Source organism: Ranitomeya imitator, chromosome 5 (genome assembly GCF_032444005.1).
Source record: "Ranitomeya imitator isolate aRanImi1 chromosome 5, aRanImi1.pri, whole genome shotgun sequence".
NCBI lineage: Eukaryota > Metazoa > Chordata > Amphibia > Anura > Dendrobatidae > Ranitomeya > Ranitomeya imitator.
In genome coordinates, this window is record NC_091286.1 from 206,046,816 (window position 1) to 206,118,904 (window position 72,089).

Consider the following 72,089-nt stretch of genomic DNA (forward strand, 5'->3'; position numbering starts at 1 on the left):
GATTATTACATCATCAGTTGATTATGACATCATCAAAATGATTATGACATCATTAGTTCAATATGATATCATCAGTCCATTATGACATCATCAGTTCATTATGACATCATCAAAATGATTATGACGTCTTAAGTTCATTATGACATCATCAGTTGATTATGACATCATCAAAATGATTATGACATCAGTTCATTATGACATCATCAGTCCATTATGACATCATCAGTCCATTATGACATCATCAGTTCATTATGACATCATCAAAATGATTATGACATCATCAGTTCATTATGACATCATCAGTTCATTATGACATCATCAAAATGATTATGACATCATCAGTTCATTATGACATCATCAGTTCATTATGACATCATCAAAATGATTATGACATCATCAAAATGATTATGACATCATCAGTTGATTATGACATCATCAGTCCATTATGACATCATGAGCTCATTATGACATCATCAGTCCATTATGACATCATCAGTTCATTATGACATCATCAAAATGATTATGACATCATCAGTTCATTATGACATCATCAAAATGATTATGACATCATCAGTTCATTATGACATCATCAGTTCATTATGACATCATCAAAATGATTATGACATCATCAGTTCATTATGACATCATCAGTCCATTATGACATCATCAGTTCATTATGACATCATCAAATTGATTATGACATCATCAGTTCATTATGACATCATCAGTTCATTATGACATCATCAAAATGATTATGACATCATCAAAATGATTATGACATCATCAGTTCATTATGACATCATCAGTTCATTATGACATCATCAAAATGATTATGACGTCTTAAGTTCATTATGACATCATCAGTTCATTATGACATCATCAAAATGATTATGACATCATCAGTTGATTATGACATCATCTAAATGATTATGACATCATCAGTTCATTATGACATCATCAGTCCATATGACATCATCAGTTCATTATGACATCATCAAAATGATTATGACATCATCAGTTCATTATGACATCATCAGTTCATTATGACATCATCAAAATGATTATGACATCATCAGTTCATTATGACATCATCAGTTCATTATGACTTCATCAAAATGATTATGACATCATCAGTTCATTATGACATCATCAAAATGATTATGACATCATCAGTTCATTATGACATCATCAGTTCATTATGACATCATCAGTCCATTATGACATCATCAGTTCATTATGACATCATCAAAATGATTATGATGTCTTAAGTTCATTATGACATCATCAGTTGATTATGACATCATCAAAATGATTATGACATCATCAGTTGATTATGACATCATCAAAATGATTATGACATCATCAGTTAATTATGACATCATCAGTCCATTATGACATCATCAGTTCATTATGAAATCATCAAAATGATTATGACATCATCAGTTCATTATGTCATCATCAGTTCATTATGACATCATCAAAATGATTATGACATCATCAGTTCATTATGATATCATCAGTCCATTATGACATCATGAGCTCATTATGACATCATCAGTCCATTATGACATCATCAGTTCATTATGACATCATCAAAATGATTATGACATCATCAGTTCATTATGACATCATCAAAATGATTATGACATCATCAGTTCATTATGACATCATCAGTTCATTATGACATCATCAAAATGATTATGACATCATCAGTTCATTATGACATCATCAGTCCATTATGACATCATCAGTTCATTATGACATCATCAAATTGATTATGACATCATCAGTTCATTATGACATCATCAGTTCATTATGACATCATCAAAATGATTATGACATCATCAAAATGATTATGACATCATCAGTTCATTATGACATCATCAGTTCATTATGACATCATCAAAATGATTATGACGTCTTAAGTTCATTATGACATCATCAGTTCATTATGACATCATCAAAATGATTATGACATCATCAGTTGATTATGACATCATCTAAATGATTATGACATCATCAGTTCATTATGACATCATCAGTCCATATGACATCATCAGTTCATTATGACATCATCAAAATGATTATGACATCATCAGTTCATTATGACATCATCAGTTCATTATGACATCATCAAAATGATTATGACATCATCAGTTCATTATGACATCATCAGTTCATTATGACTTCATCAAAATGATTATGACATCATCAGTTCATTATGACATCATCAAAATGATTATGACATCATCAGTTCATTATGACATCATCAGTTCATTATGACATCATCAGTCCATTATGACATCATCAGTTCATTATGACATCATCAAAATGATTATGATGTCTTAAGTTCATTATGACATCATCAGTTGATTATGACATCATCAAAATGATTATGACATCATCAGTTGATTATGACATCATCAAAATGATTATGACATCATCAGTTAATTATGACATCATCAGTCCATTATGACATCATCAGCTCATTATGAAATCATCAAAATGATTATGACATCATCAGTTCATTATGTCATCATCAGTTCATTATGACATCATCAAAATGATTATGACATCATCAGTTCATTATGATATCATCAGTCCATTATGACATCATCAAAATGATTATGACGTCTTAAGTTCATTATGACATAATCAGTTCATTATGACATCATAAAAATGATTATTACATCATCAGTTGATTATGACATCATCAAAATGATTATGACATCATTAGTTCAATATGATATCATCAGTCCATTATGACATCATCAGTTCATTATGACATCATCAAAATGATTATGACGTCTTAAGTTCATTATGACATCATCAGTTGATTATGACATCATCAAAATGATTATGACATCAGTTCATTATGACATCATCAGTCCATTATGACATCATCAGTTCATTATGACATCATCAAAATGATTATGACATCATCAGTTCATTATGACATCATCAGTTCATTATGACATCATCAAAATGATTATGACATCATCAGTTCATTATGACATCATCAGTTCATTATGACATCATCAAAATGATTATGACGTATTAAGTTCATTATGACATCATCAGTTGATTATGACATCATCAAAATGATTATGACATCAGTTCATTATGACATCATCAGTCCATTATGAGATCATCAGTTCATTATGACATCATCAAAATGATTATGACATCATCAGTTCATTATGACATCATCAGTTCATTATGAAATCATCAAAATGATTATGACATCATAAGTTCATTATGACATCATCAGTTCATTATGACATCATCAAAATGATTATGACGTCTTAAGTTCATTATGACATCATCAGTTGATTATGACATCATCAAAATGATTATGACATCAGTTCATTATGACATCATCAGTCCATTATGACATCATCAGTTCATTATGACATCATCAAAATGATTATGACATCATCAGTTCATTATGACATCATCAGTTCATTATGACATCATCAAAATGATTATGACATCATCAGTTCATTATGACATCATCAGTTCATTATGACATCATCAAAATGATTATGACATCATCAAAATGATTATGACATCATCAGTTCATTATGACATCATCAGTTCATTATGACATCATCAAAATGATTATGACATCATCAGTTCATTATGACATCATCAAAATGATTATGACATCATCAGTTCATTATGACATCATCAGTTCATTATGACATCATCAAAATGATTATGACATCATCAGTTCATTATGACATCATCAGTCCATTATGACATCATCAGTTCATTATGACATCATCAAATTGATTATGACATCATCAGTTCATTATGACATCATCAGTTCATTATGACATCATCAAAATGATTATGACATCATCAAAATGATTATGACATTATCAAAATGATTATGACATCATCAGTTCATTATGACATCATCAGTTCATTATGACATCATCAAAATGATTATGACGTCTTAAGTTCATTATGACATCATCAGTTCATTATGACATCATCAAAATGATTATGACATCATCAGTTCATTATGACATCATCAAAATGATTATGACATCATCAGTTCATTATGACATCATCAGTTCATTATGACATCATCAGTTCATTATGACATCATCAGTTCATTACGACATCATCAGTTCATTATGACATCATCAAAATGATTATGACATCATCAGTTCATTATGACATCATCAAAATGATTATGACATCATCAGTTCATTATGACATCATCAGTTCATTATGACATCATCAGTCCATTATGACATCATCAGTTCATTATGACATCATCAAAATGATTATGACATCATCAGTTCATTATGACATCATCAGTTCATTATGACATCATCAGTCCATTATGACATCATCAGTTCATTATGACATCATCAAAATGATTATGACGTCTTAAGTTCATTATGACATCATCAGTTGATTGTGACATCATCAAAATGATTATGACATCATCAGTTGATTATGACATCATCAAAATGATTATGACATCATCAGTTAATTATGACATCATCAGTCCATTATGACATCATCAGTTCATTATGAAATCATCAAAATGATTATGACATCATCAGTTCATTATGTCATCATCAGTTCATTATGACATCATCAAAATGATTATGACATCATCAGTTCATTATGATATCATCAGTCCATTATGACATCATCAAAATGATTATGACATCTTAAGTTCATTATGACATCATCAGTTCATTATGACATCATCAAAATGATTATTACATCATCAGTTGATTATGACATCATCAAAATGATTATGACATCATTAGTTCAATAGGACATCATCACTCCATTATGACATCATCAGTTCATTATGACATCATCAAAATGATTATGACGTCTTAAGTTCATTATGACATCATCAGTTGATTATGACATCATCAAAATGATTATGACATCAGTTCATTATGACATCATCAGTCCATTATGACATCATCAGTTCATTATGACATCATCAAAATGATTATGACATCATCAGTTCATTATGACATCATCAGTTCATTATGACATCATCAAAATGATTATGACATCATCAGTTCATTATGACATCATCAGTTCATTATGACATCATCAAAATGATTATGACGTATTAAGTTCATTATGACATCATCAGTTGATTATGACATCATCAAAATAATTATGACATCAGTTCATTATGACATCATCAGTCCATTATGACATCATCAGTTCATTATGACATCATCAAAATGATTATGACATCATCAGTTCATTATGAGATCATCAGTTCATTATGAAATCATCAAAATGATTATGACATCATAAGTTCATTATGACATCATCAGTTCATTATGACATCATCAAAATGATTATGACGTCTTAAGTTCATTATGACATCATCAGTTGATTATGACATCATCAAAATGATTATGACATCAGTTCATTATGACATCATCAGTCCATTATGACATCATCAGTTCATTATGACATCATCAAAATGATTATGACATCATCAGTTCATTATGACTTCATCAAAATGATTATGACATCATCAGTTCATTATGACATCAAAATGATTATGACATCATCAGTTCATTATGACATCATCAGTTCATTATGACATCATCAAAATGATTATGACATCATCAAAATGATTATGACATCATCAGTTCATTATGACATCATCAGTTCATTATGACATCATCAAAATGATTATGACATCATCAGTTCATTATGACATCATCAAAATGATTATGACATCATCAGTTCATTATGACATCATCAGTTCATTATGACATCATCAAAATGATTATGACATCATCAGTTCATTATGACATCATCAGTCCATTATGACATCATCAGTTCATTGTGACATCATCAAATTGATTATGACATCATCAGTTCATTATGACATCATCAGTTCATTATGACATCATCAAAATGATTATGACATCATCAAAATGATTATGACATCATCAGTTCATTATGACATCATCAGTTCATTATGACATCATCAGTCCATTATGACATCATCAGTTCATTATGACATCATCAAAATGATTATGACATCATCATTTCATTATGACATCATCAGTTCATTATGACATCATCAAAATGATTATGACATCATCAGTTCATTATGACATCATCAGTTCATATATGACATCATCAAAATGATTATGACATCATCAGTTCATTATGACATCATCAAAATGATTATGACATCATCAGTTCATTATGACATCATCAGTTCATTATGACATCATCAGTCCATTATGACATCATCAGTTCATTATGACATCATCAAAATGATTATGACATCATCAGTTCATTATGACATCATCAGTTCATTATGACTTCATCAAAATGATTATGACATCATCAGTTCATTATGACATCATCAAAATGATTATGACATCATCAGTTCATTATGACATCATCAGTTCATTATGACATCATCAGTCCATTATGACATCATCAGTTCATTATGACATCATCAAATTGATTATGACATCATCAGTTCATTATGACATCATCAGTTCATTATGACATCATCAAAATGATTATGACATCATCATTTCATTATGACATCATCAGTTCATTATGACATCATCAAAATGATTATGACGTCTTAAGTTCATTATGACATCATCAGTTCATTATGACATCATCAAAATGATTATGACATCATCAGTTGATTATGACATCATCTAAATGATTATGACATCATCAGTTCATTATGACATCATCAGTTCATTATGACTTCATCAAAATGATTATGACATCATCAGTTCATTATGACATCATCAAAATGATTATGACATCATCAGTTCATTATGACATCATCAGTTCATTATGACATCATCAGTCCATTATGACATCATCAGTTCATTATGACATCATCAAAATGATTATGACGTCTTAAGTTCATTATGACATCATCAGTTGATTATGACATCATCAAAATGATTATGACATCATCAGTTTATTATGACATCATCAAAATGATTATGACATCATCAGTTAATTATGACATCATCAGTCCATTATGACATCATCAGTTCATTATGAAATCATCAAAATGATTATGACATCATCAGTTCATTATGTCATCATCAGTTCATTATGACATTATCAAAATGATTATGACATCATCAGTTCATTATGATATCATCAGTCCATTATGACATCATCAAAATGATTATGACGTCTTAAGTTCATTATGACATCATCAGTTCATTATGACATCATCAAAATGATTATTACATCATCAGTTGATTATGACATCATCAAAATGATTATGACATCATTAGTTCAATATGATATCATCAGTCCATTATGACATCATCAGTTCATTATGACATCATCAAAATGATTATGACGTCTTAAGTTCATTATGACATCATCAGTTGATTATGACATCATCAAAATGATTATGACATCAGTTCATTATGACATCATCAGTCCATTATGACATCATCAGTTCATTATGACATCATCAAAATGATTATGACATCATCAGTTCATTATGACATCATCAGTTCATTATGACATCATCAAAATGATTATGACATCATCAGTTCATTATGACATCATCAGTTCATTATGACATCATCAAAATGATTATGACATCATCAAAATGATTATGACATCATCAGTTGATTATGACATCATCAGTCCATTATGATATCATGAGCTCATTATGACATCATCAGTCCATTATGACATCATCAGTTCATTATGACATCATCAAAATGATTATGACATCATCAGTTCATTATGACATCATCAAAATGATTATGACATCATCAGTTCATTATGACATCATCAGTTCATTATGACATCATCAAAATGATTATGACATCATCAGTTCATTATGACATCATCAGTCCATTATGACATCATCAGTTCATTATGACATCATCAAATTGATTATGACATCATCAGTTCATTATGACATCATCAGTTCATTATGACATCATCAAAATGATTATGACATCATCAAAATGATTATGACATCATCAGTTCATTATGACATCATCAGTTCATTATGACATCATCAAAATGATTATGACGTCTTAAGTTCATTATGACATCATCAGTTCATTATGACATCATCAAAATGATTATGACATCATCAGTTGATTATGACATCATCTAAATGATTATGACATCATCAGTTCATTATGACATCATCAGTCCATATGACATCATCAGTTCATTATGACATCATCAAAATGATTATGACATCATCAGTTCATTATGACATCATCAGTTCATTATGACATCATCAAAATGATTATGACATCATCAGTTCATTATGACATCATCAGTTCATTATGACTTCATCAAAATGATTATGACATCATCAGTTCATTATGACATCATCAAAATGATTATGACATCATCAGTTCATTATGACATCATCAGTTCATTATGACATCATCAGTCCATTATGACATCATCAGTTCATTATGACATCATCAAAATGATTATGATGTCTTAAGTTCATTATGACATCATCAGTTGATTATGACATCATCAAAATGATTATGACATCATCAGTTGATTATGACATCATCAAAATGATTATGACATCATCAGTTAATTATGACATCATCAGTCCATTATGACATCATCAGTTCATTATGAAATCATCAAAATGATTATGACATCATCAGTTCATTATGTCATCATCAGTTCATTATGACATCATCAAAATGATTATGACATCATCAGTTCATTATGATATCATCAGTCCATTATGACATCATCAAAATGATTATGACGTCTTAAGTTCATTATGACATAATCAGTTCATTATGACATCATAAAAATGATTATTACATCATCAGTTGATTATGACATCATCAAAATGATTATGACATCATTAGTTCAATATGATATCATCAGTCCATTATGACATCATCAGTTCATTATGACATCATCAAAATGATTATGACGTCTTAAGTTCATTATGACATCATCAGTTGATTATGACATCATCAAAATGTTTATGACATCGGTTCATTATGACATCATCAGTCCATTATGACATCATCAGTTCATTATGACATCATCAAAATGATTATGACATCATCAGTTCATTATGACATCATCAGTTCATTATGACATCATCAAAATGATTATGACATCATCAGTTCATTATGACATCATCAGTTCATTATGACATCATCAAAATGATTATGACGTATTAAGTTCATTATGACATCATCAGTTGATTATGACATCATCAAAATGATTATGACATCAGTTCATTATGACATCATCAGTCCATTATGAGATCATCAGTTCATTATGACATCATCAAAATGATTATGACATCATCAGTTCATTATGACATCATCAGTTCATTATGAAATCATCAAAATGATTATGACATCATAAGTTCATTATGACATCATCAGTTCATTATGACATCATCAAAATGATTATGACGTCTTAAGTTCATTATGACATCATCAGTTGATTATGACATCATCAAAATGATTATGACATCAGTTCATTATGACATCATCAGTCCATTATGACATCATCAGTTCATTATGACATCATCAAAATGATTATGACATCATCAGTTCATTATGACATCATCAGTTCATTATGACATCATCAAAATGATTATGACATCATCAGTTCATTATGACATCATCAGTTCATTATGACATCATCAAAATGATTATGACATCATCAAAATGATTATGACATCATCAGTTCATTATGACATCATCAGTTCATTATGACATCATCAAAATGATTATGACATCATCAGTTCATTATGATATCATCAGTCCATTATGACATCATCAAAATGATTATGACATCTTAAGTTCATTATGACATCATCAGTTCATTATGACATCATCAAAATGATTATTACATCATCAGTTGATTATGACATCATCAAAATGATTATGACATCATTAGTTCAATAGGATATCATCAGTCCATTATGACATCATCAGTTCATTATGACATCATCAAAATGATTATGACGTCTTAAGTTCATTATGACATCATCAGTTGATTATGACATCATCAAAATGATTATGACATCAGTTCATTATGACATCATCAGTTCATTATGACATCATCAGTTCATTATGACATCATCAGTTCATTATGACATCATCAGTTCATTATGACATCATCAAAATGATTATAACATCATCAGTTCATTATGACATCATTAAAATGATTATGACATCATCAGTTCATTATGACATCATCAGTTCATTATGACATCATCAGTCCATTATGACATCATCAGTTCATTATGACATCATCAAAATGATTATGACATCATCAGTTCATTATGACATCATCAGTTCATTATGACATCATCAGTCCATTATGACATCATCAGTTCATTATGACATCATCAAAATGATTATGACGTCTTAAGTTCATTATGACATCATCAGTTGATTATGACATCATCAAAATGATTATGACATCATCAGTTGATTATGACATCATCAAAATGATTATGACATCATCAGTTAATTATGACATCATCAGTCCATTATGACATCATCAGTTCATTATGAAATCATCAAAATGATTATGACATCATCAGTTCATTATGTCATCATCAGTTCATTATGACATCATCAAAATGATTATGACATCATCAGTTCATTATGATATCATCAGTCCATTATGACATCATCAAAATGATTATGACATCTTAAGTTCATTATGACATCATCAGTTCATTATGACATCATCAAAATGATTATTACATCATCAGTTGATTATGACATCATCAAAATGATTATGACATCATTAGTTCAATAGGATATCATCAGTCCATTATGACATCATCAGTTCATTATGACATCATCAAAATGATTATGACGTCTTAAGTTCATTATGACATCATCAGTTGATTATGACATCATCAAAATGATTATGACATCAGTTCATTATGACATCATCAGTCCATTATGACATCATCAGTTCATTATGACATCATCAAAATGATTATGACATCATCAGTTCATTATGACATCATCAGTTCATTATGACATCATCAAAATGATTATGACATCATCAGTTCATTATGACATCATCAGTTCATTATGACATCATCAAAATGATTATGACGTATTAAGTTCATTATGACATCATCAGTTGATTATGACATCATCAAAATAATTATGACATCAGTTCATTATGACATCATCAGTCCATTATGACATCATCAGTTCATTATGACATCATCAAAATGATTATGACATCATCAGTTCATTATGACATCATCAGTTCATTATGAAATCATCAAAATGATTATGACATCATAAGTTCATTATGACATCATCAGTTCATTATGACATCATCAAAATGATTATGACGTCTTAAATTCATTATGACATCATCAGTTCATTATGACATCATCAAAATGATTATGACATCATCAGTTCATTATGACATCATCAGTTCATTATGACATCATCAAAATGATTATGACATCATCAGTTGATTATGACATCATCAAAATGATTATGACATCATCAGTTAATTATGACATCATCAGTCCATTATGACATCATCAGTTCATTATGAAATCATCAAAATGATTATGACATCATCAGTTCATTATGTCATCATCAGTTCATTATGACATCATCAAAATGATTATGACATCATCAGTTCATTATGATATCATCAGTCCATTATGACATCATCAAAATGATTATGACGTCTTAAGTTCATTATGACATAATCAGTTCATTATGACATCATAAAAATGATTATTACATCATCAGTTGATTATGACATCATCAAAATGATTATGACGTCTTAAGTTCATTATGACATCATCAGTTGATTATGACATCATCAAAATGATTATGACATCAGTTCATTATGACATCATCAGTCCATTATGACATCATCAGTTCATTATGACATCATCAAAATGATTATGACATCATCAGTTCATTATGACATCATCAGTTCATTATGACATCATCAAAATGATTATGACATCATCAGTTCATTATGACATCATCAGTTCATTATGACATCATCAAAATGATTATGACGTATTAAGTTCATTATGACATCATCAGTTGATTATGACATCATCAAAATAATTATGACATCAGTTCATTATGACATCATCAGTCCATTATGACATCATCAGTTCATTATGACATCATCAAAATGATTATGACATCATCAGTTCATTATGACATCATCAGTTCATTATGAAATCATCAAAATGATTATGACATCATAAGTTCATTATGACATCATCAGTTCATTATGACATCATCAAAATGATTATGACATCATCAGTTCATTATGACATCATCAGTTCATTATGACATCATCAAAATGATTATGACATCATCAGTTCATTATGACATCATCAGTTCATTATGACATCATCAAAATGATTATGACATCATCAGTTGATTATGACATCATCAAAATGATTATGACATCATCAGTTAATTATGACATCATCAGTCCATTATGACATCATCAGTTCATTATGAAATCATCAAAATGATTATGACATCATCAGTTCATTATGTCATCATCAGTTCATTATGACATCATCAAAATGATTATGACATCATCAGTTCATTATGATATCATCAGTCCATTATGACATCATCAAAATGATTATGACGTCTTAAGTTCATTATGACATAATCAGTTCATTATGACATCATAAAAATGATTATTACATCATCAGTTGATTATGACATCATCAAAATGATTATGACATCATTAGTTCAATATGATATCATCAGTCCATTATGACATCATCAGTTCATTATGACATCATCAAAATGATTATGACGTCTTAAGTTCATTATGACATCATCAGTTGATTATGACATCATCAAAATGTTTATGACATCAGTTCATTATGACATCATCAGTCCATTATGACATCATCAGTTCATTATGACATCATCAAAATGATTATGACATCATCAGTTCATTATGACATCATCAGTTCATTATGACATCATCAAAATGATTATGACATCATCAGTTCATTATGACATCATCAGTTCATTATGACATCATCAAAATGATTATGACGTATTAAGTTCATTATGACATCATCAGTTGATTATGACATCATCAAAATGATTATGACATCAGTTCATTATGACATCATCAGTCCATTATGAGATCATCAGTTCATTATGACATCATCAAAATGATTATGACATCATCAGTTCATTATGACATCATCAGTTCATTATGAAATCATCAAAATGATTATGACATCATAAGTTCATTATGACATCATCAGTTCATTATGACATCATCAAAATGATTATGACGTCTTAAGTTCATTATGACATCATCAGTTGATTATGACATCATCAAAATGATTATGACATCAGTTCATTATGACATCATCAGTCCATTATGACATCATCAGTTCATTATGACATCATCAAAATGATTATGACATCATCAGTTCATTATGACATCATCAGTTCATTATGACATCATCAAAATGATTATGACATCATCAGTTCATTATGACATCATCAGTTCATTATGACATCATCAAAATGATTATGACATCATCAAAATGATTATGACATCATCAGTTCATTATGACATCATCAGTTCATTATGACATCATCAAAATGATTATGACATCATCAGTTCATTATGACATCATCAAAATGATTATGACATCATCAGTTCATTATGACATCATCAGTTCATTATGACATCATCAAAATGATTATGACATCATCAGTTCATTATGACATCATCAGTCCATTATGACATCATCAGTTCATTATGACATCATCAAATTGATTATGACATCATCAGTTCATTATGACATCATCAGTTCATTATGACATCATCAAAATGATTATGACATCATCAAAATGATTATGACATTATCAAAATGATTATGACATCATCAGTTCATTATGACATCATCAAAATGATTATGACGTCTTAAGTTCATTATGACATCATCAGTTGATTATGACATCATCAAAATGATTATGACATCAGTTCATTATGACATCATCAGTCCATTATGACATCATCAGTTCATTATGACATCATCAAAATGATTATGACATCATCAGTTCATTATGACATCATCAGTTCATTATGACATCATCAGTTCATTATGACATCATCAGTTCATTATGACATCATCAAAATGATTATAACATCATCAGTTCATTATGACATCATTAAAATGATTATGACATCATCAGTTCATTATGACATCATCAGTTCATTATGACATCATCAGTCCATTATGACATCATCAGTTCATTATGACATCATCAAAATGATTATGACATCATCAGTTCATTATGACATCATCAGTTCATTATGACATCATCAGTCCATTATGACATCATCAGTTCATTATGACATCATCAAAATGATTATGACGTCTTAAGTTCATTATGACATAATCAGTTCATTATGACATCATAAAAATGATTATTACATCATCAGTTGATTATGACATCATCAAAATGATTATGACGTCTTAAGTTCATTATGACATCATCAGTTGATTATGACATCATCAAAATGATTATGACATCAGTTCATTATGACATCATCAGTCCATTATGACATCATCAGTTCATTATGACATCATCAAAATGATTATGACATCATCAGTTCATTATGACATCATCAGTTCATTATGACATCATCAAAATGATTATGACATCATCAGTTCATTATGACATCATCAGTTCATTATGACATCATCAAAATGATTATGACGTATTAAGTTCATTATGACATCATCAGTTGATTATGACATCATCAAAATAATTATGACATCAGTTCATTATGACATCATCAGTCCATTATGACATCATCAGTTCATTATGACATCATCAAAATGATTATGACATCATCAGTTCATTATGACATCATCAGTTCATTATGAAATCATCAAAATGATTATGACATCATAAGTTCATTATGACATCATCAGTTCATTATGACATCATCAAAATGATTATGACATCATCAGTTCATTATGACATCATCAGTTCATTATGACATCATCAAAATGATTATGACATCATCAGTTCATTATGACATCATCAGTTCATTATGACATCATCAAAATGATTATGACATCATCAGTTGATTATGACATCATCAAAATGATTATGACATCATCAGTTAATTATGACATCATCAGTCCATTATGACATCATCAGTTCATTATGAAATCATCAAAATGATTATGACATCATCAGTTCATTATGTCATCATCAGTTCATTATGACATCATCAAAATGATTATGACATCATCAGTTCATTATGATATCATCAGTCCATTATGACATCATCAAAATGATTATGACGTCTTAAGTTCATTATGACATAATCAGTTCATTATGACATCATAAAAATGATTATTACATCATCAGTTGATTATGACATCATCAAAATGATTATGACATCATTAGTTCAATATGATATCATCAGTCCATTATGACATCATCAGTTCATTATGACATCATCAAAATGATTATGACGTCTTAAGTTCATTATGACATCATCAGTTGATTATGACATCATCAAAATGTTTATGACATCAGTTCATTATGACATCATCAGTCCATTATGACATCATCAGTTCATTATGACATCATCAAAATGATTATGACATCATCAGTTCATTATGACATCATCAGTTCATTATGACATCATCAAAATGATTATGACATCATCAGTTCATTATGACATCATCAGTTCATTATGACATCATCAAAATGATTATGACGTATTAAGTTCATTATGACATCATCAGTTGATTATGACATCATCAAAATGATTATGACATCAGTTCATTATGACATCATCAGTCCATTATGAGATCATCAGTTCATTATGACATCATCAAAATGATTATGACATCATCAGTTCATTATGACATCATCAGTTCATTATGAAATCATCAAAATGATTATGACATCATAAGTTCATTATGACATCATCAGTTCATTATGACATCATCAAAATGATTATGACGTCTTAAGTTCATTATGACATCATCAGTTGATTATGACATCATCAAAATGATTATGACATCAGTTCATTATGACATCATCAGTCCATTATGACATCATCAGTTCATTATGACATCATCAAAATGATTATGACATCATCAGTTCATTATGACATCATCAGTTCATTATGACATCATCAAAATGATTATGACATCATCAGTTCATTATGACATCATCAGTTCATTATGACATCATCAAAATGATTATGACATCATCAAAATGATTATGACATCATCAGTTCATTATGACATCATCAGTTCATTATGACATCATCAAAATGATTATGACATCATCAGTTCATTATGACATCATCAAAATGATTATGACATCATCAGTTCATTATGACATCATCAGTTCATTATGACATCATCAAAATGATTATGACATCATCAGTTCATTATGACATCATCAGTCCATTATGACATCATCAGTTCATTATGACATCATCAAATTGATTATGACATCATCAGTTCATTATGACATCATCAGTTCATTATGACATCATCAAAATGATTATGACATCATCAAAATGATTATGACATTATCAAAATGATTATGACATCATCAGTTCATTATGACATCATCAAAATGATTATGACGTCTTAAGTTCATTATGACATCATCAGTTGATTATGACATCATCAAAATGATTATGACATCAGTTCATTATGACATCATCAGTCCATTATGACATCATCAGTTCATTATGACATCATCAAAATGATTATGACATCATCAGTTCATTATGACATCATCAGTTCATTATGACATCATCAGTTCATTATGACATCATCAGTTCATTATGACATCATCAAAATGATTATAACATCATCAGTTCATTATGACATCATTAAAATGATTATGACATCATCAGTTCATTATGACATCATCAGTTCATTATGACATCATCAGTCCATTATGACATCATCAGTTCATTATGACATCATCAAAATGATTATGACATCATCAGTTCATTATGACATCATCAGTTCATTATGACATCATCAGTCCATTATGACATCATCAGTTCATTATGACATCATCAAAATGATTATGACGTCTTAAGTTCATTATGACATCATCAGTTGATTATGACATCATCAAAATGATTATGACATCATCAGTTGATTATGACATCATCAAAATGATTATGACATCATCAGTTAATTATGACATCATCAGTCCATTATGACATCATCAGTTCATTATGAAATCATCAAAATGATTATGACATCATCAGTTCATTATGTCATCATCAGTTCATTATGACATCATCAAAATGATTATGACATCATCAGTTCATTATGATATCATCAGTCCATTATGACATCATCAAAATGATTATGACATCTTAAGTTCATTATGACATCATCAGTTCATTATGACATCATCAAAATGATTATTACATCATCAGTTGATTATGACATCATCAAAATGATTATGACATCATTAGTTCAATAGGATATCATCAGTCCATTATGACATCATCAGTTCATTATGACATCATCAAAATGATTATGACGTCTTAAGTTCATTATGACATCATCAGTTGATTATGACATCATCAAAATGATTATGACATCAGTTCATTATGACATCATCAGTCCATTATGACATCATCAGTTCATTATGACATCATCAAAATGATTATGACATCATCAGTTCATTATGACATCATCAGTTCATTATGACATCATCAAAATGATTATGACATCATCAGTTCATTATGACATCATCAGTTCATTATGACATCATCAAAATGATTATGACGTATTAAGTTCATTATGACATCATCAGTTGATTATGACATCATCAAAATAATTATGACATCAGTTCATTATGACATCATCAGTCCATTATGACATCATCAGTTCATTATGACATCATCAAAATGATTATGACATCATCAGTTCATTATGACATCATCAGTTCATTATGAAATCATCAAAATGATTATGACATCATAAGTTCATTATGACATCATCAGTTCATTATGACATCATCAAAATGATTATGACATCATCAGTTCATTATGACATCATCAGTTCATTATGACATCATCAAAATGATTATGACATCATCAGTTCATTATGACATCATCAGTTCATTATGACATCATCAAAATGATTATGACATCATCAGTTGATTATGACATCATCAAAATGATTATGACATCATCAGTTAATTATGACATCATCAGTCCATTATGACATCATCAGTTCATTATGAAATCATCAAAATGATTATGACATCATCAGTTCATTATGTCATCATCAGTTCATTATGACATCATCAAAATGATTATGACATCATCAGTTCATTATGATATCATCAGTCCATTATGACATCATCAAAATGATTATGACGTCTTAAGTTCATTATGACATAATCAGTTCATTATGACATCATAAAAATGATTATTACATCATCAGTTGATTATGACATCATCAAAATGATTATGACATCATTAGTTCAATATGATATCATCAGTCCATTATGACATCATCAGTTCATTATGACATCATCAAAATGATTATGACGTCTTAAGTTCATTATGACATCATCAGTTGATTATGACATCATCAAAATGTTTATGACATCAGTTCATTATGACATCATCAGTCCATTATGACATCATCAGTTCATTATGACATCATCAAAATGATTATGACATCATCAGTTCATTATGACATCATCAGTTCATTATGACATCATCAAAATGATTATGACATCATCAGTTCATTATGACATCATCAGTTCATTATGACATCATCAAAATGATTATGACGTATTAAGTTCATTATGACATCATCAGTTGATTATGACATCATCAAAATGATTATGACATCAGTTCATTATGACATCATCAGTCCATTATGAGATCATCAGTTCATTATGACATCATCAAAATGATTATGACATCATCAGTTCATTATGACATCATCAGTTCATTATGAAATCATCAAAATGATTATGACATCATAAGTTCATTATGACATCATCAGTTCATTATGACATCATCAAAATGATTATGACGTCTTAAGTTCATTATGACATCATCAGTTGATTATGACATCATCAAAATGATTATGACATCAGTTCATTATGACATCATCAAAATGATTATAACATCATCAGTTCATTATGACATCATTAAAATGATTATGACATCATCAGTTCATTATGACATCATCAGTTCATTATGACATCATCAGTCCATTATGACATCATCAGTTCATTATGACATCATCAAAATGATTATGACATCATCAGTTCATTATGACATCATCAGTTCATTATGACATCATCAGTCCATTATGACATCATCAGTTCATTATGACATCATCAAAATGATTATGACGTCTTAAGTTCATTATGACATCATCAGTTGATTATGACATCATCAAAATGATTATGACATCATCAGTTGATTATGACATCATCAAAATGATTATGACATCATCAGTTAATTATGACATCATCAGTCCATTATGACATCATCAGTTCATTATGAAATCATCAAAATGATTATGACATCATCAGTTCATTATGTCATCATCAGTTCATTATGACATCATCAAAATGATTATGACATCATCAGTTCATTATGATATCATCAGTCCATTATGACATCATCAAAATGATTATGACATCTTAAGTTCATTATGACATCATCAGTTCATTATGACATCATCAAAATGATTATTACATCATCAGTTGATTATGACATCATCAAAATGATTATGACATCATTAGTTCAATAGGATATCATCAGTCCATTATGACATCATCAGTTCATTATGACATCATCAAAATGATTATGACGTCTTAAGTTCATTATGACATCATCAGTTGATTATGACATCATCAAAATGATTATGACATCAGTTCATTATGACATCATCAGTCCATTATGACATCATCAGTTCATTATGACATCATCAAAATGATTATGACATCATCAGTTCATTATGACATCATCAGTTCATTATGACATCATCAAAATGATTATGACATCATCAGTTCATTATGACATCATCAGTTCATTATGACATCATCAAAATGATTATGACGTATTAAGTTCATTATGACATCATCAGTTGATTATGACATCATCAAAATAATTATGACATCAGTTCATTATGACATCATCAGTCCATTATGACATCATCAGTTCATTATGACATCATCAAAATGATTATGACATCATCAGTTCATTATGACATCATCAGTTCATTATGAAATCATCAAAATGATTATGACATCATAAGTTCATTATGACATCATCAGTTCATTATGACATCATCAAAATGATTATGACATCATCAGTTCATTATGACATCATCAGTTCATTATGACATCATCAAAATGATTATGACATCATCAGTTCATTATGACATCATCAGTTCATTATGACATCATCAAAATGATTATGACATCATCAGTTGATTATGACATCATCAAAATGATTATGACATCATCAGTTAATTATGACATCATCAGTCCATTATGACATCATCAGTTCATTATGAAATCATCAAAATGATTATGACATCATCAGTTCATTATGTCATCATCAGTTCATTATGACATCATCAAAATGATTATGACATCATCAGTTCATTATGATATCATCAGTCCATTATGACATCATCAAAATGATTATGACGTCTTAAGTTCATTATGACATAATCAGTTCATTATGACATCATAAAAATGATTATTACATCATCAGTTGATTATGACATCATCAAAATGATTATGACATCATTAGTTCAATATGATATCATCAGTCCATTATGACATCATCAGTTCATTATGACATCATCAAAATGATTATGACGTCTTAAGTTCATTATGACATCATCAGTTGATTATGACATCATCAAAATGTTTATGACATCAGTTCATTATGACATCATCAGTCCATTATGACATCATCAGTTCATTATGACATCATCAAAATGATTATGACATCATCAGTTCATTATGACATCATCAGTTCATTATGACATCATCAAAATGATTATGACATCATCAGTTCATTATGACATCATCAGTTCATTATGACATCATCAAAATGATTATGACGTATTAAGTTCATTATGACATCATCAGTTGATTATGACATCATCAAAATGATTATGACATCAGTTCATTATGACATCATCAGTCCATTATGAGATCATCAGTTCATTATGACATCATCAAAATGATTATGACATCATCAGTTCATTATGACATCATCAGTTCATTATGAAATCATCAAAATGATTATGACATCATAAGTTCATTATGACATCATCAGTTCATTATGACATCATCAAAATGATTATGACGTCTTAAGTTCATTATGACATCATCAGTTGATTATGACATCATCAAAATGATTATGACATCAGTTCATTATGACATCATCAGTCCATTATGACATCATCAGTTCATTATGACATCATCAAAATGATTATGACATCATCAGTTCATTATGACATCATCAGTTCATTATGACATCATCAAAATGATTATGACATCATCAGTTCATTATGACATCATCAGTTCATTATGACATCATCAAAATGATTATGACATCATCAAAATGATTATGACATCATCAGTTCATTATGACATCATCAGTTCATTATGACATCATCAAAATGATTATGACATCATCAGTTCATTATGACATCATCAAAATGATTATGACATCATCAGTTCATTATGACATCATCAGTTCATTATGACATCATCAAAATGATTATGACATCATCAGTTCATTATGACATCATCAGTCCATTATGACATCATCAGTTCATTATGACATCATCAAATTGATTATGACATCATCAGTTCATTATGACATCATCAAAATGATTATGACATCATCAAAATGATTATGACATCATCAAAATGATTATGACATTATCAAAATGATTATGACATCATCAGTTCATTATGACATCATCAGTTCATTATGACATCATCAAAATGATTATGACGTCTTAAGTTCATTATGACATCATCAGTTCATTATGACATCATCAAAATGATTATGACATCATCAGTTCATTATGACATCATCAGTTCATTATGACATCATCAGTTCATTATGACATCATCAGTTCATTATGACATCATCAGTTCATTATGACATCATCAAAATGATTATAACATCATCAGTTCATTATGACATCATTAAAATGATTATGACATCATCAGTTCATTATGACATCATCAGTTCATTATGACATCATCAGTCCATTATGACATCATCAGTTCATTATGACATCATCAAAAAGATTATGACATCATCAGTTCATTATGACATCATCAGTTCATTATGACATCATCAGTCCATTATGACATCATCAGTTCATTATGACATCATCAAAATGATTATGACGTCTTAAGTTCATTATGACATCATCAGTTGATTATGACATCATCAAAATGATTATGACATCATCAGTTGATTATGACATCATCAAAATGATTATGACATCATCAGTTAATTATGACATCATCAGTCCATTATGACATCATCAGTTCATTATGAAATCATCAAAATGATTATGACATCATCAGTTCATTATGTCATCATCAGTTCATTATGACATCATCAAAATGATTATGACATCATCAGTTCATTATGATATCATCAGTCCATTATGACATCATCAAAATGATTATGACATCTTAAGTTCATTATGACATCATCAGTTCATTATGACATCATCAAAATGATTATTACATCATCAGTTGATTATGACATCATCAAAATGATTATGACATCATTAGTTCAATAGGATATCATCAGTCCATTATGACATCATCAGTTCATTATGACATCATCAAAATGATTATGACGTCTTAAGTTCATTATGACATCATCAGTTGATTATGACATCATCAAAATGATTATGACATCAGTTCATTATGACATCATCAGTCCATTATGACATCATCAGTTCATTATGACATCATCAAAATGATTATGACATCATCAGTTCATTATGACATCATCAGTTCATTATGACATCATCAAAATGATTATGACATCATCAGTTCATTATGACATCATCAGTTCATTATGACATCATCAAAATGATTATGACGTATTAAGTTCATTATGACATCATCAGTTGATTATGACATCATCAAAATAATTATGACATCAGTTCATTATGACATCATCAGTCCATTATGACATCATCAGTTCATTATGACATCATCAAAATGATTATGACATCATCAGTTCATTATGACATCATCAGTTCATTATGAAATCATCAAAATGATTATGACATCATAAGTTCATTATGACATCATCAGTTCATTATGACATCATCAAAATGATTATGACGTCTTAAATTCATTATGACATCATCAGTTGATTATGACATCATCAAAATGATTATGACATCAGTTCATTATGACATCATCAGTCCATTATGACATCATCAGTTCATTATGACATCATCAAAATGATTATGACATCATCAGTTCATTATGACTTCATCAAAATGATTATGACATCATCAGTTCATTATGACATCAAAATGATTATGACATCATCAGTTCATTATGACATCATCAGTTCATTATGACATCATCAAAATGATTATGACATCATCAAAATGATTATGACATCATCAGTTCATTATGACATCATCAGTTCATTATGACATCATCAAAATGATTATGACATCATCAGTTCATTATGACATCATCAAAATGATTATGACATCATCAGTTCATTATGACATCATCAGTTCATTATGACATCATCAAAATGATTATGACATCATCAGTTCATTATGACATCATCAGTCCATTATGACATCATCAGTTCATTGTGACATCATCAAATTGATTATGACATCATCAGTTCATTATGACATCATCAGTTCATTATGACATCATCGAAATGATTATGACATCATCAAAATGATTATGACATCATCAGTTCATTATGACATCATCAGTTCATTATGACATCATCAGTCCATTATGACATCATCAGTTCATTATGACATCATCAAAATGATTATGACATCATCATTTCATTATGACATCATCAGTTCATTATGACATCATCAAAATGATTATGACATCATCAGTTCATTATGACATCATCAGTTCATTATGACATCATCAAAATGATTATGACATCATCAGTTCATTATGACATCATCAAAATGATTATGACATCATCAGTTCATTATGACATCATCAGTTCATTATGACATCATCAGTCCATTATGACATCATCAGTTCATTATGACATCATCAAAATGATTATGACGTCTTAAGTTCATTATGACATCATCAGTTGATTATGACATCATCAAAATGATTATGACATCATCAGTTGATTATGACATCATCAAAATGATTATGACATCATCAGTTAATTATGACATCATCAGTCCATTATGACATCATCAGTTCATTATGAGATCATCAAAATGATTATGACATCATCAGTTCATTATGATATCATCAGTCCATTATGACATCATCAAAATGATTATGACGTCTTAAGTTCATTATGACATCATCAGTTCATTATGACATCATCAAAATGATTATGACATCATTAGTTTAATATGATATCATCAGTCCATTATGACATCATCAGTTCATTATGACATCATCAAAATGATTATGACATCATCAGTTCATTATGACATCATCAGTTCATTATGACATCATCAAAATGATTATGACATCATCAAAATGATTATGACATCATCAGTTCATTATGACATCATCAAAATGATTATGACATCATCAGTTCATTATGACATCATCAGTCCATTATGACATCATCAGTTCATTATGACATCATCAAAATGATTATACCATCATCAGTTCATTATGACATCATCAGTTCATTATGACATCATCAAAATGATTATGACATTATCAGTTCATTATGCCATCATCAGTTCATTATGACATCATCAAAATGATTATGACATCATCAGTTAATTATGACATCATCAGTCCATTATGACATCATCAGTTCATTATGAAATCATCAAAATGATTATGACATCATCAGTTCATTATGTCATCATCAGTTCATTATGACATCATCAAAATGATTATGACATCATCAGTTCATTATGATATCATCAGTCCATTATGACATCATCAAAATGATTATGACGTCTTAAGTTCATTATGACATCATCAGTTCATTATGACATCATCAAAATGATTATTACATCATCAGTTGATTATGACATCATCAAAATGATTATGACATCATTAGTTCAATATGATATCATCAGTCCATTATGACATCATCAGTTCATTATGACATCATCAAAATGATTATGACGTCTTAAGTTCATTATGACATCATCAGTTGATTATGACATCATCAGTTCATTATGACATCATCAGTTCATTATGACATCATCAAAATGATTATGACATCAGTTCATTATGACATCATCAGTCCATTATGACATCATCAGTTCATTATGACATCATCAAAATGATTATGACATCATCAGTTCATTATGACATCATCAGTTCATTATGACATCATCAAAATGATTATGACATCATCAGTTCATTATGACATCATCAGTTCATTATGACATCATCAAAATGATTATGACGTATTAAGTTCATTATGACATCATCAGTTGATTATGACATCATCAAAATAATTATGACATCAGTTCATTATGACATCATCAGTCCATTATGACATCATCAGTTCATTATGACATCATCAAAATGATTATGACATCATTAGTTCAATATGATATCATCAGTCCATTATGACATCATCAGTTCATTATGACATCATCAAAATGATTATGACGTCTTAAGTTCATTATGACATCATCAGTTGATTATGACATCATCAAAATGATTATGACATCAGTTCATTATGACATCATCAGTCCATTATGACATCATCAGTTCATTATGACATCATCAAAATGATTATGACATCATCAGTTCATTATGACATCATCAGTTCATTATGACATCATCAAAATGATTATGACATCATCAGTTCATTATGACATCATCAGTTCATTATGACATCATCAAAATGATTATGACGTATTAAGTTCATTATGACATCATCAGTTGATTATGACATCATCAAAATAATTATGACATCAGTTCATTATGACATCATCAGTCCATTATGACATCATCAGTTCATTATGACATCATCAAAATGATTATGACATCATCAGTTCATTATGACATCATCAGTTCATTATGAAATCATCAAAATGATTATGACATCATAAGTTCATTATGACATCATCAGTTCATTATGACATCATCAAAATGATTATGACGTCTTAAGTTCATTATGACATCATCAGTTGATTATGACATCATCAAAATGATTATGACATCAGTTCATTATGACATCATCAGTCCATTATGACATCATCAGTTCCTTATGACATCATCAAAATGATTGACATCATCAGTTCATTATGACATCATCAGTTCATTATGACATCATCAAAATGATTATGACATCATCAGTTCATTATGACATCATCAGTTCATTATGACATCATCAAAATGATTATGACATCATCAAAATGATTATGACATCATCAGTTGATTATGACATCATCAGTCCATTATGACATCAAGAGCTCATTATGACATCATCAGTCCATTATGACATCATCAGTTCATTATGACATCATCAAAATGATTATGACATCATCAGTTCATTATGACATCATCAAAATGATTATGACATCATCAGTTCATTATGACATCATCAGTTCATTATGACATCATCAAAATGATTATGACATCATCAGTTCATTATGACATCATCAGTCCATTATGACATCATCAGTTCATTATGACATCATCAAATTGATTATGACATCATCAGTTCATTATGACATCATCAGTTCATTATGACATCATCAAAATGATTATGACATCATCAGTTCATTATGACATCATCAGTTCATTATGACATCATCAAAATGATTATGACGTCTTAAGTTCATTATGACATCATCAGTTCATAATGACATCATCAAAATGATTATGACATCATCAGTTGATTATGACATCATCAGTCCATTATGACATCATCAGTTCATTGTGACATCATCAAATTGATTATGACATCATCAGTTCATTATGACATCATCAGTTCATTATGACATCATCAAAATGATTATGACATCATCAAAATGATTATGACATCATCAGTTCATTATGACATCATCAGTTCATTATGACATCATCAGTCCATTATGACATCATCAGTTCATTATGACATCATCAAAATGATTATGACATCATCATTTCATTATGACATCATCAGTTCATTATGACATCATCAAAATGATTATGACATCATCAGTTCATTATGACATCATCAGTTCATTATGACATCATCAAAATGATTATGACATCATCAGTTCATTATGACATCATCAAAATGATTATGACATCATCAGTTCATTATGACATCATCAGTTCATTATGACATCATCAGTCCATTATGACATCATCAGTTCATTATGACATCATCAAAATGATTATGACGTCTTAAGTTCATTATGACATCATCAGTTGATTATGACATCATCAAAATGATTATGACATCATCAGTTGATTATGACATCATCAAAATGATTATGACATCATCAGTTAATTATGACATCATCAGTCCATTATGACATCATCAGTTCATTATGAGATCATCAAAATGATTATGACATCATCAGTTCATTATGATATCATCAGTCCATTATGACATCATCAAAATGATTATGACGTCTTAAGTTCATTATGACATCATCAGTTCATTATGACATCATCAAAATGATTATGACATCATTAGTTTAATATGATATCATCAGTCCATTATGACATCATCAGTTCATTATGACATCATCAAAATGATTATGACATCATCAGTTCATTATGACATCATCAGTTCATTATGACATCATCAAAATGATTATGACATCATCAAAATGATTATGACATCATCAGTTCATTATGACATCATCAAAATGATTATGACATCATCAGTTCATTATGACATCATCAGTCCATTATGACATCATCAGTTCATTATGACATCATCAAAATGATTATACCATCATCAGTTCATTATGACATCATCAGTTCATTATGACATCATCAAAATGATTATGACATTATCAGTTCATTATGCCATCATCAGTTCATTATGACATCATCAAAATGATTATGACATCATCAGTTAATTATGACATCATCAGTCCATTATGACATCATCAGTTCATTATGAAATCATCAAAATGATTATGACATCATCAGTTCATTATGTCATCATCAGTTCATTATGACATCATCAAAATGATTATGACATCATCAGTTCATTATGATATCATCAGTCCATTATGACATCATCAAAATGATTATGACATCTTAAGTTCATTATGACATCATCAGTTCATTATGACATCATCAAAATGATTATTACATCATCAGTTGATTATGACATCATCAAAATGATTATGACATCATTAGTTCAATATGATATCATCAGTCCATTATGACATCATCAGTTCTTTATGACATCATCAAAATGATTATGACGTCTTAAGTTCATTATGACATCATCAGTTGATTATGACATCATCAGTTCATTATGACATCATCAGTTCATTATGACATCATCAAAATGATTATGACATCAGTTCATTATGACATCATCAGTCCATTATGACATCATCAGTTCATTATGACATCATCAAAATGATTATGACATCATCAGTTCATTATGACATCATCAGTTCATTATGACATCATCAAAATGATTATGACATCATCAGTTCATTATGACATCATCAGTTCATTATGACATCATCAAAATGATTATGACGTATTAAGTTCATTATGACATCATCAGTTGATTATGACATCATCAAAATAATTATGACATCAGTTCATTATGACATCATCAGTCCATTATGACATCATCAGTTCATTATGACATCATCAAAATGATTATGACATCATTAGTTCAATATGATATCATCAGTCCATTATGACATCATCAGTTCATTATGACATCATCAAAATGATTATGACGTCTTAAGTTCATTATGACATCATCAGTTGATTATGACATCATCAAAATGATTATGACATCAGTTCATTATGACATCATCAGTCCATTATGACATCATCAGTTCATTATGACATCATCAAAATGATTATGACATCATCAGTTCTTTATGACATCATCAGTTCATTATGACATCATCAAAATGATTATGACATCATCAGTTCATTATGACATCATCAGTTCATTATGACATCATCAAAATGATTATGACGTATTAAGTTCATTATGACATCATCAGTTGATTATGACATCATCAAAATAATTATGACATCAGTTCATTATGACATCATCAGTCCATTATGACATCATCAGTTCATTATGACATCATCAAAATGATTATGACATCATCAGTTCATTATGACATCATCAGTTCATTATGAAATCATCAAAATGATTATGACATCATAAGTTCATTATGACATCATCAGTTCATTATGACATCATCAAAATGATTATGACGTCTTAAGTTCATTATGACATCATCAGTTGATTATGACATCATCAAAATGATTATGACATCAGTTCATTATGACATCATCAGTCCATTATGACATCATCAGTTCATTATGACATCATCAAAATGATTGACATCATCAGTTCATTATGACATCATCAGTTCATTATGACATCATCAAAATGATTATGACATCATCAGTTCATTATGACATCATCAGTTCATTATGACATCATCAAAATGATTATGACATCATCAAAATGATTATGACATCATCAGTTGATTATGACATCATCAGTCCATTATGACATCAAGAGCTCATTATGACATCATCAGTCCATTATGACATCATCAGTTCATTATGACATCATCAAAATGATTATGACATCATCAGTTCATTATGACATCATCAAAATGATTATGACATCATCAGTTCATTATGACATCATCAGTTCATTATGACATCATCAAAATGATTATGACATCATCAGTTCATTATGACATCATCAGTCCATTATGACATCATCAGTTCATTATGACATCATCAAATTGATTATGACATCATCAGTTCATTATGACATCATCAGTTCATTATGACATCATCAAAATGATTATGACATCATCAGTTCATTATGACATCATCAGTTCATTATGACATCATCAAAATGATTATGACGTCTTAAGTTCATTATGACATCATCAGTTCATTATGACATCATCAAAATGATTATGACATCATCAGTTGATTATGACATCATCTAAATGATTATGACATCATCAGTTCATTATGACATCATCAGTCCATTATGACATCATCAGTTCATTATGACATCATCAAAATGATTATGACATCATCAGTTCGTTATGACATCATCAGTTCATTATGACTTCATCAAAATGATTATGACATCATCAGTTCATTATGACATCATCAAAATGATTATGACATCATCAGTTCATTATGACATCATCAGTTCATTATGACATCATCAGTCCATTATGACATCATCAGTTCATTATGACATCATCAAAATGATTATGACGTCTTAAGTTCATTATGACATCATCAGTTGATTATGACATCATCAAAATGATTATGACATCATCAGTTGATTATGACATCATCAAAATGATTATGACATCATCAGTTAATTATGACATCATCAGTCCATTATGACATCATCAGTTCATTATGAAATCATCAAAATGATTATGACATCATCAGTTCATTATGTCATCATCAGTTCATTATGACATCATCAAAATGATTATGACATCATCAGTTCATTATGATATCATCAGTCCATTATGACATCATCAAAATGATTATGACGTCTTAAGTTCATTATGACATCATCAGTTCATTATGACATCATCAAAATGATTATTACATCATCAGTTGATTATGACATCATCAAAATGATTATGACATCATTAGTTCAATATGATATCATCAGTCCATTATGACATCATCAGTTCATTATGACATCATCAAAATGATTATGACGTCTTAAGTTCATTATGACATCATCAGTTGATTATGACATCATCAAAATGATTATGACATCAGTTCATTATGACATCATCAGTCCATTATGACATCATCAGTTCATTATGACATCATCAAAATGATTATGACATCATCAGTTCATTATGACATCATCAGTTCATTATGACATCATCAAAATGATTATGACATCATCAGTTCATTATGACATCATCAGTTCATTATGACATCATCAAAATGATTATGACATCATCAAAATGATTATGACATCATCAGGTGATTATGACATCATCAGTCCATTATGACATCATGAGCTCATTATGACATCATCAGTCCATTATGACATCATCAGTTCATTATGACATCATCAAAATGATTATGACATCATCAGTTCATTATGACATCATCAAAATGATTATGACATCATCAGTTCATTATGACATCATCAGTTCATTATGACATCATCAAAATGATTATGACATCATCAGTTCATTATGACATCATCAGTCCATTATGACATCATCAGTTCATTATGACATCATCAAATTGATTATGACATCATCAGTTCATTATGACATCATCAGTTCATTATGACATCATCAAAATGATTATGACATCATCAAAATGATTATGACATCATCAGTTCATTATGACATCATCAGTTCATTATGACATCATCAAAATGATTATGACGTCTTAAGTTCATTATGACATCATCAGTTCATTATGACATCATCAAAATGATTATGACATCATCAGTTGATTATGACATCATCTAAATGATTATGACATCATCAGTTCATTATGACATCATCAGTCCATATGACATCATCAGTTCATTATGACATCATCAAAATGATTATGACATCATCAGTTCATTATGACATCATCAGTTCATTATGACATCATCAAAATGATTATGACATCATCAGTTCATTATGACATCATCAGTTCATTATGACTTCATCAAAATGATTATGACATCATCAGTTCATTATGACATCATCAAAATGATTATGACATCATCAGTTCATTATGACATCATCAGTTCATTATGACATCATCAGTCCATTATGACATCATCAGTTCATTATGACATCATCAAAATGATTATGATGTCTTAAGTTCATTATGACATCATCAGTTGATTATGACATCATCAAAATGATTATGACATCATCAGTTGATTATGACATCATCAAAATGATTATGACATCATCAGTTAATTATGACATCACCAGTCCATTATGACATCATCAGTTCATTATGAAATCATCAAAATGATTATGACATCATCAGTTCATTATGTCATCATCAGTTCATTATGACATCATCAAAATGATTATGACATCATCAGTTCATTATGATATCATCAGTCCATTATGACATCATCAAAATGATTATGACGTCTTAAGTTCATTATGACATAATCAGTTCATTATGACATCATAAAAATGATTATTACATCATCAGTTGATTATGACATCATCAAAATGATTATGACATCATTAGTTCAATATGATATCATCAGTCCATTATGACATCATCAGTTCATTATGACATCATCAAAATGATTATGACGTCTTAAGTTCATTATGACATCATCAGTTGATTATGACATCATCAAAATGATTATGACATCAGTTCATTATGACATCATCAGTCCATTATGACATCATCAGTTCATTATGACATCATCAAAATGATTATGACATCATCAGTTCATTATGACATCATCAGTTCATTATGACATCATCAAAATGATTATGACATCATCAGTTCATTATGACATCATCAGTTCATTATGACATCATCAAAATGATTATGACGTATTAAGTTCATTATGACATCATCAGTTGATTATGACATCATCAAAATGATTATGACATCAGTTCATTATGACATCATCAGTCCATTATGAGATCATCAGTTCATTATGACATCATCAAAATGATTATGACATCATCAGTTCATTATGACATCATCAGTTCATTATGAAATCATCAAAATGATTATGACATCATAAGTTCATTATGACATCATCAGTTCATTATGACATCATCAAAATGATTATGACGTCTTAAGTTCATTATGACATCATCAGTTGATTATGACATCATCAAAATGATTATGACATCAGTTCATTATGACATCATCAGTCCATTATGACATCATCAGTTCATTATGACATCATCAAAATGATTATGACATCATCAGTTCATTATGACATCATCAGTTCATTATGACATCATCAAAATGATTATGACATCATCAGTTCATTATGACATCATCAGTTCATTATGACATCATCAAAATGATTATGACATCATCAAAATGATTATGACATCATCAGTTCATTATGACATCATCAGTTCATTATGACATCATCAAAATGATTATGACATCATCAGTTCATTATGACATCATCAAAATGATTATGACATCATCAGTTCATTATGACATCATCAGTTCATTATGACATCATCAAAATGATTATGACATCATCAGTTCATTATGACATCATCAGTCCATTATGACATCATCAGTTCATTATGACATCATCAAATTGATTATGACATCATCAGTTCATTATGACATCATCAGTTCATTATGACATCATCAAAATGATTATGACATCATCAAAATGATTATGACATTATCAAAATGATTATGACATCATCAGTTCATTATGACATCATCAGTTCATTATGACATCATCAAAATGATTATGACGTCTTAAGTTCATTATGATATCATCAGTTCATTATGACATCATCACAATGATTATGACATCATCAGTTCATTATGACATCATCAAAATGATTATGACATCATCAGTTCATTATGACATCATCAGTTCATTATGACATCATCAGTTCATTATGACATCATCAGTTCATTATGACATCATCAAAATGATTATGACATCATCAGTTCATTATGACATCATCAAAATGATTATGACATCATCAGTTCATTATGACATCATCAGTTCATTATGACATCATCAGTCCATTATGACATCATCAGTTCATTATGACATCATCAAAATGATTATGACATCATCAGTTCATTATGACATCATCAGTTCATTATGACATCATCAGTCCATTATGACATCATCAGTTCATTATGACATCATCAAAATGATTATGACGTCTTAAGTTCATTATGACATCATCAGTTGATTATGACATCATCAAAATGATTATGACATCATCAGTTGATTATGACATCATCAAAATGATTATGACATCATCAGTTAATTATGACATCATCAGTCCATTATGACATCATCAGTTCATTATGAAATCATCAAAATGATTATGACATCATCAGTTCATTATGTCATCATCAGTTCATTATGACATCATCAAAATGATTATGACATCATCAGTTCATTATGATATCATCAGTCCATTATGACATCATCAAAATGATTATGACGTCTTAAGTTCATTATGACATCATCAGTTCATTATGACATCATCAAAATGATTATTACATCATCAGTTGATTATGACATCATCAAAATGATTATGACATCATTAGTTCAATAGGATATCATCAGTCCATTATGACATCATCAGTTCATTATGACATCATCAAAATGATTATGACGTCTTAAGTTCATTATGACATCATCAGTTGATTATGACATCATCAAAATGATTATGACATCAGTTCATTATGACATCATCAGTCCATTATGACATCATCAGTTCATTATGACATCATCAAAATGATTATGACATCATCAGTTCATTATGACATCATCAGTTCATTATGACATCATCAAAATGATTATGACATCATCAGTTCATTATGACATCATCAGTTCATTATGACATCATCAAAATGATTATGACGTATTAAGTTCATTATGACATCATCAGTTGATTATGACATCATCAAAATAATTATGACATCAGTTCATTATGACATCATCAGTCCATTATGACATCATCAGTTCATTATGACATCATCAAAATGATTATGACATCATCAGTTCATTATGACATCATCAGTTCATTATGAAATCATCAAAATGATTATGACATCATAAGTTCATTATGACATCATCAGTTCATTATGACATCATCAAAATGATTATGACGTCTTAAGTTCATTATGACATCATCAGTTGATTATGACATCATCAAAATGATTATGACATCAGTTCATTATGACATCATCAGTCCATTATGACATCATCAGTTCATTATGACATCATCAAAATGATTATGACATCATCAGTTCATTATGACTTCATCAAAATGATTATGACATCATCAGTTCATTATGACATCAAAATGATTATGACATCATCAGTTCATTATGACATCATCAGTTCATTATGACATCATCAAAATGATTATGACATCATCAAAATGATTATGACATCATCAGTTCATTATGACATCATCAGTTCATTATGACATCATCAAAATGATTATGACATCATCAGTTCATTATGACATCATCAAAATGATTATGACATCATCAGTTCATTATGACATCATCAGTTCATTATGACATCATCAAAATGATTATGACATCATCAGTTCATTATGACATCATCAGTCCATTATGACATCATCAGTTCATTGTGACATCATCAAATTGATTATGACATCATCAGTTCATTATGACATCATCAGTTCATTATGACATCATCAAAATGATTATGACATCATCAAAATGATTATGACATCATCAGTTCATTATGACATCATCAGTTCATTATGACATCATCAGTCCATTATGACATCATCAGTTCATTATGACATCATCAAAATGATTATGATATCATCATTTCATTATGACATCATCAGTTCATTATGACATCATCAAAATGATTATGACATCATCAGTTCATTATGACATCATCAGTTCATTATGACATCATCAAAATGATTATGACATCATCAGTTCATTATGACATCATCAAAATGATTATGACATCATCAGTTCATTATGACATCATCAGTTCATTATGACATCATCAGTCCATTATGACATCATCAGTTCATTATGACATCATCAAAATGATTATGACGTCTTAAGTTCATTATGACATCATCAGTTGATTATGACATCATCAAAATGATTATGACATCATCAGTTGATTATGACATCATCAAAATGATTATGACATCATCAGTTAATTATGACATCATCAGTCCATTATGACATCATCAGTTCATTATGAGATCATCAAAATGATTATGACATCATCAGTTCATTATGTCATCATCAGTTCATTATGACATCATCAAAATGATTATGACATCATCAGTTCATTATGATATCATCAGTCCATTATGACATCATCAAAATGATTATGACGTCTTAAGTTCATTATGACATCATCAGTTCATTATGACATCATCAAAATGATTATGACATCATTAGTTTAATATGATATCATCAGTCCATTATGACATCATCAGTTCATTATGACATCATCAAAATGATTATGACATCATCAGTTCATTATGACATCATCAGTTCATTATGACATCATCAAAATGATTATGACATCATCAGTTCATTATGACATCATCAGTTCATTATGACATCATCAAAATGATTATGACATCATCAGTTCATTATCACATCATCAGTCCATTATGACATCATCAGTTCATTATGACATCATCAAAATGATTATACCATCATCAGTTCATTATGACATCATCAGTTCATTATGACATCATCAAAATGATTATGACATTATCAGTTCATTATGCCATCATCAGTTCATTATGACATCATCAAAATGATTATGACATCATCAGTTAATTATGACATCATCAGTCCATTATGACATCATCAGTTCATTATGAAATCATCAAAATGATTATGACATCATCAGTTCATTATGTCATCATCAGTTCATTATGACATCATCAAAATGATTATGACATCATCAGTTCATTATGATATCATCAGTCCATTATGACATCATCAAAATGATTATGACGTCTTAAGTTCATTATGACATCATCAGTTCATTATGACATCATCAAAATGATTATTACATCATCAGTTGATTATGACATCATCAAAATGATTGTGACATCATTAGTTCAATATGATATCATCAGTCCATTATGACATCATCAGTTCATTATGACATCATCAAAATGATTATGACGTCTTAAGTTCATTATGACATCATCAGTTGATTATGACATCATCAAAATGATTATGACATCAGTTCATTATGACATCATCAGTCCATTATGACATCATCAGTCCATTATGACATCATCAGTTCATTATGACATCATCAAAATGATTATGACATCATCAGTTCATTATGACATCATCAGTTCATTATGACATCATCAAAATGATTATGACATCATCAGTTCATTATGACATCATCAGTTCATTATGACATCATCAAAATGATTATGACGTATTAAGTTCATTATGACATCATCAGTTGATTATGACATCATCAAAATAATTATGACATCAGTTCATTATGACATCAGTCCATTATGACATCATCAGTTCATTATGACATCATCAAAATGATTATGACATCATCAGTTCATTATGACATCATCAGTTCATTATGAAATCATCAAAATGATTATGACATCATAAGTTCATTATGACATCATCAGTTCATTATGACATCATCAAAATGATTATGACGTCTTAAGTTCATTATGACATCATCAGTTGATTATGACATCATCAAAATGATTATGACATCAGTTCATTATGACATCATCAGTCCATTATGACATCATCAGTTCATTATGACATCATCAAAATGATTATGACATCATCAGTTCATTATGACTTCATCAAAATGATTATGACATCATCAGTTCATTATGACATCAAAATGATTATGACATCATCAGTTCATTATGACATCATCAGTTCATTATGACATCATCAAAATGATTATGACATCATCAAAATGATTATGACATCATCAGTTCATTATGACATCATCAGTTCATTATGACATCATCAAAATGATTATGACATCATCAGTTCATTATGACATCATCAAAATGATTATGACATCATCAGTTCATTATGACATCATCAGTTCATTATGACATCATCAAAATGATTATGACATCATCAGTTCATTATGACATCATCAGTCCATTATGACATCATCAGTTCATTGTGACATCATCAAATTGATTATGACATCATCAGTTCATTATGACATCATCAGTTCATTATGACATCATCAAAATGATTATGACATCATCAAAATGATTATGACATCATCAGTTCATTATGACATCATCAGTTCATTATGACATCATCAGTCCATTATGACATCATCAGTTCATTATGACATCATCAAAATGATTATGACATCATCATTTCATTATGACATCATCAGTTCATTATGACATCATCAAAATGATTATGACATCATCAGTTCATTATGACATCATCAGTTCATTATGACATCATCAAAATGATTATGACATCATCAGTTCATTATGACATCATCAAAATGATTATGACATCATCAGTTCATTATGACATCATCAGTTCATTATGACATCATCAGTCTATTATGACATCATCAGTTCATTATGACATCATCAAAATGATTATGACGTCTTAAGTTCATTATGACATCATCAGTTGATTATGACATCATCAAAATGATTATGACATCATCAGTTGATTATGACATCATCAAAATGATTATGACATCATCAGTTAATTATGACATCATCAGTCCATTATGACATCATCAGTTCATTATGAGATCATCAAAATGATTATGACATCATCAGTTCATTATGATATCATCAGTCCATTATGACATCATCAAAATGATTATGACGTCTTAAGTTCATTATGACATCATCAGTTCATTATGACATCATCAAAATGATTATGACATCATTAGTTTAATATGATATCATCAGTCCATTATGACATCATCAGTTCATTATGACATCATCAAAATGATTATGACATCATCAGTTCATTATGACATCATCAGTTCATTATGACATCATCAAAATGATTATGACATCATCAGTTCATTATGACATCATCAGTTCATTATGACATCATCAAAATGATTATGACATCATCAGTTCATTATGACATCATCAGTTCATTATGACATCATCAAAATGATTATGACATCATCAGTTCATTATGACATCATCAGTTCATTATGACATCATCAAAATGATTATGACGTATTAAGTTCATTATGACATCATCAGTTGATTATGACATCATCAAAATAATTATGACATCAGTTCATTATGACATCATCAGTCCATTATGACATCATCAGTTCATTATGACATCATCAAAATGATTATGACATCATCAGTTCATTATGACATCATCAGTTCATTATGAAATCATCAAAATGATTATGACATCATAAGTTCATTATGACATCATCAGTTCATTATGACATCATCAAAATGATTATGACGTCTTAAGTTCATTATGACATCATCAGTTGATTATGACATCATCAAAATGATTATGACATCAGTTCATTATGACATCATCAGTCCATTATGACATCATCAGTTCATTATGACATCATCAAAATGATTATGACATCATCAGTTCATTATGACTTCATCAAAATGATTATGACATCATCAGTTCATTATGACATCAAAATGATTATGACATCATCAGTTCATTATGACATCATCAGTTCATTATGACATCATCAAAATGATTATGACATCATCAAAATGATTATGACATCATCAGTTCATTATGACATCATCAGTTCATTATGACATCATCAAAATGATTATGACATCATCAGTTCATTATGACATCATCAAAATGATTATGACATCATCAGTTCATTATGACATCATCAGTTCATTATGACATCATCAAAATGATTATGACATCATCAGTTCATTATGACATCATCAGTCCATTATGACATCATCAGTTCATTGTGACATCATCAAATTGATTATGACATCATCAGTTCATTATGACATCATCAGTTCATTATGACATCATCAAAATGATTATGACATCATCAAAATGATTATGACATCATCAGTTCATTATGACATCATCAGTTCATTATGACATCATCAGTCCATTATGACATCATCAGTTCATTATGACATCATCAAAATGATTATGACATCATCATTTCATTATGACATCATCAGTTCATTATGACATCATCAATATGATTATGACATCATCAGTTCATTATGACATCATCAGTTCATTATGACATCATCAAAATGATTATGACATCATCAGTTCATTATGACATCATCAAAATGATTATGACATCATCAGTTCATTATGACATCATCAGTTCATTATGACATCATCAGTCTATTATGACATCATCAGTTCATTATGACATCATCAAAATGATTATGACGTCTTAAGTTCATTATGACATCATCAGTTGATTATGACATCATCAAAATGATTATGACATCATCAGTTGATTATGACATCATCAAAATGATTATGACATCATCAGTTAATTATGACATCATCAGTCCATTATGACATCATCAGTTCATTATGAGATCATCAAAATGATTATGACATCATCAGTTCATTATGATATCATCAGTCCATTATGACATCATCAAAATGATTATGACGTCTTAAGTTCATTATGACATCATCAGTTCATTATGAAATCATCAAAATGATTATGACATCATTAGTTTAATATGATATCATCAGTCCATTATGACATCATCAGTTCATTATGACATCATCAAAATGATTATGACATCATCAGTTCATTATGACATCATCAGTTCATTATGACATCATCAAAATGATTATGACATCATCAGTTCATTATGACATCATCAGTTCATTATGACATCATCAAAATGATTATGACATCATCAGTTCATTATGACATCATCAGTCCATTATGACATCATCAGTTCATTATGACATCATCAAAATGATTATACCATCATCAGTTCATTATGCCATCATCAGTTCATTATGACATCATCAAAATGATTATGACATCATCAGTTCATTATGACATCATCAGTCCATTATGACATCATCAGTTCATTATGACATCATCAAAATGATTATGACATCATCAGTTCATTATGACTTCATCAAAATGATTATGACATCATCAGTTCATTATGACATCAAAATGATTATGACATCATCAGTTCATTATGACATCATCAGTTCATTATGACATCATCAAAATGATTATGACGTCTTAAGTTCATTATGACATCATCAGTTCATTATGACATAATCAAAATGATTATGACGTCTTAAGTTCATTATGACATCATCAGTTCATTATGACATCATCAGTTCATTATGACATCATCAAAATGATTATGACATCATCAGTTCATTATGACATCATCAGTCCATTATGACATCATCAGTTCATTATGACATCATCAAAATGATTATACCATCATCAGTTCATTATGACATCATCAGTTCATTATGACATCATCAAAATGATTATGACATTATCAGTTCATTATGCCATCATCAGTTCATTATGACATCATCAAAATGATTATGACATCATCAGTTCATTATGACATCATCAGTCCATTATGACATCATCAGTTCATTATGACATCATCAAAATGATTATTACATCATCAGTTGATTATGACATCATCAAAATGATTATGACATCATCAGTTCATTATGACATCATCAGTCCATTATGACATAATCAAAATGATTATGACGTCTTAAGTTCATTATGACATCATCAGTTCATTATGACATCATCAGTTCATTATGACATCAAAAAAATGATTATTACATCATCAGTTGATTATGACATCATCAAAATGATTATGACATCATCAGTTCATTATGACATCAGCAGTCCATTATGACATCATCAGTTCATTATGACATCATCAAAATGATTATGACATCATCAGTTCATTATGACATCATCAGTTCATTATGACATCATCAAAATGATTATGACATCATCAGTTCATTATGACATCATCAGTTCATTATGACATCATCAAAATGATTATGACATCATCAGTTCATTATGACATCATCAGTCCATTATGACATCATCAGTTCATTATGACATCATCAAAATGATTATGACATCTAAAGTTCATTATGACATCATCAGTTCATTATGACATCAAAATGATTATGACATTATCAGTTCATTATGCCATCATCAGTTCATTATGACATCATCAAAATGATTATGACATCATCAGTTCATTATGACATCATCAGTTCATTATGACATCATCAGTCTATTATGACATCATCAGTTCATTATGACATCATCAAAATGATTATGACGTCTTAAGTTCATTATGACATCATCAGTTGATTATGACATCATCAAAATGATTATGACATCATCAGTTGATTATGACATCATCAAAATGATTATGACATCATCAGTTAATTATGACATCATCAGTCCATTATGACATCATCAGTTCATTATGAGATCATCAAAATGATTATGACATCATCAGTTCATTATGATATCATCAGTCCATTATGACATCATCAAAATGATTATGACGTCTTAAGTTCATTATGACATCATCAGTTCATTATGACATCATCAAAATGATTATGACATCACTAGTTTAATATGATATCATCAGTCCATTATGACATCATCAGTTCATTATGACATCATCAAAATGATTATGACATCATCAGTTCATTATGACATCATCAGTTCATTATGACATCATCAAAATGATTATGACATCATCAGTTCATTATGACATCATCAGTTCATTATGACATCATCAAAATGATTATGACATCATCAGTTCATTATGACATCATCAGTCCATTATGACATCATCAGTTCATTATGACATCATCAAAATGATTATACCATCATCAGTTCATTATGCCATCATCAGTTCATTATGACATCATCAAAATGATTATGACATCATCAGTTCATTATGACATCATCAGTCCATTATGACATCATCAGTTCATTATGACATCATCAAAATGATTATGACATCATCAGTTCATTATGACTTCATCAAAATGATTATGACATCATCAGTTCATTATGACATCAAAATGATTATGACATCATCAGTTCATTATGACATCATCAGTTCATTATGACATCATCAAAATGATTATGACGTCTTAAGTTCATTATGACATCATCAGTTCATTATGACATAATCAAAATGATTATGACGTCTTAAGTTCATTATGACATCATCAGTTCATTATGACATCATCAGTTCATTATGACATCATCAAAATGATTATGACATCATCAGTTCATTATGACATCATCAGTCCATTATGACATCATCAGTTCATTATGACATCATCAAAATGATTATACCATCATCAGTTCATTATGACATCATCAGTTCATTATGACATCATCAAAATGATTATGACATTATCAGTTCATTATGCCATCATCAGTTCATTATGACATCATCAAAATGATTATGACATCATCAGTTCATTATGACATCATCAGTCCATTATGACATCATCAGTTCATTATGACATCATCAAAATGATTATTACATCATCAGTTGATTATGACATCATCAAAATGATTATGACATCATCAGTTCATTATGACATCAGCAGTCCATTATGACATCATCAGTTCATTATAACATCATCAAAATGATTATGACATCATCAGTTCATTATGACATCATCAGTTCATTATGACATCATCAAAATGATTATGACATCATCAGTTGATTATGACATAATCAAAATGATTATGACATCATCAGTTCATTATGACATCATCAGTCCATTATGACATAATCAAAATGATTATGACGTCTTAAGTTCATTATGACATCATCAGTTCATTATGACATCATCAGTTCATTATGACATCAAAAAAATGATTATTACATCATCAGTTGATTATGACATCATCAAAATGATTATGACATCATCAGTTCATTATGACATCAGCAGTCCATTATGACATCATCAGTTCATTATGACATCATCAAAATGATTATGACATCATCAGTTCATTATGACATCATCAGTTCATTATGACATCATCAGTTCATTATGACATCATCAAAATGATTATGACATCATCAAAATGATTATGACATCATCAGTTCATTATGACATCATCAGTTCATTATGACATCATCAAAATGATTATGACATCATCAGTTCATTATGACATCATCAGTCCATTATGACATCATCAGTTCATTATGACATCATCAAAATGATTATGACATCTAAAGTTCATTATGACATCATCAGTTCATTATGACATCAAAATGATTATGACATTATCAGTTCATTATGCCATCATCAGTTCATTATGACATCATCAAAATGATTATGACATCATCAGTTCATTATGACATAATCAGTCCATTATGAAATCAGTTCATTATGACATCATCAAAATGATTATGACATCATCAGTTCATTATGACATCATCAAAATGATTATGACATCATCAGTTCATTATGACATCAAAATGATTATGACATCATCAGTTCATTATGACATCATCAAAATGATTATGACATCATCAGTTCATTATGACATCATCAAAATGATTATGACATCATCAGTTCATTATGACATCATCAGTTCATTATGACATCATCAAAATGATTATGACATCATCAGTTCATTATGACATCATCAGTCCATTATGACATCAGTTCATTATGACATCATCAAAATGATTATGACATCATCAGTTCATTATGACATCATCAGTTCATTATGACATCATCAAAATGATTATGACGTCTTAAGTTCATTATGACATCATCAAAATGATTATTACATCATCAAAATGATTATTACATCATCAGTTGATTATGACATCATCAGTTCATTATGACATCATCAAAATGATTATGACATCATCAGTTCATTATGACATCATCAGTTGAATATGACATCATCAAAATGATTATGACATCATTAGTTCATTATGACATCATCAGTTCATTATGACATCATCAAAATGATTATGACATCATCAGTTCATTATGACATCATCAGTTCATTATGACATCATCAAAATGATTATGACATCATCAGTTCATTATGACAGCATCAGTCCATTATGACATCATCAGTTCATTATGACATCATCAAAATGATTATGCCATCATCAGTTCATTATGACATCATCAGTTCATTATGACATCATCAAAATGATTGTGACATTATCAGTTCATTATGCCATCATCAGTTGATTATGACATCATCAAAATGATTATGACATCATTAGTTCATTATGACATCATCAGTCCATTATGACATCATCAGTTCATTATGACATCATCAAAATGATTATGACGTCTTAAGTTCATTATGACATCATCAGTTGATTATGACATCATCAAAATGATTATGACATCATCAGTTGATTATGACATCATCAAAATGATTATGACATCATCAGTTAATTATGACATCATCAGTCCATTATGACATCATCAGTTCATTATGAGATCATCAAAATGATTATGACATCATCAGTTCATTATGATATCATCAGTCCATTATGACATCATCAAAATGATTATGACGTCTTAAGTTCATTATGACATCATCAGTTCATTATGACATCATCAAAATGATTATGACATCATTAGTTTAATATGATATCATCAGTCCATTATGACATCATCAGTTCATTATGACATCATCAAAATGATTATGACATCATCAGTTCATTATGACATCATCAGTTCATTATGACATCATCAAAATGATTATGACATCATCAGTTCATTATGACATCATCAGTTCATTATGACATCATCAAAATGATTATGACATCATCAGTTCATTATGACATCATCAAAATGATTATGACATCATCAGTTCATTATGACATCATCAGTTCATTATGACATCATCAAAATGATTATGACATCATCAGTTCATTATGACAGCATCAGTCCATTATGACATCATCAGTTCATTATGACATCATCAAAATGATTATGCCATCATCAGTTCATTATGACATCATCAGTTCATTATGACATCATCAAAATGATTGTGACATTATCAGTTCATTATGCCATCATCAGTTGATTATGACATCATAAAAATGATTATGACATCATTAGTTCATTATGACATCATCAGTCCATTATGACATCATCAGTTCATTATGACATCATCAAAATGATTATGACGTCTTAAGTTCATTATGACATCATCAGTTGATTATGACATCATCAAAATGATTATGACATCATCAGTTGATTATGACATCATCAAAATGATTATGACATCATCAGTTAATTATGACATCATCAGTCCATTATGACATCATCAGTTCATTATGAGATCATCAAAATGATTATGACATCATCAGTTCATTATGATATCATCAGTCCATTATGACATCATCAAAATGATTATGACGTCTTAAGTTCATTATGACATCATCAGTTCATTATGACATCATCAAAATGATTATGACATCATAAGTTTAATATGATATCATCAGTCCATTATGACATCATCAGTTCATTATGACATCATCAAAATGATTATGACATCATCAGTTCATTATGACATCATCAGTTCATTATGACATCATCAAAATGATTATGACATCATCAGTTCATTATGACATCATCAGTTCATTATGACATCATCAAAATGATTATGACATCATCAGTTCATTATGACATCATCAAAATGATTATGACATCATCAGTTCATTATGACATCATCAGTTCATTATGACATCATCAAAATGATTATGACATCATCAGTTCATTATGACAGCATCAGTCCATTATGACATCATCAGTTCATTATGACATCATCAAAATGATTATGCCATCATCAGTTCATTATGACATCATCAGTTCATTATGACATCATCAAAATGATTGTGACATTATCAGTTCATTATGCCATCATCAGTTGATTATGACATCATCAAAATGATTATGACATCATTAGTTCATTATGACATCATCAGTCCATTATGACATCATCAGTTCATTATGACATCATCAAAATGATTATGACGTCTTAAGTTCATTATGACATCATCAGTTGATTATGACATCATCAAAATGATTATGACATCATCAGTTGATTATGACATCATCAAAATGATTATGACATCATCAGTTAATTATGACATCATCAGTCCATTATGACATCATCAGTTCATTATGAGATCATCAAAATGATTATGACATCATCAGTTCATTATGATATCATCAGTCCATTATGACATCATCAAAATGATTATGACGTCTTAAGTTCATTATGACATCATCAGTTCATTATGACATCATCAAAATGATTATGACATCATTAGTTTAATATGATATCATCAGTCCATTATGACATCATCAGTTCATTATGACATCATCAAAATGATTATGACATCATCAAAATGATTATGACATCATCAGTTCATTATGACATCATCAGTTCATTATGACATCATCAAAATGATTATGACATCATCAGTTCATTATGACATCATCAGTTCATTATGACATCATCAAAATGATTATGACATCATCAGTTCATTATGACATCATCAGTCCATTATGACATCATCAGTTCATTATGACATCATCAAAATGATTATACCATCATCAGTTCATTATGCCATCATCAGTTCATTATGACATCATCAAAATGATTATGACATCATCAGTTCATTATGACATCATCAGTCCATTATGACATCATCAGTTCATTATGACATCATCAAAATGATTATGACATCATCAGTTCATTATGACTTCATCAAAATGATTATGACATCATCAGTTCATTATGACATCAAAATGATTATGACATCATCAGTTCATTATGACATCATCAGTTCATTATGATATCATCAAAATGATTATGACGTCTTAAGTTCATTATGACATCATCAGTTCATTATGACATAATCAAAATGATTATGACGTCTTAAGTTCATTATGACATCATCAGTTCATTATGACATCATCAGTTCATTATGACATCATCAAAATGATTATGACATCATCAGTTCATTATGACATCATCAGTCCATTATGACATCATCAGTTCATTATGACATCATCAAAATGATTATACCATCATCAGTTCATTATGACATCATCAGTTCATTATGACATCATCAAAATGATTATGACATTATCAGTTCATTATGCCATCATCAGTTCATTATGACATCATCAAAATGATTATGACATCATCAGTTCATTATGACATCATCAGTCCATTATGACATCATCAGTTCATTATGACATCATCAAAATGATTATTACATCATCAGTTGATTATGACATCATCAAAATGATTATGACATCATCAGTTCATTATGACATCAGCAGTCCATTATGACATCATCAGTTCATTATAACATCATCAAAATGATTATGACATCATCAGTTCATTATGACATCATCAGTTCATTATGACATCATCAAAATGATTATGACATCATCAGTTGATTATGACATCATCAAAATGATTATGACATCATCAGTTCATTATGACATCATCAGTCCATTATGACATAATCAAAATGATTATGACGTCTTAAGTTCATTATGACATCATCAGTTCATTATGACATCATCAGTTCATTATGACATCAAAAAAATGATTATTACATCATCAGTTGATTATGACATCATCAAAATGATTATGACATCATCAGTTCATTATGACATCAGCAGTCCATTATGACATCATCAGTTCATTATGACATCATCAAAATGATTATGACATCATCAGTTCATTATGACATCATCAGTTCATTATGACATCATCAAAATGATTATGACATCATCAAAATGATTATGACATCATCAGTTCATTATGACATCATCAGTTCATTATGACATCATCAAAATGATTATGACATCATCAGTCCATTATGACATCATCAGTCCATTATGACATCATCAAAATGATTATGACATCTAAAGTTCATTATGACATCATCAGTTCATTATGACATCATCAAAATGATTATGACATTATCAGTTCATTATGCCATCATCAGTTCATTATGACATCATCAAAATGATTATGACATCATCAGTTCATTATGACATCATCAGTCCATTATGAAATCAGTTCATTATGACATCATCAAAATGATTATGACATCATCAGTTCATTATGACATCATCAAAATGATTATGACATCATCAGTTCATTATGACATCAAAATGATTATGACATCATCAGTTCATTATGACATCATCAAAATGATTATGACATCATCAGTTCATTATGACATCATCAAAATGATTATGACATCATCAGTTCATTATGACATCATCAGTTCATTATGACATCATCAAAATGATTATGACATCATCAGTTCATTATGACATCATCAGTCCATTATGACATCAGTTCATTATGACATCATCAAAATGATTATGACATCATCAGTTCATTATGACATCATCAGTTCATTATGACATCATCAAAATGATTATGACGTCTTAAGTTCATTATGACATCATCAAAATGATTATTACATCATCAAAATGATTATTACATCATCAGTTGATTATGACATCATCAGTTCATTATGACATCATCAAAATGATTATGACATCATCAGTTCATTATGACATCATCAGTTGAATATGACATCATCAAAATGATTATGACATCATTAGTTCATTATGACATCATCAGTTCATTATGATATCATCAAAATGATTATGACATCATCAGTTCATTATGACATCATCAGTTCATTATGACATCATCAAAATGATTATGACATCATCAGTTCATTATGACAGCATCAGTCCATTATGACATCATCAGTTCATTATGACATCATCAAAATGATTATGACATCATCAGTTCATTATGACATCATCAGTTCATTATGACATCATCAAAATGATTATGACCTCATCAGTTCAATATGACATCATCAGTTCACTATGACATCATCAAAATGATTATGACATCATCAGTTCATTATGACATCATCAGTCCATTATGACATCATCAGTTCATTATGATATCATCAAAATGATTATTACATCATCAGTTCATTATGACATCATCAGTTCATTATGACATCATCAGTTCATTATGACATTTATCAGAATGATTATGACATCATCAGTTCATTATGACATCATCAGTCCATTATGACATCATCAGTTCATTATGACATCATCAAAATGATTATGACATCATCAGTTCATTATGACATCATCAGTTCATTATGACATCATCAAAATGATTATGACGTCTTAAGTTCATTATGACATCATCAGTTGATTATGACATCATCAAAATGATTATGACATCATCAGTTGATTATGACATCATCAAAATGATTATGACATCATCAGTTCATTATGACATCATCAGTCCATTATGACATCATCAGTTCATTATGACATCATCAAAATGATTATGACGTCTTAAGTTCATTATGACATCATCAGTTGATTATGACATCATCAAAATGATTATGACATCATCAGTTCATTATGACATCATCAGTCCATTATGACATCATCAGTTCATTATGACATCATCAAAATGATTATGACATCATCAGTTCATTATGACATCATCAGTTCATTATGACATCATCAGTTCATTATGACATCATCAAAATGATTATGACATCATCAGTTCATTATTACATCATCAGTTCATTATGACATCATCAAAATGATTATGACATCATCAAAATGATTATGACATCATCAGTTGATTATGACATCATCAGTCCATTATGACATCATGAGCTCATTATGACATCATAAGTCCATTATGACATCATCAGTTCATTATGACATCATCAAAATGATTATGACATCATCAGTTCATTATGACATCATCAAAATGATTATGACATCATCAGTTCATTATGACATCATCAGTTCATTATGACATCATCAAAATGATTATGACATCATCAGTTCATTATGACATCATCAGTCCATTATGACATCATCAGTTCATTATGACATCATCAAATTGATTATGACATCATCAGTTCATTATGACATCATCAGTTCATTATGACATCATCAAAATGATTATGACGTCTTAAGTTCATTATGACATCATCAGTTCATTATGACATCATCAAAATGATTATGACATCATCAGTTCATTATGACATCATCAAAATGATTATGACATCATCAGTTCATTATGACATCATCAGTTCATTATGACATCATCAAAATGATTATGACCTCATCAGTTCAATATGACATCATCAGTTCACTATGACATCATCAAAATGATTATGACATCATCAGTTCATTATGACATCATCAGTCAATTATGACATCATCAGTTCATTATGATATCATCAAAATGATTATTACATCATCAGTTCATTATGACATCATCAGTTCATTATGACATCATCAGTTCATTATGACATTTATCAGAATGATTATGACATCATCAGTTCATTATGACATCATCAGTCCATTATGACATCATCAGTTCATTATGACATCATCAAAATGATTATGACATCATCAGTTCATTATGACATCATCAGTTCATTATGACATCATCAAAATGATTATGACGTCTTAAGTTCATTATGACATCATCAGTTGATTATGACATCATCAAAATGATTATGACATCATCAGTTGATTATGACATCATCAAAATGATTATGACATCATCAGTTCATTATGACATCATCAGTCCATTATGACATCATCAGTTCATTATGACATCATCAAAATGATTATGACGTCTTAAGTTCATTATGACATCATCAGTTGATTATGACATCATCAAAATGATTATGACATCATCAGTTCATTATGACATCATCAGTCCATTATGACATCATCAGTTCATTATGACATCATCAAAATGATTATGACATCATCAGTTCATTATGACATCATCAGTTCATTATGACATCATCAGTTCATTATGACATCATCAAAATGATTATGACATCATCAGTTCATTATTACATCATCAGTTCATTATGACATCATCAAAATGATTATGACATCATCAAAATGATTATGACATCATCAGTTGATTATGACATCATCAGTCCATTATGACATCATGAGCTCATTATGACATCATCAGTCCATTATGACATCATCAGTTCATTATGACATCATCAAAATGATTATGACATCATCAGTTCATTATGACATCATCAAAATGATTATGACATCATCAGTTCATTATGACATCATCAGTTCATTATGACATCATCAAAATGATTATGACATCATCAGTTCATTATGACATCATCAGTCCATTATGACATCATCAGTTCATTATGACATCATCAAATTGATTATGACATCATCAGTTCATTATGACATCATCAGTTCATTATGACATCATCAAAATGATTATGACGTCTTAAGTTCATTATGACATCATCAGTTCATTATGACATCATCAAAATGATTATGACATCATCAGTTGATTATGACATCATCAAAATGATTATGACGTCTTAAGTTCATTATGACATCATCAGTTCATTATGACATCATCAAAATGATTATGACATCATCAGTTGATTATGACATCATCAAAATGATTATGACATCATCAGTTCATTATGACATCATCAGTTCATTATGACATCATCAAAATGATTATGACATCATCAGTTCATTATGACATCATCAGTCCATTATGACATCAGTTCATTATGACATCATCAAAATGATTATGACATCATCAGTTCATTATGACATCATCAAAATGATTATGACATCATCAGTTCATTATGACATCAAAATGATTATGACATCATCAGTTCATTATGACATCATCAAAATGATTATGACATCATCAGTTCATTATGACTTCATCAAAATGATTATGACATCATCAGTTCATTATGACATCAAAATGATTATGACATCATCAGTTCATTATGACATCATCAGTTCATTATGATATCATCAAAATGATTATGACGTCTTAAGTTCATTATGACATCATCAGTTCATTATGACATAATCAAAATGATTATGACGTCTTAAGTTCATTATGACATCATCAGTTCATTATGACATCATCAGTTCATTATGACATCATCAAAATGATTATGACATCATCAGTTCATTATGACATCATCAGTCCATTATGACATCATCAGTTCATTATGACATCATCAAAATGATTATACCATCATCAGTTCATTATGACATCATCAGTTCATTATGACATCATCAAAATGATTATGACATTATCAGTTCATTATGCCATCATCAGTTCATTATGACATCATCAAAATGATTATGACATCATCAGTTCATTATGACATCATCAGTCCATTATGACATCATCAGTTCATTATGACATCATCAAAATGATTATTACATCATCAGTTGATTATGACATCATCAAAATGATTATGACATCATCAGTTCATTATGACATCAGCAGTCCATTATGACATCATCAGTTCATTATAACATCATCAAAATGATTATGACATCATCAGTTCATTATGACATCATCAGTTCATTATGACATCATCAAAATGATTATGACATCATCAGTTGATTATGACATCATCAAAATGATTATGACATCATCAGTTCATTATGACATCATCAGTCCATTATGACATAATCAAAATGATTATGACGTCTTAAGTTCATTATGACATCATCAGTTCATTATGACATCATCAGTTCATTATGACATCAAAAAAATGATTATTACATCATCAGTTGATTATGACATCATCAAAATGATTATGACATCATCAGTTCATTATGACATCAGCAGTCCATTATGACATCATCAGTTCATTATGACATCATCAAAATGATTATGACATCATCAGTTCATTATGACATCATCAGTTCATTATGACATCATCAAAATGATTATGACATCATCAAAATGATTATGACATCATCAGTTCATTATGACATCATCAGTTCATTATGACATCATCAAAATGATTATGACATCATCAGTCCATTATGACATCATCAGTCCATTATGACATCATCAAAATGATTATGACATCTAAAGTTCATTATGACATCATCAGTTCATTATGACATCATCAAAATGATTATGACATTATCAGTTCATTATGCCATCATCAGTTCATTATGACATCATCAAAATGATTATGACATCATCAGTTCATTATGACATCATCAGTCCATTATGAAATCAGTTCATTATGACATCATCAAAATGATTATGACATCATCAGTTCATTATGACATCATCAAAATGATTATGACATCATCAGTTCATTATGACATCAAAATGATTATGACATCATCAGTTCATTATGACATCATCAAAATGATTATGACATCATCAGTTCATTATGACATCATCAAAATGATTATGACATCATCAGTTCATTATGACATCATCAGTTCATTATGACATCATCAAAATGATTATGACATCATCAGTTCATTATGACATCATCAGTCCATTATGACATCAGTTCATTATGACATCATCAAAATGATTATGACATCATCAGTTCATTATGACATCATCAGTTCATTATGACATCATCAAAATGATTATGACGTCTTAAGTTCATTATGACATCATCAAAATGATTATTACATCATCAAAATGATTATTACATCATCAGTTGATTATGACATCATCAGTTCATTATGACATCATCAAAATGATTATGACATCATCAGTTCATTATGACATCATCAGTTGAATATGACATCATCAAAATGATTATGACATCATTAGTTCATTATGACATCATCAGTTCATTATGACATCATCAAAATGATTATGACATCATCAGTTCATTATGACATCATCAGTTCATTATGACATCATCAAAATGATTATGACATCATCAGTTCATTATGACAGCATCAGTCCATTATGACATCATCAGTTCATTATGACATCATCAAAATGATTATGACATCATCAGTTCATTATGACATCATCAGTTCATTATGACATCATCAAAATGATTATGACCTCATCAGTTCAATATGACATCATCAGTTCACTATGACATCATCAAAATGATTATGACATCATCAGTTCATTATGACATCATCAGTCCATTATGACATCATCAGTTCATTATGATATCATCAAAATGATTATTACATCATCAGTTCATTATGACATCATCAGTTCATTATGACATCATCAGTTCATTATGACATTTATCAGAATGATTATGACATCATCAGTTCATTATGACATCATCAGTCCATTATGACATCATCAGTTCATTATGACATCATCAAAATGATTATGACATCATCAGTTCATTATGACATCATCAGTTCATTATGACATCATCAAAATGATTATGACGTCTTAAGTTCATTATGACATCATCAGTTGATTATGACATCATCAAAATGATTATGACATCATCAGTTGATTATGACATCATCAAAATGATTATGACATCATCAGTTCATTATGACATCATCAGTCTATTATGACATCATCAGTTCATTATGACATCATCAAAATGATTATGACGTCTTAAGTTCATTATGACATCATCAGTTGATTATGACATCATCAAAATGATTATGACATCATCAGTTCATTATGACATCATCAGTCCATTATGACATCATCAGTTCATTATGACATCATCAAAATGATTATGACATCATCAGTTCATTATGACATCATCAGTTCATTATGACATCATCAGTTCATTATGACATCATCAAAATGATTATGACATCATCAGTTCATTATTACATCATCAGTTCATTATGACATCATCAAAATGATTATGACATCATCAAAATGATTATGACATCATCAGTTGATTATGACATCATCAGTCCATTATGACATCATGAGCTCATTATGACATCATAAGTCCATTATGACATCATCAGTTCATTATGACATCATCAAAATGATTATGACATCATCAGTTCATTATGACATCATCAAAATGATTATGACATCATCAGTTCATTATGACATCATCAGTTCATTATGACATCATCAAAATGATTATGACATCATCAGTTCATTATGACATCATCAGTCCATTATGACATCATCAGTTCATTATGACATCATCAAATTGATTATGACATCATCAGTTCATTATGACATCATCAGTTCATTATGACATCATCAAAATGATTATGACGTCTTAAGTTCATTATGACATCATCAGTTCATTATGACATCATCAAAATGATTATGACATCATCAGTTCATTATGACATCATCAAAATGATTATGACATCATCAGTTCATTATGACATCATCAGTTCATTATGACATCATCAAAATGATTATGACCTCATCAGTTCAATATGACATCATCAGTTCACTATGACATCATCAAAATGATTATGACATCATCAGTTCATTATGACATCATCAGTCAATTATGACATCATCAGTTCATTATGATATCATCAAAATGATTATTACATCATCAGTTCATTATGACATCATCAGTTCATTATGACATCATCAGTTCATTATGACATTTATCAGAATGATTATGACATCATCAGTTCATTATGACATCATCAGTCCATTATGACATCATCAGTTCATTATGACATCATCAAAATGATTATGACATCATCAGTTCATTATGACATCATCAGTTCATTATGACATCATCAAAATGATTATGACGTCTTAAGTTCATTATGACATCATCAGTTGATTATGACATCATCAAAATGATTATGACATCATCAGTTGATTATGACATCATCAAAATGATTATGACATCATCAGTTCATTATGACATCATCAGTCCATTATGACATCATCAGTTCATTATGACATCATCAAAATGATTATGACGTCTTAAGTTCATTATGACATCATCAGTTGATTATGACATCATCAAAATGATTATGACATCATCAGTTCATTATGACATCATCAGTCCATTATGACATCATCAGTTGATTATGACATCATCAAAATGATTATGACATCATCAGTTCATTATGACATCATCAGTTCATTATGACATCATCAGTTCATTATGACATCATCAAAATGATTATGACATCATCAGTTCATTATTACATCATCAGTTCATTATGACATCATCAAAATGATTATGACATCATCAAAATGATTATGACATCATCAGTTGATTATGACATCATCAGTCCATTATGACATCATGAGCTCATTATGACATCATCAGTCCATTATGACATCATCAGTTCATTATGACATCATCAAAATGATTATGACATCATCAGTTCATTATGACATCATCAAAATGATTATGACATCATCAAAATGATTATGACATCATCAGTTCATTATGACATCATCAGTTCATTATGACATCATCAAAATGATTATGACATCATCAGTTCATTATGACATCATCAGTCCATTATGACATCATCAGTTCATTATGACATCATCAAATTGATTATGACATCATCAGTTCATTATGACATCATCAGTTCATTATGACATCATCAAAATGATTATGACGTCTTAAGTTCATTATGACATCATCAGTTCATTATGACATCATCAAAATGATTATGACATCATCAGTTGATTATGACATCATCAAAATGATTATGACGTCTTAAGTTCATTATGACATCATCAGTTCATTATGACATCATCAGTTCATTATGACATCATCAAAATGATTATGACGTCTTAAGTTCATTATGACATCATCAGTTCATTATGACATCATCAAAATGATTATGACATCATCAGTTCATTATGACATCATCAAAATGATTATGACATCATCAGTTCATTATGACATCATCAGTTCATTATGACATCATCAAAATGATTATGACCTCATCAGTTCAATATGACATCATCAGTTCACTATGACATCATCAAAATGATTATGACATCATCAGTTCATTATGACATCATCAGTCAATTATGACATCATCAGTTCATTATGATATCATCAAAATGATTATTACATCATCAGTTCATTATGACATCATCAGTTCATTATGACATCATCAGTTCATTATGACATTTATCAGAATGATTATGACATCATCAGTTCATTATGACATCATCAGTCCATTATGACATCATCAGTTCATTATGACATCATCAAAATGATTATGACATCATCAGTTCATTATGACATCATCAGTTCATTATGACATCATCAAAATGATTATGACGTCTTAAGTTCATTATGACATCATCAGTTGATTATGACATCATCAAAATGATTATGACATCATCAGTTGATTATGACATCATCAAAATGATTATGACATCATCAGTTCATTATGACATCATCAGTCCATTATGACATCATCAGTTCATTATGACATCATCAAAATGATTATGACGTCTTAAGTTCATTATGACATCATCAGTTGATTATGACATCATCAAAATGATTATGACATCATCAGTTCATTATGACATCATCAGTCCATTATGACATCATCAGTTCATTATGACATCATCAAAATGATTATGACATCATCAGTTCATTATGACATCATCAGTTCATTATGACATCATCAGTTCATTATGACATCATCAAAATGATTATGACATCATCAGTTCATTATTACATCATCAGTTCATTATGACATCATCAAAATGATTATGACATCATCAAAATGATTATGACATCATCAGTTGATTATGACATCATCAGTCCATTATGACATCATGAGCTCATTATGACATCATCAGTCCATTATGACATCATCAGTTCATTATGACATCATCAAAATGATTATGACATCATCAGTTCATTATGACATCATCAAAATGATTATGACATCATCAAAATGATTATGACATCATCAGTTCATTATGACATCATCAGTTCATTATGACATCATCAAAATGATTATGACATCATCAGTTCATTATGACATCATCAGTCCATTATGACATCATCAGTTCATTATGACATCATCAAATTGATTATGACATCATCAGTTCATTATGACATCATCAGTTCATTATGACATCATCAAAATGATTATGACGTCTTAAGTTCATTATGACATCATCAGTTCATTATGACATCATCAAAATGATTATGACATCATCAGTTGATTATGACATCATCAAAATGATTATGACGTCTTAAGTTCATTATGACATCATCAGTTCATTATGACATCATCAAAATGATTATGACATCATCAGTTGATTATGACATCATCAAAATGATTATGACATCATCAGTTCATTATGACATCATCAGTTCATTATGACATCATCAAAATGATTATGACATCATCAGTTCATTATGACATCATCAGTCCATTATGACATCAGTTCATTATGACATCATCAAAATGATTATGACATCATCAGTTCATTATGACATCATCAAAATGATTATGACATCATCAGTTCATTATGACATCAAAATGATTATGACATCATCAAAATGATTATGACATCATCAGTTCATTATGACATCAAAATGATTATGACATCATCAGTTCATTATGACATGATCAGTTCATTATGACATCATCAAAATGATTATGACGTCTTAAGTTCATTATGACATCATCAGTTCATTATGACATCATCAAAATGATTATGACATCATCAGTTCATTATGACATCATCAAAATGATTATGACATCATCAGTTCATTATGACATCATCAGTCCATTATGACATCATCAGTTCATTATGACATCATCAAAATGATTATGACGTCTTAAGTTCATTATGACATCATCAGTTGATTATGACATCATCAAAATGATTATGACATCATCAGGTCATTATGACATCATCAGTCCATTATGACATCATCAGTTCATTATGACATCATCAAAATGATTATGACATCATCAGTTCATTATGACATCATCAAAATGATTATGACATCATCAGTTCATTATGACATCATCAGTTCATTATGACATCATCAAAATGATTATGACATCATCAGTTCATTATGACATAATCAGTTCATTATGACATCATCAAAATGATTATGACATCATCAGTTCATTATGACATCATCAGTTCATTATGACATCATCAAAATGATTATGACATCATCAAAATGATTATGACGTCTTAAGTTCATTATGACATCATCAGTTCATTATGACATCATCAAAATGATTATGACATCATCAGTTGATTATGACATCATCAAAATGATTATGACGTCTTAAGTTCATTATGACATCATCAGTCCATTATGACATCATCAAAATGATTATGACATCATCAGTTGATTATGACATCATCAAACTGATTATGACATCATCAGTTCATTATGACATCATCAGTCCATTATGACATCATCAGTTCATTATGACATCATCAAAATAATTATGACATCATCAGTTCATTATGACATCATCAGTCCATTATGACATCATCAAAAAGATTATGACATCATCAGTTCATTATGACATCATCAAAATGATTATGACATCATCCGTTCATTATGACATCAAAATGATTATGACATCATCAGTTCATTATGACATCATCAAAATGATTATGACGTCTTAAGTTCATTATGACATCATCAGTTCATTATGACATCATCAAAATGATTATGACATCATCAGTTCATTATGACATCATCAGTTCATTATGACATCATCAAAATGATTATGACGTCTTAAGTTCATTATGACATCATCAGTTCATTATGACATCATAAAAATGATTATGACATCATCAGTTCATTATGACATCATCAAAATGATTATGACATCATCAGTTCATTATGACATCATCAGTCCATTATGACATCATCAGTTCATTATGACATCATCAAAATGATTATGACATCATCAGTTCATTATGACATCATCAGTTCATTATGACATCATCAAAATGATTATGACCTCATCAGTTCAATATGACATCATCAGTTCATTATGACATCATCAAAATGATTATGACATCATCAGTTCATTATGACATCATCAGTCCATTATGACATCATCAGTTCATTATGATATCATCAAAATGATTATTACATCATCAGTTCATTATGACATCATCAGTTCATTATGACATCATCAGTTCATTATGACATTTATCAGAATGGTTATGACATCATCAGTTCATTATGACATCATCAGTCCATTATGACATCATCAGTTCATTATGACATCATCAAAATGATTATGACATCATCAGTTCATTATGACATCATCAGTTCATTATGACATCATCAAAATGATTATGACGTCTTAAGTTCATTATGACATCATCAGTTGATTATGACATCATCAAAATGATTATGACATCATCAGTTCATTATGACATCATCAGTCCATTATGACATCATCAGTTCATTATGACATCATCAAAATGATTATGACGTCTTAAGTTCATTATGACATCATCAGTTCATTATGACATCATCAAAATGATTATGACATCATCAGTTCATTATGACATCATCAGTTCATTATGACATCATCAAAATGATTATGACGTCTTAAGTTCATTATGACATCATCAGTTCATTATGACATCATCAAAATGATTATGACATCATCAGTTGATTATGACATCATCAAAATGATTATGACATCAGTTCATTATGACATCATCAGTCCATTATGACATCATCAGTTCATTATGACATCATCAAAATGATTATGACATCATCAGTTCATTATGACATCATCAGTTCATTATGACATCATCAGTTCATTATGACATCATCAAAATGATTATGACATCATCAGTTCATTATTACATCATCAGTTCATTATGACATCATCAAAATGATTATGACATCATCAAAATGATTATGACATCATCAGTTGATTATGACATCATCAGTCCATTATGACATCATGAGCTCATTATGACATCATCAGTCCATTATGACATCATCAAAATGATTATGACATCATCAGTTCATTATGACATCATCAAAATGATTATGACATCATCAGTTCATTATGACATCATCAGTTCATTATGACATCATCAAAATGATTATGACATCATCAGTTCATTATGACATCATCAGTCCATTATGACATCATCAGTTCATTATGACATCATCAAATTGATTATGACATCATCAGTTCATTATGACATCATCAGTTCATTATGACATCATCAAAATGATTATGACATCATCAAAATGATTATGACATCATCAGTTCATTATGACATCATCAGTTCATTATGACATCATCAAAATGATTATGACGTCTTAAGTTCATTATGACATCATCAGTTCATTATGACATCATCAAAATGATTATGACATCATCAGTTGATTATGACATCATCTAAATGATTATGACATCATCTAAATGATTATGACATCATCAGTTCATTATGACATCATCAGTCCATTATGACATCATCAGTTCATTATGACATCATCAAAATGATTATGACATCATCAGTTCATTATGACATCATCAGTTCATTATGACATCATCAAAATGATTATGACATCATCAGTTCATTATGACATCATCAAAATGATTATGACATCATCAGTTCATTATGACATCATCAGTTCATTATGACATCATCAGTCCATTATGACATCATCAGTTCATTATGACATCATCAAAATGATTATGACATCTTAAGTTCATTATGACATCATCAGTTCATTATGACATCATCAAAATGATTATGACATCATCAATTCATTATGACATCATCAAAATGATTATGACATCATCAGTTCATTATGACATCATCAGTCCGTTATGACATCATCAGTTCATTATGAGATCATCAAAATGATTATGACATCATCAGTTCATTATGACATCATCAGTTCATTATGACATCATCAAAATGATTATGACATCATCAGTTCATTATGTCATCATCAGTTCATTATGACATCATCAAAATGATTATGACATCATCAGTTTATTATGACATCATCAGTCCATTATGACATCATCAAAATGATTATGACGTCTTAAGTTCATTATGACATCATCAGTTCATTATGACATAATCAGTTCATTATGACATCATCAAAATGATTATGGCATCATCAGTTGATTATGACATCATCAAAATGATTATGACATCATCAGTCCATTATGACATCATCAGTCCATTATGACATCATCAGTTCATTATGACATCATCAAAATGATTATGACATCATCAGTTCATTATGACATCATCAGTTCATTATGACATCATCAGTCCATTATGACATCATCAGTTCATTATGACATCATCAAAATGATTATGACATCATCAGTTCATTATGACATCATCAAAATGATTATGACATCATCAGTTCATTATGACATCATCAGTTCATTATGACATCATCAGTCCATTATGACATCATCAGTTCTTTATGACATCATCAAAATGATTATGACATTTTAAGTTCATTATGACATCATCAGTTCATTATGACATCATCAAAATGATTATGACATCATCAGTTGATTATGACATCATCTAAATGATTATGACATCATCTAAATGATTATGACATCATCAGTTCATTATGACATCATCAGTCCATTATGACATCATCAGTTCATTATGACATCATCAAAATGATTATGACATCATCAGTTCATTATGACATCATCAGTTCATTATGACATCATCAAAATGATTATGACATCATCAGTTCATTATGACATCATCAGTTCATTATGACATCATCAAAATGATTATGACATCATCAGTTCATTATGACATCATCAAAATGATTATGACATCATCAGTTCATTATGACATCATCAGTTCATTATGACATCATCAGTCCATTATGACATCATCAGTTCATTATGACATCATCAAATGATTATGACGTCTTAAGTTCATTATGACATCATCAGTTCATTATGACATAATCAGTTCATTATGACATCATCAAAATGATTATGGCATCATCAGTTGATTATGACATCATCAAAATGATTATGACATCATCAGTCCATTATGACATCATCAGTCCATTATGACATCATCAGTTCATTATGACATCATCAAAATGATTATGACATCATCAGTTCATTATGACATCATCAGTTCATTATGACATCATCAGTACATTATGACATCATCAGTTCATTATGACATCATCAAAATGATTATGACATCATCAGTTCATTATGACATCATCAAAATGATTATGACATCATCAGTTCATTATGACATCATCAGTTCATTATGACATCATCAAAATGATTATGACATCATCAGTTCATTATGACATCATCAGTCCATTCTGACATCATCAGTTCATTATGACATCATCAAAATGATTATGCCATCATCAGTTCATTATGACATCATCAGTTCATTATGACATCATCAAAATGATTATGACATTATCAGTTAATTATGCCATCATCAGTTCATTATGACATCATCAAAATGATTATGACATCATCAGTCCATTATGACATCAGTTCATTATGACATCATCAAAATGATTATGACATCATCAGTTCATTATGACATCATCAAAATGATTATGACATCATCAGTTCATTATGACATCAAAATGATTATGACATCATCAGTTCATTATGACATCATCAGTTCATTATGACATCATCAAAATGATTATGACGTCTTAAGTTCATTATGACATCATCAGTTCATTAAGACTTCATCAAAATGATTATGACATCATCAGTTGATTATGACATCATCAAAATGATTATGACATCATCAGTTCATTATGACATCATCAGTCCATTATGACATCTTCAAAATGATTATGACGTCTTTAGTTCATTATTACATCATCAGTTCATTATGACATCATCAGTTCATTATGACATCATCAAAATGATTATTACATCATCAGTTGATTATGACATCATCAAAATTATTATGACATCATCAGTTCATTATGACATCATCAGTCCATTATGACATCATCAGTTCATTATGACATCATCAAAATGATTATGACATCATCCGTTCATTATGACATCATCAGTTCATTATGACATCATCAAAATGATTATGACATCATCAGTTCATTATGACATGATCAGTTCATTATGACATCATCAAAATGATTATGACATCATCAGTTCATTATGACATCATCAGTCCATTATGACATCATCAGTTCATTATGACATCATCAAAATGATTATGACATTATCAGTTCATTATGCCATCATCAGTTCATTATGACATCATCAAAATGTTTATGACATCATCAGTTCATTATGACATCATCAGTCCATTATGACATCAGTTCATTATGACATCATCAAAATGATTATGACATCATCAGTTGATTATGACATCATCAAAATGATTATGACATCATCAGTTCATTATGACATCATCAGTCCATTATGACATCATCAGTTCATTATGACATCATCAAAATGATTATGACGTCTTAAGTTCATTATGACATCATCAGTTGATTATGACATCATCAAAATTATTATGACATCATCAGTTCATTATGACATCATCAGTTCATTATGACATCATCAAAATGATTATGACATCATCAGTTCATTATGACATCATCAGTCCATAATGACATCATCAGTTCATTATGACATCATCAAAATGATTATGACGTCTTAAGTTCATTATGACATCATCAGTTCATTATGACATCATCAAAATGATTATGACATCATCAGTTCATTATGACATCATCAGTTCATTATGACATCATCAGTTCATTATGACATCATCAAAATGATTATGACGTCTTAAGTTCATTATGACATCATCAGTTCATTATGACATCATCAAAATGATTATGACATCATCAGTTGATTATGACATCATCAAACTGATTATGACATCATCAGTTCATTATGACATCATCAGTCCATTATGACATCATCAGTTCATTATGACATCATCAAAATGATTATGACATCATCAGTTCATTATGACTAGTGTTGAGCGATACCTTCTGATATCGGAAAGTATCGGTATCGGTTTGGATCGGCCGATATTCAAAAAATATTGGATATCACCGATACCGATACCCGATCCCAATGCAAGTCAATGGGACCAAAATATCGGAATTAAAATAAACCCTTTCTTTCCTTGTAGGTTCATTCTACATGAAGGAAAACAACTAAGAATAATGTAGGATGTATGGGGGAGGTGGCGGAGACATTAAAGGCAATGAGGATTAGTCCAATCAAATAGAATAGCATGATTTTTTTTTTTTTAAAGACGTTCGGATTGAAAAAGATATTGACTATGTAAATTTTTTTTTATTTTGTCAGATATTGATGTTTCACTATTCCACGACCTTCCCCTTCTTTTTTTTCCTTTTCCCACACTTTCATCTTCATCATCATCAGCATCTTTGACATCAACTTCTTCACCTTATTCATCTTCTTCTTCATCTTCTACCTATTTTTTTTTTTTATTACATTCTTCATATTCATTTTCTTCAACTATTATTATTCTTCCTATTCTACATATTCTTTTTATTCCACTGTTATTATTCTTCCTATTCTACTTCTTCATCATATTCTCATTTGTGACAGGCATTCCCGTAGTTGTTATCTATAAAAGTTGGAAGATTACACCTTCCGTTCTGCCAGTCACAAAAGTTACATTTGTCCGCGTTCAGTTTGGCCTGCAGCATCAGGCTTTATCCAGGGGCACCACGAGGAGGAACGGACTCACCCCCATACACTGCTTAGTCTTCTTCTGCATATAATTTAGATAATATCTTTTGCTCTGATATTAAGTGTTATGCTTAATGTTCTTCTGCTCTTTGTTCTGCAGCCTCTTGTTCTTCTGCTTCTTGGTCTTCCATGTCGTCGTCTCCAGGGTCGTCGTCTTCAGTGTCGTCATCTCCGCCGTCGTCGTCTCCGCCGTCGTCGTCTCCGTCGTCGTCTCCGCCGTCGTCGTCGTCGTCATCGGGGTGGTCTTCTGGGTCGTCGTCGTCGTCGTCATCAGGGTGGTCTTCCGGGTCGTCGACTTTAGGGTCTTAAACTTGGAAATGTAGCAGAAGGTACAAGAAGGCTGAGAAAATGCCAAGAACCAGCTGATGGAACTGGAACTCGGATGGCTACCCGAAGGTTCAAGAGCCTATGGAACTACCGAGGACCAGCTGATGTTACTGGAACCCGGTTACTAAGCAGGAGGTACCCGTGCTAAAAAGCACTACCAAGGACCGCCTGACGTTGGCGGAACTCGGATACCCAGAAGGAGGCACCTAAGCCAAAGGCTCTGCCCGGGACCAGCTGACGTTACTGGAACCAGGATGGGGAGCAGAAGGTACAAGAGCAAAAGACACTGCCGAGAACCAGCTGACGGTACTGGAACCCGGATGGGTAGCCGAAGGTCCAAGAGCCAATGGAACTACCGAGGACCAGCTGACGTTACTGGAACCCGGTTACTAAGCAGGAGGTACCCGTGCCTGAAAGCACTACCAAGGACCACCTGACGTTGGTGGAACTTGGATACCCAGAAGGAGGCACCTAAGCCAAAGGCTCTGCCCGGAACCAGCTGACGTTACTGGAACCAGGATGGGGAGCAGAAGGTACAAGAGCAAAAGACACTGCCTAGAACCAGCTGACGGTGCTGGAACCAGGTGGTGGACCCGAAGGCCCACAGGAGAGGAGAGAACAGCTAGGCCGCGAGGCAGCCGCAGTTACCGAACCCCAACAGTCCTACAGGGGGAGCTAGGCCTACTGGCACTACAGAACCAGCCTTGACTACCAGTTCACGCAGCCCACATAGGAAGCTCCTAAACTGGAGGCACCCTGGAGTTGGCTAACTCGACCGCACCACGACGGGGCAAGCATAGGCGTCTCAGTGAAGTTGACACAACCCGGAAACAGCTGACGGTGCTGAAACCAGGCTTGGCACGAGGGAGTACCTGTGACAAGAACACTGCCGAGAACCAGCTGGCGGTGCTGGAACCCGGATGCGTTGCCCCAGTGTGCAAGAGCCAATGGCACGACCGAGGACCAGCTGACGGTGCTGGAACCCAGTTACTAAGCTGTAGGTGCCCGCGCTTAAAAGCACTACCAAGGACCGCCTGGCGTTGGCGGAACTCGGATACCCAGGAGGAGGCACCTAAGCCAAAGGCTCGGCCCGGAACCAGCTGACGGTGCTGGAACCAGGTGGTGGACCCGAAGGTCCACAGGAGAGGAGAGAACAGCTAGGCCGCGAGGCAGCCGCAGTTACCGAACCCCAACAGTCCTACAGGGGGAGCTGGGCCTACTGGCACTACAGAACCAGCCTTGACTACCAGTTCACGCAGCCCACATAGGAAGCTCCTAAACTGGAGGCACCCTGGAGTTGGCTAACTCGACCGCACCACGACGGGGCAAGCATAGGCGTCTCAGTGAAGTTGACACAACCCGGAAACAGCTGACGGTGCTGAAACCAGGCTTGGCACGAGGGAGTACCTGTGACAAGAACACTGCCGAGAACCAGCTGGCGGTGCTGGAACCCAGATGTGTTGCCCCATTGTGCAAGAGCCAATGGCACGACCGAGGACCAGCTGACGGTGCTGGAACCCGGTTACTAAGCTGTAGGTGCCCGTGCTTAAAAGCACTACCAAGGACCGCCTGGCGTTGGCGGAACTCGGATACCCAGGAGGAGGCACCTAAGCCAAAGGCTCGGCCCGGAACCAGCTGACGGTGCTGGAACCAGGTGGTGGACCCGAAGGTCCACAGGAGAGGAGAGAACAGCTAGGCCGCGAGGCAGCCGCAGTTACCGAACCCCAACAGTCCTACAGGGGGAGCTGGGCCTACTGGCACTACAGAACCAGCCTTGACTACCAGTTCACGCAGCCCACATAGGAAGCTCCTAAACTGGAGGCACCCTGGAGTTGGCTAACTCGACCGCACCACGACGGGGCAAGCATAGGCGTCTCAGTGAAGTTGACACAACCCGGAAACAGCTGACGGTGCTGAAACCAGGCTTGGCACGAGGGAGTACCTGTGACAAGAACACTGCCGAGAACCAGCTGGCGGTGCTGGAACCCAGATGCGTTGCCCCAGTGTGCAAGAGCCAATGGCACGACCGAGGACCAGCTGACGGTGCTGGAACCCGGTTACTAAGCTGTAGGTGCCCGTGCTTAAAAGCACTACCAAGGACCGCCTGGCGTTGGCGGAACTCGGATACCCAGGAGGAGGCACCTAAGCCAAAGGCTCGGCCCGGAACCAGCTGACGGTGCTGGAACCAGGTGGTGGACCCGAAGGCCCACAGGAGAGGAGAGAACAGCTAGGCCGCGAGGCAGCCGCAGTTACCGAACCCCAACAGTCCTACAGGGGGAGCTGGGCCTACTGGCACTACAGAACCAGCCTTGACTACCAGTTCACGCAGCCCACATAGGAAGCTCCTAAACTGGAGGCACCCTGGAGTTGGCTAACTCGACCGCACCACGACGGGGCAAGCATAGGCGTCTCAGTGAAGTTGACACAACCCGGAAACAGCTGACGGTGCTGAAACCAGGCTTGGCACGAGGGAGTACCTGTGACAAGAACACTGCCGAGAACCAGCTGGCGGTGCTGGAACCCAGATGCGTTGCCCCAGTGTGCAAGAGCCAATGGCACGACCGAGGACCAGCTGACGGTGCTGGAACCCGGTTACTAAGCTGTAGGTGCCTGTGCTTAAAAGCACTACCAAGGACCGCCTGGCGTTGGCGGAACTCGGATACCCAGGAGGAGGCACCTAAGCCAAAGGCTCGGCCCGGAACCAGCTGACGGTGCTGGAACCAGGTGGTGGACCCGAAGGCCCACAGGAGAGGAGAGAACAGCTAGGCCGCGAGGCAGCCGCAGTTACCGAACCCCAACAGTCCTACAGGGGGAGCTGGGCCTACTGGCACTACAGAACCAGCCTTGACTACCAGTTCACGCAGCCCACATAGGAAGCTCCTAAACTGGAGGCACCCTGGAGTTGGCTAACTCGACCGCACCACGACGGGGCAAGCATAGGCGTCTCAGTGAAGTTGACACAACCCGGAAACAGCTGACGGTGCTGAAACCAGGCTTGGCACGAGGGAGTACCTGTGACAAGAACACTGCCGAGAACCAGCTGGCGGTGCTGGAACCCAGATGCGTTGCCCCAGTGTGCAAGAGCCAATGGCACGACCGAGGACCAGCTGACGGTGCTGGAACCCGGTTACTAAGCTGTAGGTGCCCGTGCTTAAAAGCACTACCAAGGACCGCCTGGCGTTGGCGGAACTCGGATACCCAGGAGGAGGCACCTAAGCCAAAGGCTCGGCCCGGAACCAGCTGACGGTGCTGGAACCAGGTGGTGGACCCGAAGGCCCACAGGAGAGGAGAGAACAGCTAGGCCGCGAGGCAGCCGCAGTTACCGAACCCCAACAGTCCTACAGGGGGAGCTGGGCCTACTGGCACTACAGAACCAGCCTTGACTACCAGTTCACGCAGCCCACATAGGAAGCTCCTAAACTGGAGGCACCCTGGAGTTGGCTAACTCGACCGCACCACGACGGGGCAAGCATAGGCGTCTCAGTGAAGTTGACACAACCCGGAAACAGCTGACGGTGCTGAAACCAGGCTTGGCACGAGGGAGTACCTGTGACAAGAACACTGCCGAGAACCAGCTGGCGGTGCTGGAACCCAGATGCGTTGCCCCAGTGTGCAAGAGCCAATGGCACGACCGAGGACCAGCTGACGGTGCTGGAACCCGGTTACTAAGCTGTAGGTGCCCGTGCTTAAAAGCACTACCAAGGACCGCCTGGCGTTGGCGGAACTCGGATACCCAGGAGGAGGCACCTAAGCCAAAGGCTCGGCCCGGAACCAGCTGACGGTGCTGGAACCAGGTGGTGGACCCGAAGGCCCACAGGAGAGGAGAGAACAGCTAGGCCGCGAGGCAGCCGCAGTTACCGAACCCCAACAGTCCTACAGGGGGAGCTGGGCCTACTGGCACTACAGAACCAGCCTTGACTACCAGTTCACGCAGCCCACATAGGAAGCTCCTAAACTGGAGGCACCCTGGAGTTGGCTAACTCGACCGCACCACGACGGGGCAAGCATAGGCATCTCAGTGAAGTTGACACAACCCGGAAACAGCTGACGGTGCTGAAACCAGGCTTGGCACGAGGGAGTACCTGTGACAAGAACACTGCCGAGAACCAGCTGGCGGTGCTGGAACCCGGATGCGTTGCCCCAGTGTGCAAGAGCCAATGGCACGACCGAGGACCAGCTGACGGTGCTGGAACCCGGTTACTAAGCTGTAGGTGCCCGTGCTTAAAAGCACTACCAAGGACCGCCTGGCGTTGGCGGAACTCGGATACCCAGGAGGAGGCACCTAAGCCAAAGGCTCGGCCCGGATCCAGCTGACGGTGCTGGAACAAGGTGGTGGACCCGAAGGTCCACAGGAGAGGAGAGAACAGCTAGGCCGCGAGGCAGCCGCAGTTACCGAACCCCAACAGTCCTACAGAGGGAGCTGGGCCTACTTGCACTACAGAACCAGCCTTGACTACCAGTTCACGCAGCCCACATAGGAAGCTCCTAAACTGGAGGCACCCTGGAGTTGGCTAACCCGACCGCACCACGACGGGGCAAGCGTAGGCGTCTCAGTGAAGTTGACACAACCCGGAAACAGCTGACGGTGCTGAAACCAGGCTTGGCACGAGGGAGTACCTGTGACAAGAACACTGCCGAGAACCAGCTGGCGGTGCTGGAACCCAGATGCGTTGCCCCAGTGTGCAAGAGCCAATGGCACGACCGAGGACCAGCTGACGGTGCTGGAACCCGGTTACTAAGCTGTAGGTGCCCGTGCTTAAAAGCACTACCAAGGACCGCCTGGCGTTGGCGGAACTCGGATACCCAGGAGGAGGCACCTAAGCCAAAGGCTCGGCCCGGAACCAGCTGACGGTGCTGGAACCAGGTGGTGGACCCGAAGGCCCACAGGAGAGGAGAGAACAGCTAGGCCGCGAGGCAGCCGCAGTTACCGAACCCCAACAGTCCTACAGGGGGAGCTGGGCCTACTGGCACTACAGAACCAGCCTTGACTAC